This window comes from Theropithecus gelada, chromosome 14 (assembly GCF_003255815.1).
Source record: "Theropithecus gelada isolate Dixy chromosome 14, Tgel_1.0, whole genome shotgun sequence".
In the NCBI taxonomy this organism is placed as follows: domain Eukaryota; kingdom Metazoa; phylum Chordata; class Mammalia; order Primates; family Cercopithecidae; genus Theropithecus; species Theropithecus gelada.
The window spans coordinates 28,791,712-28,863,800 of record NC_037682.1 but is presented as its reverse complement, the minus strand read 5'-3'; the positions used below and the strand labels follow the sequence as shown (position 1 = coordinate 28,863,800).

Here is a 72,089-nt window from a genome sequence, read left to right as displayed (position 1 = left end):
CAAAGAACTGCTGCCAGTGCCTGGCGTAGATGCTTTCTTCTTGGTTGCTCCTTGGCGTTTTGTCTCTTACCTCCAAAGAGGGGAGCCAGTGTCAGCTACTTGTCTAGCACCTGCTGGGGGGCAGTGTTTGCTGTTACTTGACTTCAGTGGGGGGGGGGGCGCTTCAAGGGACATGTCTTCTGAGGGCAGCAGCAGTCCCCTGAGACACAGCAGCATGTAGTGGGGAAAGTTTAGGCGCTGCCATCTGGAACCTAAGAGAACTGGGGCTGATCCTCAGTCTTCCTCATCTGTGCAGTGGGCATACTGAGAACAACTCTGTTTCAGAGGGAGATTGGGACTAAACAGCGAGATCATGGGTGGGAACACACTGTACACTCTAAATTCTATGTATTATCCTTTAATTTTGAAAAATTGTTGTTACCACCAAATAGGCCCCTTGGGCTTCTGAGCCAGTAGACTCAAGATTTAGTCCAAAGGGTTAGAATTGTATTATCTTCATTATTTATACACACACACAACAGTCTGATGACAGGAGCTGCTGTGAGCTTTGCACATGGATGTGGGCAGGTCTTGCTGTGATCTCCTTCCGGGAGCGTGGGCTCTGGAAGTGGCTGACACACGTGTCTAGGGCCCTCCAGATCCACTGCAAGAGCAGAGAGGAAACTAAAGCAGCATGAGCCACATGTCCCCACGGCCAGTCTGTGAACAGCATGGTTTGCTTTCCTCTTGGAAAGTGGGGTGTTCCCCCTCCTGTCCAAGTGTGGTGGGAATACTGATACCATCGGCCCCGCTCCCTTTCTCCCCACTGCATTGTCCTGCCTGGATGGCAGAGGGAACACCTTTCTCTTGGGTCTTCAGGGTGTCAGAGATATGGGCACTGTGGAAGGCAGGGACAGGTGAAATTGGGTGTGTGAATGGGAAGCTGGGGAGAGGTGTGCTCTGGCAGAAAGGGAGGCTGAAAAGAAGAGGCCCAGAACAGAACCCACGCATCCCCCAGCCCTCTGAAGCTGTGTTTCTCCCATGGCCGTGCCTTCAAATTCACTCTCTCCCAGGCCAGACCAGCTGCAGTGGCTGGACTGTCCCATGCCTCCGCCTCTCTCAGGTCCAGAGCCATCCAGCTCCTAACATGATACCGGGCCTAGGTGGCAGAGGAAGCAGCACTGCCTTGAGAGGAGCATGGGTTGGGGGACTTCTCTGGGACCAAGGGACCCAGCCTTGTCATGGTGCTTATTCTATTTCAAACTCTGTGCAGGTTTCTGCCCTGGCGCAGCCTGTGTGAAGGTGGGAGAGCAGAGGCCCCGGGAACCGGGGTGTTGCTGTCAGATTTGCTTCCTCTCTTGGGACTCTACTCCCCAGGCCTTGGTTACCTGAGTGTTTTGGTTCTTCTCCTGCCTCTCTGACCCACCCTAGGGTTTCCTTCCTTTTGGAAAGGCAATGAGGCTCACCTGGTTTTTGGAGGCTGCCATCTGTGCTCCAGTCCCAGCTCTGCCTCTTCTTTGTAATGTGGAACAAGTTATTTAACCTCTTCCGTGCTTTAATTTCCCCATCTGTAAAGTGACAGTGGTGATAGCAGTACCCACTTCATTAGGTTGATAATTAGTTCATAGATACAAGATGCTCAGATCAGCACCCAACGCTCTGAAGTGCTATCCTGTGTGTTAGCTGTTAATACTTTAGCCCCTCTGAAAGTAGTGCTGTTAGCTCCTCTCATTTTATCCACCCAGCACAGGTGCACACACGAGAATAATTTAGTCCTTTACCCCATCTTCATTTTCAGAGAGGTCACATTCACTCGGAGGGCCCCAGCCATTACTAATTTCCAGAGGACTTTGATTTTCATATCCTAAAATGTTTTCTTCTTGTCGTAAAAGAAATGCCCACATATGGAATGAAAATTTTAAAGACATATCAATGAAAAGATAAAGAAATTGTAAAAATCACTGGGTAATACCTTTACCCAGAGATGATAACTAGATATTTTGATGTAGCCTTTCCCAGTTTTTATACATAAGTGTGGTGGGTGAATATAGCACCCAGTATAACCCCAGTTTGGCTTAAAAAGGGATAAAATGCATATAATACTGTTGTTTATATTCTGCTTTTGTTACCAAATATTATCAACGTTTCTCACTGTCCTTAAATATTATTTGAAAATGACCAAATTTCTGTCTTTAGATAGAAATTTCTTTTCCCAGCTCAAAACTGCATGTCTGTCTGCCCGTGGAGGTTGCCCCTTCAGCATCTCAGATGCGACGTGGCCAGGCCCCGGCACTGGGTCTCACAAGCTGCCTTCTCTGCATCTTCCCCATCCCTTGCCCCTCTCCCAAGTCTGCTGTTCCCTCCTTCCGTCCCACAGCTCCTCCTCCCTGCCCCGCTCCCAGGATCTCTTAGTTGTGGGGTTCTGTAGTATCTCTGTAGTATCTCTGTGGTGTCTCCAGTGGTCATCCTCACTTTACCCATATCACCACAACTCTACTTCCTTTCCTCATCACCTCTCACTTTGACTCTGATGTTAGCATTTCCTTTTTTCACATGCAATCCATATTTATTATAGAACATAATACCCGAACCTTCTCCCTGGCTTTCCTCGCTGCTGGCCTTGCTGGCTCCAGCCCATTCTGCCACACTTCTGCCCAAGGAAGCTTCCTGAGCACAGCCCATCCTGCCCTGTGACCTTCGATGTTAACTGTGTCCCCGCAGCTCTGCTGTGACCTGGCTGATGTACTACAGGTGCTTCCATCTGCCTGCCCGGGCACCTCTCTACTGTCTCCTGGACTCTGTTCCAGCCAGGCTGTGACCTGATGGTGCACCTGTCTCAGCAGCTGTCTCAGGCTGCTGCCATTGCTCAGAACTCTGCCACCCCTTCCCCGCTGCTGGGAGTTCTGCCATCCTAAAGGTCCATCTCCCGTGTACATCCTCCTGGCAAGTTTCCTATCTCCAGATGGGCATGCTTTTTCCAGCCCTCAAAGCACCTCCACTTGGCTTGTCCTTCCCTTGAGGTATTTCACCTACCCTAGTTATCTCTGGGCCTTGGATGGACAGCTAGAAGAGCAAGGGTCTGGAGAGAGACCGACCTTGTTTGAGTCCCAGCTTAAACTACCTTCTATCTATATGACCTTGGGGAAGCTACGTCCTCTCTGAGACTCAAGTTTTCTCATCTGGAAAGTGGAAGCTGATACCAGACCATGAATTAGGTTCAGTTTTGGGGAGGATTCAAAGGATAAAATGTCTAAGTTTAGCAGTTTCTGGAACATGATGAGAATTCAAAAGCAGCAGTGTAGGCTGGGCGTGGTGGCTCACACCTTTAATCCCAGCACTTTGGGAGGCTGAGGTGGGTGGATCACCTGAGGTCAGGAGTCCAGGATCACCCTGGCCAACATGGTGAAACCCCATCTCTAGTAAAAATACAAAAATTAGCTGGGTCTGGTGGTGGGCGCCTGTAGTCCCAGCAACTCAGGAGGCTGAGGCGGGAGAATCACTTGAACCTGGGAAGCGGAGGTTGCAGTGAGCTGAGATGACACCATTGCACTCCAGCCTGGGTAACAAGAGCAAAACTGTCTCAAAACCAAAAAGCAGCAGTTTTATAATTAGTACCCAGTCTTCCTGTGTCTGCCTCCTTGGGGTGTCCATGGAACCTAACCTGTTCTTTGGTGATGCTAAAGACAGTCCAGGAGAATTGACTTGAACAGAACGTAGGTCTGAGACCCTTGACCTGGCGGGAGATGAGGGTCATTGATAGCCCTGGTTCCCTATGATTTGCAAGACAGTCCTGCTACCTTGGGTTTGACAACTGAGGTAACTCCCCAGTTATCTCTTCCTCTGGATTTCAGCTTATGAAGGCTCTTTTATGTCACCTGTTGGCATGGGAGAGGCCACTCCTGCAGGAAGCAAGGGTGCTTCCTTTGGAAGCTGGCTATCCCATGCCCAGGTCCTCAGGGGACGCTGTTTGAAAGGGAATTTTAGGGCACATCCGATGAAGCTCAGGCAGCAACTGAGAAACACACCAGATTCCCTTGACCCTTATCTGTCAAGGAAAGTCTGTTGGTGACCACCTAATATGTGGGGTAGGGTTGGTTATGGACCGGATCTGGCATACACAGGTAAAGTTGTAAGAGAAACATTTAGGTATCACCAAATTCCTCCCTTGCGTCGTAGCAGGGCTGCACCTAAGAGCTGCTCCTAAAGGTTGAGCCACCACCTTGTTCTTTTCCCCCAGTTGGATTAGGAGCTTTTGAGCACCAGTACCCCCTCCCCAATAACAGTCTTTGCTGATTCTTCTCTTGCAGCCAGGCGGCACTCCAGGGTCCGGCCCAAGGTGACTGTCCTGAACTATGCTTCCCCGATAACCGCAGTCAGCCGGCCACTGAATGAGATGGTCTTGACCCCACTGACGGAGCAGGAGGGGGAAGCCTACCTGGAGAAGTGTGGCAGCGTGCGGCGGCACACGGTGGCCAATGCCCACTCGGACATCCAGCTGCTGGCCATGGCCTCCATGATGCACTCAGGCCTGGGGGAGGAGGCTAGCAGTGAGGACAAGTGCCTTCTCCTGCCACCCAGCTTCCCCCCACCCCACCGGCAGTGCTCCAGCGAGCCCAACATCACCGATAGCCCTGACGGACTGGAGGAGGGGGCCGGGGGCAGCCAGGAGGGCTCAGAGCTGAACTGTGCTTCCCTCAGCTGAGTCGCCACCCCCAGGCCTTTCCACCTCCTGTTATGCAACCAGGATGAGGACACCTCCATCTCCATGGATTACTGAGGGGCCTCTTGCTTTATGCAATGCTGCCTTATTTCTTTTAGGGTACTGTCCTGGTCAAAATGCCTTAAGGGGAAACCGTTGTTGTAAACCTCTTCATTTTGATGACTATGACCAGTTCTTTGTAGCCACCAATTGTAGTGACCAATTGCCTAATGGTCACTTTCTGACTCCAGCCTTGCCAGCCTGACTCAGATCCTCATCTCTGGGCCTTTCCTCCTCCGATGTTGGACTGCCTAATGTTCCCAATGACATATCCAGTACTTCTGGCATTTCTGGAGCAGGAGGTTGTCAGGACCACACGTACAACCACCAAGGATGTGTTGGCCTTTGGAGTTCCCCTTTAGGTTCCTTGTGATGCGGTGGGTTATGAGTGAAAAATTAGTGAAGAGGGAACTCCTCTCCCCTATTTTGTGTAGAGTGAAAATAGCCTGCAGTCCCTACTCAGCAGGGCTCTGGGAATGTGCCTGCCTTATTTTAGTTTCAGAATTGCTGGGAAAGTTACCCCTCTGGTGGGTGAGGATCTGTCCTCACCTACATCCATATCCTATGTGCTGCTTGCACAGAGGCCTTTGGCTTTTGACCCAGAGGGGCTGTGAGGCTGGAGCTGCCCTGTCTTTCATTGAGCCTCAGCATTTCCCTCTTAGGCTTCCTCTCAAGCTCAAGGAACTCACCCCCAGATGCCTCTTGTCTCTCTCATTTCAGAAACGGACTTTCTTATCATGCTTTCCTATGGTGGGTGTGAGGGGCCAACTGATACCAACCAACTAGCCTGTACCTGGATTTGACTTGAATTTTTAAAATGTGTGTTGTTTCAAAAAAAAAGTTTGCAAATTTTGCACGTGGGATCTTGCACTGTTCATTTCCACTGGGGTGAATCTTCACACTAAAATCACAAGCAGAGCTCCTGGGAAAAGAGACTGGAAGTGGTTCAGGATAAAGAGATCTATGGTGCACAGAGCTCTTATGTCACAGAGCTCTAGAAGCAGCTGGACTTGAATCTACAGTGGCCTGTGTAAATTTGCGAATTTTATGGTTTCTGGGAAAAGCTGCATTGGGGTGGGGAGACCCAGTTTGCCTCATGGGCAGAGGATTCTTCCAGGAAGCATGGAAAATGGAATGTTTCTACGCTTTACAGTGCGGGGAGAGAGGGGAGATGTGGGCAGGACCTTTTGGAAGGATGTTTATTCCCTGTGGTTAAAGAAATACCCGGAATTTCTAACATGTGAAGCACTTGGGGGCTGCAGGCCATGGCACGGTGCTGCATCCTTCTACTGCTCCCTCCAGGTCTGGGGGCTTTTATCCACCTTGAATTCCTATCCTCCTCTTTGTAGTTGTCTGTCTCACTGATAACAGCTCCAGGAAAAAAGACAAGGCTCCTCCTCTGACCCTTCCTGTTGATGTTTATGAAATCTCAAAGAGATGAGCCACCTTGGCTTCCAATATGGCAAGAAGGTGCTGGGAGAAGGTGAAGATCAGTCTAAGCTGCCATGGGGATGAGACCTTCTCATTTAACTCTTGATGGCATTTCCCTTCTGGGTGAAGATTTGAAATATGATCAGAATTGTGCTCTTGATGGCTGGGAATTTAGAAATTTAAGAGTTATTTCATTTTCATTCTAAGAATGATGGGAGAGAAATGTCCAAAAGAGATCTGCTGATCGGCTGAGAATTTCAAACAAAAAAAAAATCATCTCTGTGTATGTGTTGGATAAAGTCTACAGATTGACTAACATGCATTAGCAAATGGAACATCAGTAGGTAGCAACATGATGATTTATGTAACTGATAGCTTCTGTCCTTATTAGTACACTTAACATTTGAGACTAGTATTTATTGATCCAGGCAAATTAATTAATCATGCTTGGGCTTACTTTTTCAGTTTGTAAGGTTAATCACATGTGCATGCGTGCGTGTGTATATAAATGCCTTTTCCATGTCTTAAATGTCCCTGATGAGGAGAGCAGTCATCAATTAAATATATAAGCTCTTAAAATGAGAATGGGGGTGTCAGTATAGACCCAGTATACTTAATTGCTGATGACTGTTAGCCAGTTTACAACTTTACCATCGATGTACACACTTGATATTTGTGCAGTAGACTGTACCTATAAAAATTTTATTGATGTTTATGATCATGTTAGCTATCAGAGGGCTATTGGAAGAGTGATAGCTGAGGTGTTTTTAACCACTTTTTCTCTCCTAGATTCGTTTTCATTATTTATGCTAGGATTTTCCTATGGTTGACATTTGATGACAGGAAGCAATCATGACTCTTCGAGTGAGCTCACAGAAACCTTTCATGTCGTCTGTTTCCAAAACGAATTCAATAAACAACATTTTGTCCTTGCTGGGTGCCCCAAGGGTGTCTTGATTGAATTTGCAAGTATAGCAGTCAAATTAGATCTTTTTTTTCCCCCTCAAATTAGATCTTGATGCATCCTTCCCTCAAACTCCCTGCCCCCACTTCTGCCTCCTCATCTCTTTTCCTGTTGCCTCCACTCCACAGTCGGACAGCAGCCTTAGCTCAGCCAGTCTTCCCTGGGTTTTGTTTGCAATCCTGGACTGGATTGGCAACTCATTTCCTGGAGAAACAGATTGTGGAGCTAGAAAATACTGAAAAAAGTCTGAGAAGCCAACACTTTTTCTAAAACCAGCTTGGCCTTTCTTCCCAGAGTATTTGACCTAGAGGGAACACTTAGCATATGTACTCATGGATGATCTCATATATTCCCCTCTGATTCTGTTTGGCAGAGGACATTTATAATATTTTACTCTGCATAAATACTTCTAGGAGGCCTATAGCGGCAACAGTATGAGATCTCTAAAGGCTTGATAAGAGCCTTTGAGGAGGTGTGACTGATTAGTCATCTGTAGGATGAAAAAGCAGAGTGTGTATGCTTTGGTTGAAACTTTGCAGGTCATAACTATGGTAAACAACCACTGAGCATTCTGTCTCAATGGGTTTCATGTCATTAGTGTGCCCATGACATAGCAGTGCACCATCATATTCATTTATCCACCCATCTACCCATCAAACATTTGTGGAGCTTCCATTGTGTGTAGGCACTTTTCTTGGTACTAGGGATATGGTGATGGACAAATAACCAAGATGCCTTCTCTCATGGAGCTTACTCTAGTGGGGAAGGCTGGAAATCAGGTCAACACAAGCATCACAACTACCAAACAACACTGGGTGAAATGGCAAAGTGCCAGTGACTAGAGAGTGAAGAAAGGATGACTGTGGGTAGAATGGCCAAAGGAGGTCTCTCTGCAAGTCAACTGACCCAAGAGCTGAGTGACAAGGAGCCAGCCTTATGATCTACTTTGTTTCCGATCACTGCCATAACTACCACAGACTTAGCAGCTCAAAACAACTTATTTATTATTCCAGTTCATCCACTGGAAGTCTGACAAGGGTCTCACTGGGCTGAAATCAAGGTGGTGTCAGGGCTGCATTCCTTTCTGGAAGTTTTAAGGGATAATCTGTTTCCTTACCTCTGCCAGCTTTTAGAGGCTGCCCATATTCCTTGGCTTGTGGCTTTCTTCCTCCATCTTCAAAGTGAATGGGGGTTGAGTCCCTTTCACATGGCATCACTCCAAACTACATTCAGCCTCCCTAGGACCCTTGCTGATTACATTGAGCCCATCCAGATAATCCAAGATTATTTCCCAACTCAAAGTCTTTAATCACATCTGCAAAGTCCCTTTTGCCTTGTAGGATACATCGCAGGTACTGTGGATTAGCACGTGGACATCCTTGATGGGGGAGGGGGAGTCATTATTCTGCCCCACAGAATGATGATTACCACATAATCCTTAGTTTTTGCTGCTTCTACTGATTACTCTTTGTAGGTGGCAAGCTCCTGAAAGACCAGCTTAGCTACTCAGGAAACTCCTTGTCTTCTGGCCCAGTGGAATCCGATGGGAAAAGAGAAGGAAAGCAAGATGGACAAAAAGTGTCCACCCCAGGGGCTCACCCTGCCTTCATGCTAAGGAGCAGTGGTAAGTTGGCTGAAGCTCTTCTGAAAGTCCTTAAATGGCCTTGAGCCCCTCAGCTGGCCAGAGATGCACTGGTGTCCTCCCTGGCATGCTTGCTGTTGTCTCCATCCCTTCTCAGCTGGACTGAAGATTTCTGTGGGTACTGCTCTGCTGCTACCTCTGCTGAAATCTCTCTCCCAGCAGGAGAAAGGCCAGTCATGGGATGTACTTGGGAGCCTGGTAAGATGAAACTGCAGCATACAAGTGCTGGTCTCAGTGTACAGGGGAGACTGGGTGATATGGCCTGGGGACCTTATAGCCTGACCTCCACCCACCATGGCCTAGACTCCCACAGAGACGGCGATTCTGTAGTCCCAGGCTCCAATCTCTAATTGCCTCATTGCCTTCTGTCAGGCCCTCACCATCCCCAGTCTGGACTTGCACAACTTGGTACTTTCTGTATTTGTGTACAGACTCCATCTCTCCCTTATGGACATTCCCATTTGATCTAAGGTGCAACCCCTGCTTAAAACTTTTCCTTGGCTTTCAATATAAATCTTACACCTGAACTTGACTTCAGGGTCCTTCACAAGCCGGCCCCACCTACCTTCCCGGCCTCACTGGCTGCTCTTTGACTCCCTCGAGCTGGAGACCAACTGCTTCACCAGGGCTGTTCATGGTCCCAGGAAGCTGCCTTCCATCTCCATACCCCCTGCCATGCTCCCACCGTTCCCTCTCCCTGGGGCCCTCCCCACCACTTCTCCAGATAGAAGCAGTCACTTCAACCTCTATACATCCTCAGGGGCTTAATCCAGGAAGGCAAGAATGTGTAGGATTTATATTTGCAGGCTTAGGGCCTCACAATACAGAGAAGCTTCTAAGTCATGTGCATTGAATAAATGAACGGGATGGTATAATTCTGATCTCCACCCCGCCCCTCCCAGGTATGTGCAGAAAGGATGCCACCTCTCTCCTTTTTCTCCAGGTAGGGATCTTCCCCATGCAGCTCTCTCCAAGCATGTTCCAACTGAGGCTGTGTGCCCAGGTGACCCAGTGAACACAGGTGGGAGTCTGAGCCCTTCTTGCAACTCCTCCCCTTTGCTCCAGCCAATGTCTGCCACTTCCCTGCAGAGAGCTAACCCTGTTCACGGGACTGATGTTTTGCTCCAGAGTCAGCTCTTTCTCTTGGCCTGCCCTCTTTCTGTCTGTGGTAAGAGATTGCTTTGGGACCTGGCAATCCTGAGGACAGTGAGAGCATCTGTTGTTTGCCATAGGGCCATCTCTTTGAAGAAGCTGTCCTGCCAAGAAGAGGGAGTGTCCCAGGCCAGTGAGCTCAGGCAAAAGCCTCCTTGCCCCAACCCTCTCTGCATTCAGGAATCCAGCATGAGGGCCGAGTACTATGCTGTTCCTCACAACAACCTTGCAAGGCAGGTATCACCCCCATTCTGCAGATGAGCAAACTGAGCCTTGGGTCTTTTAAGCAATGGAGCTGGGACTTGACCCCAGGTTTACCACAAGTCCAGTGGTCATCCCCTTCTATTCTAGGAGATACCCTAGCCTGATAGAAAATGAAGAATAACTAAGCCAGGGGCGTAATCTCCTCAGCTTGCTACAAGGTAAGAGATGTTCCGGGGTTTCTAGAAAAGCTGAGGAACAAAGCTGCATCTCTTGCTTTTCTGCAACCATTTCTAGAAAACCTCATGGCATAGGGAGTGGGGGTGGGGGACTCTGGTATCCTGGACAGTAAATTTCCTATATAGAAAAGATTTTGGGGCTTTTAAAAAAAACTTATGTTAAAATTTGTCTTTGAAAAGTAATAATTTAATGTTTATATTTAATTTAATACATAACATAATTTTGTCTTTAGAATCAATATTCCATTTCAGATGCAAAGTTTAAACATTTTTTATGCTTTTAAATTCAGCTTACAAATTTTATTCTATTTTATAAGTCTAGTAGATGGTGACAGTAACTTTGGAGGAGTGTTTGAATAATGCTATGCTCTTATTTACAAGCATAGCTCAGCACTTCAAACATTTTTAAACAAATTTAGAAATTTAATATGTTGATTTTTTAACTACTTTGGTTTTTCTGACCACAAGCAAAATCATCCCAAATTTTAAACTCTTATATAAGCTAATAAATTTAACTTAAAAGAGAAATCTAAGTCCTCTTCAATGTTTTTATACTCTACTTAAACTTACATGTCACCATTAAAAAAATCACAAGTCTAAATTAATTCTCAATTATACATTTTAAAGTGGAGTTGTAAAACTGTACTCTAATGGGCTTTATTCTCTCAAATATCACATTCTGAAACACCAAATAGGCACATATTCCTTCCTAATATAAAATACTAATGCTATAGTTTTGTTTCTTTTAAATATTTCTACCCTTAAATCTAAACCTCCCTGAAGTGTTGGTGAGCTATTGTCTCTCAGTTTCGAGCCTTTTCCTTTTTGTGTGTTGCTGTGGCTGGGATTCTGCAAACCACCTTGCTGCTTTGTCAGCTGGGTCCCTGGTAGGTTCTGCTAATGGAGGGCGCTAGAGGGAGCCTGGGGTACTGGTGGAGGGAGAAAATTGGACTCATCCTGTTTTTGTCCACATTACCTGGCACAGACAGCTGGGTCCAGCAGCAGTGTTGAATTACTGTTTGCAGTTTATCCACATTCCCAGAACCAGCCTCAACATCTCCCCTTAGAGATGCAAGCACTGTCCAGCCTGGGACCCCTCCTCAGAATTCTGAAGACCTCTGGGGCCCCTCCTCTAACTTTTTAAATTTCAATAACCCCTAACACTCTGTTTCCCCAGTTCTAAGGGTGGTAGTTGCTTCTTGTAGTTACCACCTCTGTGATTCCTCTGGGTCCCCTCTTTGCCATTTTATTTGTCCAATTTCTGATTAATAATTCATATATTAAATTCTCTCTGTTAAAATAATTGATGTGGCCTTTGTCCTCTGACTAGCCCTGACTGATGAACCAGGGTTGAAAAAATACCCACTAAAGAAGATAATAACCATTCCAGGTAACCAAGGCAAATCGCTACCAGAAATTTCCTTTGGGTGTGAGACCCAGATCTGCAGACATTGAGTGGATTCTTCTCCCCACACCTAAGAAAACCATATCACTTCCAGTAATTTTGGTGGTTGCTTCTCAGCATTCTTGAGTTTATAGGTGGAGCATACTCGATTCTTGTCTGAGTCCCTAAGAGACACTGGGTCCCATTTGTGGTTGCTTAGTCAATGACTTCATAGCTTAAAAGAAGTGACCTCGGGGCCCTTGTTCCTGTATCATACAATTGCCTAGTTCTTCAGTTCCCTTCCGCAGTATGCGTTTCTTACTAAGTCACTCATTAGATTGGCTTTTCATTTCCTTGGTGATTCTAGCCTGCGTCTAATGACTTTTGAGAGAAATCCTAAGCCATGTAAACACCTTGAACCAATAGACTTCTGAATTCTTTTATATTCTCAGGACTGCGTAATGCTTAACAAGTGCTTAAATTTCAGTCTGATATCAGTTAAATATCTCAGATAGCTTTGTTTGTGGTCCAACTTATGAGGTCATTTCATTCTCTGTAGGCTGAAGTAAGGATTAAATTATTTGCCTGCCAACAGAAACTTCTGCTGACTAGTCTAGAGCAGTTTTGAGAAGGGTTCAGTAAGTGGAAATCGCATTAGGCTTCTGGTTCTGGCCATATGGGAATGGCTTGTATCAGATTAATTTTCCTTATAAAATAATTAGGAAAGCTGGGCAAAATATATAAAGGAACTGTTCAAAGGAACTGGAGAACATCCAGTGCAGGCAGGACCTGAGAGGCTGTGATCCCCAAGAGAAAGGAAACATGAGGAAAGCTTCACATTCTTCCTGGCTTTTCCTCTGAGAGGATTTCCCCGAGTCCCTGGAGTGGGTGAGGGTACAAGGGAGTAAACAGCAGAAAGCAGCAGTCTGACTAGGTAGGCTAAGAGGAGAGTTGAAAGCTGCCAGAGCTGCTGGAGTTTGAAGGTAAAATGATAGGAAGGGCTGAATGAGAAATATGCACACAAGTTCCCCTCAAGTTGTTCGCTGACTCCTAAGATGCGCACGTACAGTGAGAAGTAGAGGAAATCAGCAGAAAGGAAAACTACTGGGATGCTGAATACGGGAACCAAGTTCAGCTGCCACATGATGCTGAGAGGTTCAAGTCCCACTGGTGGAAGGGCTTTGGCAAACATCCTGGGCTTTGGATGAGACTCCCCAAAGGGCCACAGTCTAGGAGTAAGGGTCATGCCCCAAAGCAAGCTAGTAGACTTAAACATAACTATATCAGTAATTATGTATGAAGTAAACACTCTGATGAAAAGACAAAGTTAGTAAAACAAGATGTTGTTTATAAGAGACACACATTGAATATAAGGACACAGAAAGATTGAAAATAAAAGAATGGAAAATGATATACCACGTAGACACCAGCAAAAGAAACAGTGTTGCCAATTTAGAATCATGGAAATTTCATAATGATAAAAGGTCAATTCAAAGAAAAGATATGAATTGTAACACAGGTTGAGTATCCCTTATCCAAAATGCTTGAAACCAGAAGTGCTTCAGATTTCAGGGTTTTTTCAGACTTTAGAATATTTGCATTATACCTACCTACCAATTGAGCATCGCAAATCATAAAATCCAAAATCCAAAATGCTCCAATGAGAACTTCCTTTGTGCATTATGTGGGTGCTCAAAAAGTTTTGGATTTGGGGGCGTTTCAGATTTTGAATTTTTGGATTTGGGATACTTAACCTGTACATAAATTATCATTTACTGCTCATCGACTATATGCCAAGCAACATCCTAAATATTTCATATTCTTTGTTTTGTGTAGTCCTCTGAGCAATTTTATGAAGTAAATATGATCATCCCCATTTTACTAGATGAGGAAATTAAAGCTCAGAGAGGTTGAGCCACTTGAGCAACTTGCCTAGTCACACAACCAGAAAATGGTAGAGAGAGCATTCAAACCTAGTTTTGTCTAGTCTCTTGCCCAAGAGCTTTTAATCGCTGCTCTGCTTTCTAAGCACCATACCACCTGTGGTATGCTTGCCTGAACTAGTTGGAGAGGTCCTGTGCACACAGGAGTATTATTTAACCCAAGGGCAGGACATTCTGCAGGGACTCGGAACTCTGGACTGAAAACCATTCAAAAAAGCAGTCTGTCTGACTCTCTCTCTCTCTCATACACACACACTTCTTTGTAAATGCTCTGCCTTTGGGTACACATGATCCCCAAAAGGTTATCCCAGTCTGAGTCTAAGGAACCTTCCAATTCATGGACCACAGCCTAACATCTTTGAATTTCTTGTCCCAAATCCTCAAGAATCTGATTGATCTGATTCAAGAATCATGAATCCATCCCTGATCCAACCAGCTGCTTCTAAGGAGCACCATCTCACATGGTTTTAGACTTCACCCCTGTTAAGTCCTTCCCTTGGAGTTGAAGGGGAAGGGTTCAGCAGTTCTTGGGGACAAAGAGAGACTCGTCTGCCCCAGGCGGAATCCATGCATGCATATGTGGGTGGCCAGAGCAGAAAACTTCAGATAATCTTTCCCAAGCAACCTCTAATCATGGTCTTTCCCCCAAATGTAAATATGGTTAAAAGAGGGGACAGGCAGCAGGCTTATGTAAAAGGGGCTTGGAAGTCCTGAGAGAGAGTAAGAAACAAATGGGCCTATCTTCAGGTGGGAGGGGGAACATGGAGGAAACCATGAAATAAAGCACTTCCTAAAGTGGGCAGTCTGGGGATGGAGCCTCATATCTGCCTCTGAGCTACAAGAGGGGCACTTTCTCTCAGAATATTGCCATGCTGCTCCTCTTACTATCTGGGCAGGTGCAACTGGAAAAGCCTCCAGAGAAAATCGGCTAAGGTTGTGGCATTTGCTGTTGTGATGGACAACTGGAATTATGTAGGGGGAGTCCAAAAAACCTATGTGTTTTCCAAGCTTCTGAGACCTCCAAGGATATTTCTGTGGCAAATAATTGTAATAACAACATTTAATACTTATTTAGGGTTTACTGTAGCCAGTTCCTAGCATAATCCTTGCTTTCTCTATCTTATTTCCTTTAACCCTCATATCAACCCAGTGAGGTAGATGCTATTATTATTAATATTTTACACATGAAGAAACTGAGGCACAGAGACGGTAAGTTAACTTGTCCAAGGCCATGGAGTAATTAATAAGTGGCAGCCCCAGAATGTGAACCAAGACATAGTTCGGCTCCAGAGAATTTGCTTTTAACTCCAATGTAAACTCCTCCACTCTTTGGAAAATGTAATATCAATTGTCAAGCAGAGTTAGAGTCATTAAGAAAGGCAAGAGCTTGCTGGGAAGCCCCTTAGAGCCCCTGGTTTTCCACAGGGAAGTTGCTCCACTCAAGAGAAATCCCTTCTGTGGGCTGTCCCCACACAATGCGTGAGAGCCATGAGGCTCAGCAGCCCCAAAACCTGCCACCAGAAAGCCAGTGGGCACAAGGTAGAGAAACAACTCACAGAGAAATCAGGGGTCACTATTTAGGGTTTAAACCCCACCTTCTTTTTTCTCTGTCACTCTGCTGCCACTGCTGTCAGTCAGATCCTTTCTCATGCCCAGCTAAACTAGCTGTGTGGCCTTTGGAAAGTCTTTTTCTCTTCTGCAAACTGTAGTTAATCATGTCTGCCTACCTTGCAGGATTAGAAGGTACACACACACACACACACACACACAGGTATTCATACACATATACATACATATGGCAGAGAAAAGGTTTAGGCTATCTCTGAGTAGGTAAAATCATGAGTGTTAAGTGTTATAGTGCTCCTTTTAGTTGTCTATATGTTCCTAATTTCTATAATAAGCATGTGATGTCTTTACTATGAATAGAGTTTAAAAACAAACTTCAAAATTCCAACACCATTCATGATAAAAACAAACAAAACAATTTAACAAACTTGGAATAGAGGGAATTTCTTCAACCTGATGAAGGACATCTGTAAAAACCTACAGCAAACATCATACATGATGGTGAGGGACTGAATGCTTTCTCCCAAAGATCAGGAGCAAGGAAAGGATTTCTGTTCTTGCCTCTTCCCATTCAACAGAGTCCTGGAGATTTTAGCCAGGGCAGTCAGGCAAAAAGGAAAAACAAAGGTATCCAGTTTGAAAAGGAAAAAGCAAAGCTGTCTTTATTTCAGATGACATGATCCTTTATGTGGAAAATCTTGAGGCATACACACACCCACAAGCCCCTCTTAGAAGGAAAAGACAACTATAATACAACGAGGTCAAAGGATACAAGACTGATGTATTTCTATATGTGAGCAATAAATAGTCCAAAAATGAAATGAAGAATAACTTTCCACTTATGGTAGCATCAAAAAGAATACAATATTCCAGGAGAAATTTGACGAAAGAAGTATAAATCTTTGTTTGAGGGACATTAAGGAAAATGTAAATAGTGGGAGAGACATTTCATGTTCATGAATTGGAAGACTCAGTATTGCAAAGATGGCAATTTTACCCAGGCTGATCTACAAATTCAATGTAATTCTGATCATAATTTCAGTAGGCTTTTTGGGTAGAAATTGAGAAGCAGATCCTAAAATTTAGGTTGAAATACAAAATATTTATAATAGCTAAAACGATTTTGAAAGGGAAGAGCAAAGTTGGTGGACTTTCACTTCTAAATTTCAAAACTTATTATAGCTACAGTAATAAAGACAAAATGCTATTACTACAAAGATAGATCAATGGAACAGAACTGAGAGTCCAGAAATAAATCCTTACCTTTATAGTAATTTTTTTTTTTTTTTTTTTTACAAAGATGCAAGGCAATTGATTGGAGAACCATTCTACATTGTTCAACAACTAGTGGTGAGACAATTAGATACTCACCTCATGCCATACAGAAAAATCAACAATGGATTGCAGGCTTAATGTAACAGCTAAAACAATAAAACTTTAGAAGAACACAGAGAAGAAAATTGTTGAGATACTGAGTTAGTCAAATATATCTTAGATATGCTATCAAAAGCATGGTTCATAAAAGAAAACCATTAATTAGACTTCATTAAAATTCAAAACTTTTGCAGTTTAAAAAACACCATTAAAAACATGAAAAGTTAAGCAACAGGTTGGGAGAAAGTATTTGTAAAACACATATCTGTTCAAGGATTGCACTCAGAATTAACAAAAACTCTTACAAATCATTAAAAAGATGACAAACACTCCAATCAAAAAGAGGCAAAAGAACCGAACAGACATTTTATCAAATAAAATATGCAAATGGCTAAATAGCACATGAAATGTTGCCCTACATCATTCGTCATCAGCAAAATGCAAATCCAAGTGTGAGATACCATTTCGCATTTACTAGAATGGACATAATAGGATAGACAATAACAAACGTTGGCAAGGATATGGAGAAATGAGAACCCTTGTATATTGTTGGTTGGAATGTAAAATAGTGGAGTCACTTGGAAAAGCAGTTTGGCAGTTTCTCAAAACCTAAACCTAAAACTGCCATATGACTCGGCAATTCCATTCCTAGGTATCTATCTAAGAGAAATGAAAACATGTCTACACAAAAACTTGCATGAGAGTATTCCTAGTAGCATTATGTATGATAGCCAAAACTGTAAACAACCTAAATGCCCATCAACTGAGACATGCATGGATAGACAAATCCAAGCATATCTATACAGTGGAATTCTAATCAGCAATCAAAAGGAAACAAACTGCTGACACATGCTACATCATGAACAGACTTCAAAAATGTGCTAAATGAAAGAAGTGATACACAAGAGACCACCTACTGCATGATTCCATTTATATGAAATGTCCAGGGGAGCTGAACATAATTTATAGAGACAGAAGTAGATTACTAATTGTTTGGGGCTGTGGATGGCAATAGGGATTAAATGTAAATGGGCATCAGGGATCTTACTGCAGGGATGAAAATGTTCTAAAACTAATTGATGTTGATGGTTGCACCATTTGGTAAAGTTACTAAAAATTATTGTACACTTGAAATTGGTGATTTTTAAAATTGCAGTAGAATATGCATAGCATAACTTTGCCATTTTAACAGTTTTGGGTACACAGTTCAGTGGCATGAAGTACATTTATGTTACTACATGATCCACCTCCAGAACTTTCTCCATCTTTCCAAACAGAATCTCTACCCATTACACAATAACTCTACATCCCCTGCTTCCCCCAGCTCCTGACAACCACCATTCTGCTTTCTCTGAATTTGACTGCCCTAGATACTTCATTTAAGTGAAATCATGCAATATATGTTATTTTGTGCCTAGCTTATTTCACTTAGTGTAATGTCTTCAAGATTCATCCAAGTTGTACCACGTATCAGAATTTCATTCTATGCGTGTGTGTTTTATTGTGGTAAAATATTCACATAAGCTAAAATTTAACATTTTAACCATATTTTAATGTAGTTTTGTGGCATTAAGTACATTCATGTTGTTGTACAACCATCACTACCGCCCATCTCCATAATGTTTTCATCTTCCCCAACAGAAATTCTGTACCTATTAAACACTAACTCCCCGATCCCCTCTTCCCCTAGCCCTTGGCAGCCACCATTCTATTTTCTGTCTCTCATGAATTTTGCTACTCTTAGTGCCTCATATAAATGGAATCATGCGAAATATGTCCTTTTGTATCTGACTTATTTCACTTAGCTTACTATCTTCAAGGTTCTTCCATATTGTAGCATTTGTCAAAATTTCCTTCCTTTGTAAGGCTGAAATATTTCATTGCATATATATGTAACACACTTTGTTTACCCATTCATTCCCTGATGGACATTTGAGTTGTTTCCACATTTTAGCTATTGTGAATAATGCTGCTATGAATATTGGTGTATAAATATCTTGATATTGGTGAATTCTATGATATGTAAAGTATACCTCAATATAGTTATTTTAAAATAAAACATCAATTTAAAAAATTAAATTGTCAATAAATGGTAGATGTCTTTATTATTATTAATAACTTCAAGAATGGTAAATTTGATCAATGAAGTAGGTTTTAAAAAATCAAGTTAATTTATTAACTTAAGCTAATTAAATTAAGTTAGCTAAATAATTAGGTTAGTTTTCGAATCGATTACTTTACAAAAAATTACTATGTTTTCATTTTACTTGAAATTAGTAGAAGGAATTAAAATGAAATGAAGTTGGTGAACTTTAGATGTTTATTCACAACAGAGATACTCATCGCTAATCTCTCTCAAGGCAAAAGAAGTTATGAGGAAACATTGAGGTTGGCTTGGAACACATGGTTTTTCCATTTAGATTCATGTTTCTTGATGGTCAGTTTAATCCCCAGGTTGACAACTGTTTCATAAAAATCAGAGGACATTTCTGATGTTTAAACAAACACAGCATCCAAATTTTTAGATTGAAAACAAGAAAAAAGTTCAAAAATTTAGCAAACCTTTAGGATAAACTTCTAAGAGAAATTATTAGGGAATGGCTAGCTTATACATTTAACACTACAAAGAGGACAAACCACTTGTTAAAAAAGGAGGAGGAAATGACTGTAGTAAGTGTCTAAAACAAATCCAAGAGGTTACCTATCAATTCTCTGTATTAGTCAGTTTTCTTCTCCCTCTGAATGAATTGGTTCTTGCTTTGGAATGTATCTGCTCCAGCCTGAACTGCCTGAATTGTCTTACCCAGAGTTGTAGAGTCCACCCATTTATGTTCTGCTGTCTTCATTCACTGTATAAAAGAGTTATTTAAAACCTGAACATAGGGCAAAAAGTTGAGTGGCATGCTCTTTCAATGTCACACTGGAGAATTATTTAACAAGTCCACCCAAGGATCATTTAATTTTCTGGAAGAATGGATCTGTGTTTGACTTTGTTATTTAGATACTGTGAAGTTACATGTTAATTGTATTTTTCTTTCTGGTAAGAGAGAGAACTCCAAAGGTTATGATTTTATTAGCCTGCAGGACATTAACCAGTTTCATCTGTAACCTAGAAATCTAATTTTAACTGTTTTCATTTTGAAAATATTTTTTCCTGGTGGATTATATAAAGCCCTTTTCCTTGAGTGCTCTTGCAAGAATCAGCTTTCCCAGCTAATGGCTCCATCGTAAGCTAAGGAACTGAATACAACCTTTGACATGTGTCTATATTTGAACGAGTCATGATTTTAACATTTTATCAATTATACTTTGATATAGCTGATATACCTTCACTCATACTTTCTCCTCCTAGCTACTGTGCTTACTCTTTAGGTGCAGAAGAGCTACCTGGGGGCCTGTTTGAATACAGATTCTTCCCCCTTCCAGCTCCCACAATCAGAGTCTAATTCAGGGAGGTTGATGTGGGCCTTGGTGGTTGCATTTTAATAAGCTCCTCAGGAGATTCTGAAGCTGATGGTACTCAGACTAGACACCTTGAGAACATCGCCTGGTAAACTAGGTGCTGGTGATGATCTAAGGCCATATTGATTCACACTGTTCGGAGTGGATGGAGTTAGCTGAAGTTTAACCTTGAGGCCTGGGATGGGCTGGAATCCAACAATCCATTTGCATAAACTTCAATTTGGATGTGGTAGGTGATTTCAGGTGTTCACCCACTTATTGGCTGTATCAGAAAGCAGGTGGGGCTGGGAACCACCAGGAATCTGTATAAATAGGTTGAATCACATGACATTGCTGATATTTGACTTTTTAATTGACCTTAAAAAATATGAGTTTAATATGCCTTGATGTAATAACTCCTCAGCTGTTTCTAACTCGAAGCTGATTTGGCAGCTAACTCATCAATATGACAATTGGGACAGAAGATTTCCAATATTTGTGGAAAGCGCTCTGTAATTTTCATCAGACTTAGAGCAAAAATTTAATAATCGTCTTCCTAGAAAAGTGCACCAAATGTAACCTTTTGCATACAATCTCAGGGGGATTTATGGACTCCTTAAAGGTCCAAGGACTCTTTTATAATTTTTTTTTTTTTTTTTGAAGGCTGCATTGCCGAAGGCTGCATTCTTTAGAAAGAGTTTTGCTGCCACCTACTGCCACATGGTTCTTGAGCTGGGTTTGCTCTATTCTTGCCTTGTCAATGACCTCCAGTTTGGAGTTTTGTAGGAGCTATAAGCAGCTATCATCTCACACCAACTGACAAGAGAAGTCCAATTCTAGGCTGAAATGGGCACCAAAAACCTGTTTATTTGTCATTCAAACACTGAATTATCGCAAATGTAAAAAAAATTTGTGCATACTATGCATTGTCTAGTCTATGCATACTCTTCAGCTTATAGCTGATTCTAAGAAGGCTTAAAATAAGAGTTGGAATAGAGTAACAGGGCTATCTGGTTTTGAGTCTAAGGGAGCTTATTTTACAACTCTGTCCTGTACCTAACTGATAACACTGCAAAATAATTGTTCTAGAAATGCAAATTATGTCTTATCCAGGAGGTTCTCTTGACTTTCTCCCTGCAGCTAGTTTTGGCTCCATTTGCATATTTATTTCAATATTCCTGGTCCATAAGAGTATCTTTTCTTTGGATTCTCCTTTGAATCAGTTATAACACGTGCCTGATTTCCTCAGAGTGAAATAAAATCCTTCACATGAGCTCATTTGGTATCTGTTTTGAGAGTCATTATACTTTTTTGAAAATTATTCTTTAACAAGGGCCAAAACTAGGTATCTTTGATTCCCATCTACGAGAGGTCTTCTCGCCTTTTCTTGAAAGTGCACCGTCTAATTCAGATGTTCAATATTGAAAGTAATTTTTTGAGATGTCCCAACCCTCTTTTACCTTTTGCTCCCATTCAAACAGTTAAGACCCTATCTCATTGCCTCAGGGGAGGCAGGGCCTAAACTAACAAAATATAACAAAGGAGTTTGTAAATCTTTCTGGACTTCATTTTCCTAAAGCTCAAGTTCTTCCAAGAATTGAGAGAGGACCCAAATGTTGGGGGAAAAGCGAGGAGATTGTGTTTTCCTTCCACAAAACGACGAGATTACCTCAGACTGAGGGAAGGAGGGAGAGACAGGAGCAACAGGACCAGGCCCCGAGAGGTGAGGCTGCAGGGGCTGGATGGACTGGAGCCCAGACCACATGGAGCAAGACTGCGCTGGGAGGGCCCTGAAAATAGAGTCCTGGGAGGTGACCCCTGTGGACTAAAGATCCTTGACAGTGTTTGTGTGTGTGTGTGTGTGTGTGTGTGTGTGTGTGTGTGTGAACAAATTTGGCCTCTAACCTTCTGGGCAGTCTTGACTCAAGATGCAAGTTGCAGTCTTACAAACTCATTTGTGTCCTGGACTACATTTTAAAAGTGAAAAAAAGGGCAGAAAATATCAGAAAGCATAGAATGTGGTACAATCAAGTGTTTCATAAACATTTTGTTTCAGCTGAGTCAGTATTGCATATTATTTTTCTTTCTATGATCAATCTATATAGTTTTACTGCGGGTACTGAGCCAAAGGGAAAAAATTGCAAAACACTGACCCTAAAGGCATTTTAAAAAGTCAGATTTAACTTTATTAGCTCAGCTGTATTCAGGACACCTGAGCTTTCCTTTTCTTCTTTAACAATGGCTCCAAAGGAATACCACATTAGGGCTGAAATAAATTTTACTTTCAGGTTCCTACCTATTATAAAGGCAATGACTAGCTACTTTTTTTTTTTTTTTTTCTGTAGAGGTGGGGTCTTGCTATATTGGGGTCTCAAACTCCTGGCCTCAAGTGATCCTCATGTCTGGGCCTCCTAAAGTGCTAAGCCACCACTATTACTTCAAAAACTTTTGCTGGGGCTTTGTCTACTTTACCTATTTAGCTTCAGATTAAGTGACCTGGGGGAAAAATGAAGCTAGGATCAAGACAGGCCAGACCTCCCTGGACAAGTGTCCCCCACCCCTAATATATTGAAAACAAAAATTAGTCTCTGCCAATCAGATTAGAGCAACAAGTGGGAAAGTGGGAAGGCCAGGAACAATTATTTTTCAGAATTTGGGAATCTATTTTTCAGTGTGGTTTCATAATTTAGCTTTCAGGAGTATAAGTTCTGTGACAACCAGACTTGCTTTTCTATGGAAATATGCAAAACCCTACCCAGGTGAAGCAAAAATTATTGTGCTTATTCATCATTCCCTGAAAAGGTTACAAGTGTCATGGTCCAAGTATTCTTGCCACTGCTGGCCCCGGTAAAACAGTTAATTTTAAAAATGTGACAACAGGGTAACAGACATGTACAGAATAGACTAGAAGATAGAAAAGTGTTGAGAAGTTAACAAAAAATAAGAAGTGGAATATTTTTTAAAAATGTGTTGCTTACTCTGGAATTAGTAACAGTATTTCACTTTTGGAATTTTAATTTACAAATTAAGGTGGCATTTATAAAGTAATTACATGTCTTACCAGCTTCTGTACTCCACTTAGGGAAGTTGAGTCTACTTTAGAAGAGAAAGGGGTTGACCCCATAGAAAGTTTCCTAAAGTGCTTTTAATAGCGCCATAATAGAGGCAGCTTTGCTTAAAAACCCATTCAGGGAGTTTGGTACCTAAGGAGAAGGCAGAGACAGCCACAGCCCTTTCTGCATTTAGTTTTTGGGAATAAATTCATGTTATCTGGCTTCACACTTTCAATCTATCTGTTTTTCTCACTGGACCTAAAGGAGTTATGGAAGTTCCTCTCTCTTTAGGCCTAATTTTGTTTCGTAAAATAAAGTCTTAAAGGCCCCAGGGCAGAAACCACAGCCCACACCAAGGAGTAAAATGAATGCTCACTTACCATTTCCTGAAGGAGGAAGGACTAGTTATTTCAGGTGAAAACTAGTGCCTTAAATTGTTCTCTTCCAGTATAGGTACACAGTGCCCCAAATAGAGCAACTATGAAGCAAAAATCAAAGTATAGTTATTTCATTAAAAACCACCTGGGCCTGGTGTGGTGGCTCACACCTGTAATCCATGCACTTTGGGAGGCCGAGGTGGGTGGATCACAATGTCAGGAGACCAAGACCATCCTGGCTAACACGGTGAAACCCCATCTCTACTAAAAAAAAAAAAAAAAAAAAAAAAAATAGCTGGGCATGGTGCATGATGATGGGCACCTGTAGTCCCAGCTACTCGGGAGGCTGAGGCAGAATGGCGTGAACCCAGGAGGCGGAGCTTGCAGTGAGCCGAGATCACGCCACTGCACTCCAGCCTGGGTAACAGAGTGAGACTCTGTCTCAAAAACACACACACACACACCCCTGGACTATCCCTTATATTTTATATTTTAATATATATATTTCATTTTAATGAAGAGTGCTTTCTTATAAATACCTCGGTGCAGTACATAGGGCTGGTAAGGAAGTAATAAGTGGGCAGGGGGTAAGTATGTCAGTCTGGCATGTTGTCTTCTAAATTAATATTCAAAAAGGTGGCATTCAAGGAACAGTTTTGGTCATACCTTGCAACCAGTACTGAGACATGACATGAAGTGAAAACTCCAGGTGCTTTTGTGAGATAAATGTGAATCCGCATTCATAACCTGGGTTTAGAAAGATCACACTCACCTACTTACTAAAATGGAGTCCTCCTTGAATCTTAAGTCAGCCTGGCAATTCAGTTGTACTGACCTGATGGAGGCCATCTGAGGTTTCACTGCCATTAGAAGCAGGGCTCGTTTTATGCGTTCTGTGCATGCTGATGGTGCAGGGAGCGGTGGAAGACGTGCTGCCCCGAATCTGGATAATTTCTTTAATCCCTTCCTTCAATACAACCTGCTCTTAAAACTGAACACTGATTTTCATTCTTTTCATGATTAGTGTTTCCCCACCCTTATCTTTGCATTCACTCCCTCTCGTAAAGGACGTATTTTCAGAGTCCAGATGGATTAGGATAACTGCTTACAAATTCCATGGCAATAGCAAGTTCTGAGGAACAGCAGGCTTTGTGATAAGACCATTGGATGTGTTTCAGTTTTCAAAAGTCGGATTTCATTCCACAGCTTGTCATACAGTTTATAGAATTATGAGAAGCTCCCTGGATTCACAGTGCTTTTCTTAAAAGATCCACACATTAATGAATGTTACCCATTATTTAATATCTAAATATCAAATTCTAGTTTCCACTTTACAGGGAAAAGGACACGAAGACAAAACTGACTGGTTTTGTCAGTGAGGAGAAAATTTGTCTCAGCTGCTAATTTCGTGATCTATATGCTAAATTATACCTCTTCATCCCTCTGAGAACATAATTCTGGAAGCTTGTAGAAGCAAAATAGGCCCCACATTACATTCTCACCACAGAAATTAGATAACTTATCAAGTGCAAAAATAACACGAGAATATTCTGCACAATTTATCAAGGACCTTCAAATAAATCCATTACAAAACAAAAACAAAAACAGAAACAAAACCAAAAACCCCTTCAGGCAAACAAAACAAAACAAACCAAACCAAAAAAACCCCTAAAATTCAGCATAACAAATTTACAAAGTTTAAAATTAGCTTAAAGTGAGGGCTACATTCTAGTTACAAAGCAAATGTCCCAAGTCCCCCCAAAGAACTTAAGACAAATTGATTAAAGTTGTTCAATTATTTTAGAATGTTTTTAGAGACACCAAACTTGAAGTCTCATTAAAAGTAACATCTATCAAGTGATAAAGCAAATGTAACATAATATTCCTGCAGATTCTAGGTGGTATATGTTCACTATACAAGTCTTTCAACATTTCCGGAAATTTCACAAAATGCTGAAGAAAAAAAGCAAAAAGAGTAATATCTACGCCTTACCATCTAAAATTTACATGACAACTAAGGTACCAGAAATTGGTTGGCTTCAACTGCTGCTTTCAATAAATGTTCATTATTACATATATGAGTGTGTGCGACGTGCCAGGCACTGTGGTAAGAAGAGGGGATTCAGCAGCAACCAGAACACATCCCCATTCCACAGAGTTTACCTTCTCCTAGGTCAACTCTTGCTTAGAACTATGGTCACTGCTGCTTGGGCGATTGTCCGATTGGGACCGCACCTGCCTTCAGAGCTGCAGAAATCAAGAGCAGAGAGAGGCACATGCCCCAACTTCCCCATCTTAAAGGCAGGGCTAGCGTCCTGCTGAGAAAGCACTCAGAGAGGAAAAGCAGCACCACCATCTCTCATTTCCTAAAATGTTTTTCCCACCTAGAATGATTTTTCAGGATTTTGTAACCCGCATTTCCTGTGGGGAAACAGCTTTAAAATATTACAGACACAAGTGACATTTAGTGAAACCACCAGGCATCTCCTTGCAAGTGTCTGTTTTTGACGGAAAGTGAAGGCTGTAATTGACTGTCACAGTCTGCCAAGATCCATCCAATTTGATTTCATCAGATCATCTTTCTGGATACTGGGAATTTGTAAGTGCCAAGTACACTCTACAGGCACAAGGATAGAAATGGAGAAACTAACTTACAGTCCGTCATGTCAATCTGGGAGTTTAGAAAAAGCACACTTCAAAATAAAAATATAAATGACTACTTATTGCTCCTTTTTCATTTCCTTAAGGCATTGCACTGCTTAGGTTCTAAGCAACCAGGCATCACAAACAGAATCTGATATTTTGGTTGTGTCTTGTGAGACAGTGTCACACTCTGTCACCCAGGCTGGAGTGCAGTGGCATGATCTTGGCTCACTGCAACCTCTGCTTCCTAGGTTCAAGCGATTCCTGTGCTTCAGCCTCCCAAGTAGCTGGGATAACAGGCATGCATCATGACACCCGGCTACTTTCTGTATTTTTACAGAGATGGGACTTCACCATTTTGGCCAGGCTGGTCTTGCACTCCTGGCCTCAAGCAATCTGCCAGCCTCCACCTCCTGAAGTGCTAGGATTACAGGTGTGAACCACTGTGCCCAGCCTAATGGTATTTTATATAAAATAATGAGTAGACCTTGAAGCAAGCCCAGAGGAGAACAGTGTTAGTACATCCAAGCAATTGTTCCTCTGTAAAAAGAATGTATTCTAATTGTACACATAATTCATAAGCATGCTGTTAGTTTATCTAAGACTTACTGGTATAAAAACAGTAATGGAGAATTATACTGTGACCTGTATAATTTTACAAGGGTCACAAAAATTAATTGCTAGAGATAGTCCAATAGCTCTGTATTAGTCCATCATTAGGATAAAAAACACCTGCCTTCATTCTGTTTCATTTTTCTACTCTTTATCCCCAAAATAAAAGTTAAATCACATTGTAGTATACCAATAAACAATCTTTGCTGCCAATAGATAGTAACAAACTACCAAACTTCAAATCAACATTCAGACTTGTTTGCCAATAGCAAAATGTATGACATACAGCAAGTTTCATCCAGCATTGCGTTGGATGCTGGGCACGGTGGCTCATGCCTGTAATACCAACACTTCAGGAGGCTGAGGCGGGTGGATCATCTGAGGTCAGGAGTTCCAGACCAGCCTGGCCAATATGGTGAAACTCTGTCTCTACTAAAAATACAAAAACATTAGCTGGGCGTGATGGCAGGTGCCTGTAATCCCAGCTACTTGGGAGGCTGATGCAGAAGAATCTCTTGAAGCCGGGAGGCAGAGGTTGCAGCAAGCCGTGGTCACGCCACTGCACTCCAGCCTGAGTGTCAGAGTGAGACTTTCTCAAAACAAACAAACAAACAAATGAAAAGAGCAAAAAAATCCCTTGGTTAGACATCTCCAGAAAAAGAGGAAACAATTTCTTTTTAATTTAGCAATGTCCCAGAATGATGCCAAAAGATAAGTATGTTAAAAGATGGTTAGTAACATACAACATAAAGCCCGAAGGCTTGTACACCCAACTGAGTGAAACTAGCATGTTTAAGAATGGAGTAGGAGACTGGGAAAATACAAGGAAGAAACCAACTTTCCAGGTTAAGGCTTAATTCTGATTGAAGTCAAAAGTTTTATTTGGAATGATAGCTTGACTCTTTTACTTTGTAGTCATGATGAATGACCAGCATAAAATAACTGGCTGGTTTATGACAAAATGCCAAATGTTGGGGGTTAAAATTGCTCATTTTATTTAAGATGTGACCCAGCCGACAGACACTAAATTAGAGGAAAGTATCAGTGTCAGCAAAGAATAAGTTAAAGACATTTTCTACTGGCAAAATACTTTAGTAAGTATTGTCAGTGTTCTGGTGCTTGGAACTTAATTTGAGACAGAATGTTATGGCTGGAGGGGACTGTAGAAACATCTAGTCCAAATCATTTTACAGATGGAAAGCTTGCTAAAAACTGAAATTAGGCAAAATAAAAAAAAAATTTTTTTAAAGACTTGAGTTAGTAGAAAAAAATAGTATCACCAAGGCAGGAAATGACTCCTCTTTGTACCTAATGCACAGCCAATGCTTTTAATAGAAATCTGGCCAGGAAGTTTTTAAATATCATTTCCTTTTTTGAGCTGGGGGCGTGGAGATTGAATGTTTTGTGGCAACATTTAATTCTCTGATAAAAGTACACATTTATTGTAGAAAATGTAAAAAATATAAGCAAGCACAAAGGAAAATAAGCCAACAAAAAGTTTAGTATATTTCCTTCAGGCTTTTTCTATGCAAATACAAAACTACTACTGTTTACTTTTTAAATGGAATTTGACAATTATTTATTCATTGTAAAACAATCACAGGAACAGCAGCAGTGTGGGTTTCCCTACGTAGAGGGTGGTATGCAGTGATTCTCAGGAGCTGGTTGGAAGGCACAGCTGAGGGACACAAACTGCCAGGAAATAATGTGGTAACTAGCCATGAGCTTGTGGTACTAATGGTGGCATGGGGAACAAGGTCTCTGCTTGACTTTTATTTTCACTCCATAACAAACTCGCCAGATCAGGAGCCTAAGGGTGGGTGGGGAGGGAGAAGAGAGAAAAAAGCAAAGGGAAAGTTCAAAACGACACTCGCTGGGGCTGAAAACCACACCCCCCAGTAGATGAGGGCCTTGGCTTTCTCTTGAAATGAAGGCTGATCTAGAACGCTGGCTGGGGACCCTGATTTGGCCTCTCTGGGGATACAATGTTATCTCTCGTTATCAGACAACTTTAAATGGTGGATGGATCTTTAGATCCTTTATAAGCTTATACTAGTTGCGGGTCTCCCTGAGAACAATTCCACAATATTTTATATCTATATATAGGCCTTTAACAAATACATGGCACACAAAAAAATCATCTTTCCCTATTAGGAAAATTTGGCTACTTCCAGGATTCCACAGGATCCTTCTCAGAACCTGCAGTTGTTAGGCTACAGCAACGTACTCAAGCTAAGTTGTGATACAACCACTATGACTTCTAATCTTAGTTTGGTGACCTCTTAGGTATCTCCAATCATCTCCCAGGTTTTAAAAAATTCTCATTATAGGAAATCAATTTTGTTCTATTTAATTGAACTAAAACAGAGGGTATTCGAAAGAGCTAAAAACTTCTGGCTCACATAGCTTCTGTCACCACCACCGAGATGCCACATGGGCTGACTACTTGAGTCACTTTTAATTTTTATGTTGCTGACTGTGTGTATCTCCTGTCTTGTAAGCATTAAACAACTGAAGACATACGCAGAGCTGTGAAATTCACTCTGCACTGAATAGACAAAAAGGGTTACACAGCATACAATAAGCACTTGGTATCCACATGGTTCTCAGCATTACAAACTCTGGGGAAGATGCTGCTTCGTAACCTCAAGGAAATATGTAAGCAAGGCATAACTAACACTTAAACAAGTATTCAACAGACATGTTTACACTAAATAAGTAAGGTTATATTTAGGGTTTAAACTCATCCCTGAATATCCTTAGTAACAACCTGGAGGAAAAACTGTGGTGAATGAGAACTTAAGTTTTCCAAGGATTATGGTTCAAATCCTCTGAAATCTATAACAGGTTAAAAAAATGAGAACTCAACTTTCTAGAGCAATAACTCTTCTCGAGGGCACTAGCACAAGGCGGTAGTGATTTTCACGTTTAATATATTACATATAATACTATAAAATAGACTAAGTTTTAAGGAAAGTCCATTATTATTAAAAGTTTAGTACTCTGAGTCTGGGCTTTCTGACAATAAAATACACCAGAGCAAAAGCCCAAGAAAGCACAACAAAGAGGTATACTAATTGACAAAATAGCTGCTGCAACATGCCACAGGCACTTCAGACCTAACCATTTCTGAAAAAGCATGGAACGTGTGGATTCCCAGGAAAAAACTGCCTCAGATCATTTGTAACAGGAATAGTAAGTGACCTCTCTAACAACACTCACTAGTAGATACTACATCTTTCCTGCGGCTCATGTGCATGTTATTGAGAACAGGGCAAGGAAAGGCACTGTTTTCTCCACGTAGTTGTTTTTGAACAAGTGAGGGCAAGCTACACCCCTGAATCAGTACTTCGTGGCTGAAAACCCTCCCTCCGAAGGCTACCCATGTCAAAGCGGGTGGAGACCTCACAGCGTACTAATAATGTGTCATCCTTAATGAAAGTTCTTTGTCTTAGGGCTTCCAGATGCATGAAAGTTACATAGCCAAAACCTTTTGGGTTCCGTGGGATTGTGGGTCGCTGGAAAGCAAGCAGGTCTGGTTTGGCATCCATTATCTCTTCATGGTTTTGCCGTACAGGTGCTTCGGACTGATCAAGAATTGTAAGGCGTATTGTACCCTGGAAGGGCCAAGGGAGGTGGCTGTCATACTCTCCTTGCATCGTGTGGACAAAAAGGGATATATAGTTCGCACAGCGCTGAGCAGTCGGTAACTGAAGGTGCAAGCGCATGCAGAGTTTGTACCCGGGTTTGCCTGTGTAGAACCCAGGGCTATGAATCACAACAGGTTTCTCCTCTTCTTGACATTTCAAATGCATTCCAAAGTTGCCAATCTTCCAAATGTAAATTCCATTGCACTGCTGTGCTTCAATTTCAGCAACTTTGTCCTCAAGGGTTCGAATGGTTCGTTTGAGCTCACTTACATATGTACTCTGAGTTTCCATTTTAGCAGTCAGCTCCCGGATTTGATGGTCTTGTCTTACAAGGCGACCCTCTAACTGGTGGATAGTTTCCTGGAAATTCCGGACCTCTGAGACATACCCAGAGTCGGGTATAAGGCTCAAACTATGAACAGCCTGGGCCAACATTCTCATGTGTGACTGGGTGTTCTCTTGTAGGTGGCGTGCCAAGTGATTTCTCTGCATCTAAAAATCGAGCACAAGCCTTAGATTGGGAACCAATACTGTGAGGAGCAGGAAAGGGACCTGGCCAGGTCAAATAAGAGGTTTTCAAGTAGTCACACCACTTCCCTCAATTCTCTACCATTTTCCTTTGCCTTCAACAGATTTTTGATCCAATGAGGCGACTCTGCCTCTTAGTTCACTGAAAAACAGACTATCTGATGACTACTCTCCCAGCTTTCACTCATATACATCTCCCTCCCACCTACAAAAAATGTATTTATACACATCCTTCTTTTCTGACTGAGATGCCTGTCCTCTCCAAGATTAACATTCTACCTGTGCGCTAAATGTTACCTGACCTGTTGCAACACCCCAGAGATTTTACTCAGTGATTTTTCTTCATCTTCAAACATCTCTCCCTCTTTAGAATACAATTATTAAAATATTTCCCATTAAAAAAGGATAAACTTCTCTGAAGATCTTTTGTCTCTCTCTCCAGTTAATATTAATACCATTTTCTTTTTTTTTTTTTAAAGTCAAGAATATAGTCTATCTGTATCGTCTGCAATTCCCAGTATACAAATCTATTGCAAATTGGATTTTTTTCCTGGCACCACGCTATTCAAGGTCATTAAGAACATCCTATTATATGAAAAACATTCATAATACAACACTTTTTTATTATAAAAGGTCACATAGTCTTTAAAAAACCTAGAAAATATAGATGACCAAAAAGAAAGTATGTTACCTATTATCTCACCTAACTTCCATTAACATTTTATTTCTTTCAAATCTTTTTCTCTAAGCACAAAAATACAGAATTTTTCCACAAACTATAACCATACCATTTTGCTCATTTTATTTTTTTAAATTATTAAATGTATGTTTGTTATACATAAGTCAGGAAAAAAAAAGTATAATGGAAAAGCAAAAGTGTAACTGCACTCTCCAAAAAGAAAGACATAACATAAACAATGATCCATCTCAGACATTTGACACTACTGATCATGAATCTTGAAACTAATTTTGGAGACCATAATAATACCTTCTCTTTGCCTGGTTCATCTGTTTCTTACACTGTTTGTTCATGGCTCTTTTCCTTGGTGTACTTCTCTTTCCTGTACATACTCTATCTGATCTCAATCACACCTTCCATTATCACCACAAATCACTTCCCCAAAGCAATACTTGAGTCCTAATTTCTCTTTGGGGCCTAAGACAGCATAGAATGCATGTCAGTCCTCTCCACCTGTTCCCTAGCTGGGTGAAGTCATATCTGTAACTCAATTCATTAAAACAGATTTTTCTTTTTTAAACTCCACCTCCAATCAGTTCTTCCTGTGTTCACTCTTTTTTGCCGAATGGCCCTTCCATCTACCCAGTGACAAAGGCCAGAAACCAAGAGTCATTCTAGATGCCCCCCTCTCCTTTACTCATCACATTTAGTTAGTCACATAGGCAATAGATCTTCTCTCCTAAATATGTACTGTCTCCTAGATCTGTCTTCACTGTCATCACCATAATTCAAGCTGTCTTCACTTAAGTATTTCCAACAGCTCAGGTACTAGTACCCCCACCTCCACCTCTACCTCAAATCATCTACATTGCTACTGGGTTGAACTAGCACAACACAAACTAATTGTAGTTCTTCAAATCACCATGCTCACTCTCTCTCACTGGTCTTCTCTCCCTTGTCTTCTTGGAAAACTATTTCACCTGTCAAGATTCAGCCCAAGGCATCATGTTTTTTCAAGTCTGTCTGAACGCTTTAGGCATTGCTAAGTATGCCTTTGCTTCTGCCCATGGCATCCATGAATAACTCTATTATATAACTTATTACACTGCTTTATAAAGCATTTACATTCTTGTTGTTATTCTCCACTACATGATGTAACTGAGTATTTTTTTACTTATATTCAAGAACTAAAAGAAAAAAAAAAATCTTACCTTTTCATGGCAACCAAAAGTACTGAATGTGCATGGAATTGGAGCTGTAGGGCAGTCTAGATCATAATGATTAGGCATCTGAAATCCAAAACAAAGGCTGAAAAATCCTCCTTGCATATCATGTTCGATGAAATAACATTTAAACTGTATTGTCAATGGCTGCTTTTGTACCACATTGGCAGTTGAACAGGTGCAGCATAAACCATCACCCACAAAGATTAAAATAACATTTACTTCCAAAAGTTATAGAGAAAGGAAATATCAACATCTCATCATAACCCCTCCAATTATTCAAAATTCAAGAAAATGAATTTGTTCCTCTTGCTGGGAACTGGCACCCTCTAGTGGCACTTTACAGAAAAAACACCTGACAACAGCTACAACTGCAAACTCAATAGACTCCCACTATGGTCTAGGCCATTTAATAGGAACCAGTCAACTGCATGCACTGAAGCCACTGACTACACCCATACTTTCCTCATGACCACCTTTCAAAAATCATCTTAACTTTTGTTAATCTGGGCATATGTTAGTTACAATGGGGAGACTCAGATGTTAGAAGGTACTTTAAACACATTAATAAAAGCTCTAAAGAAAGTCTCAGTCCTGGATGTTGGAATCTAAGACACATTCTCTAAGGTAAGATCCATTATACTCAATCATATTTTTTAAAAGAGGTGCCAAATTCCCTTTAGAAATTTAAGTTAGCTATAGTTGTAGATATTTCAAACAGAAAGTACCGGAGAGACCATTCATTATAATTCAATCCTTCACTTCTCAAGAGGGAACAGTGTAGAACAGGGGTCAATAAAATTTTTTGTAAAGGATCAGATAGTAAATATGGGCTGTACTGCCTCTGTCCCAAGTATTAAGCTCTACCACTGTCATATAAAAGTAGCCATACACAAGACATACACACATGGGCATGGCTCTTTCAATAAAACTTTACAAAAACAGGCAGTGAGACAAATCTAGGGGGCAGGCCAGTTTGCTGATCCCAGATCTATTTAGAATGTCAACTTGTTAAAGATGAGAGGGCACAAATAAAACCAGTTAATACAGTTTAAAACTAGGATGAAAACCCAGGTTTTCTGACTCTTAGCCTAGGGTTTTTTCCTATATTTTCTTTTGCTGGGTTTTAATTTGTTGCGTGGTTTCCTTTAAATATTAAAAGAGAGCAAAAAGGAAAATGAGTTAGGACTTCATAAGCAAAAGAAGTTTAACACCTTCAAATTAAGCCTTTGTTGGAAAAATTAATAGACTGGCAACAAACCAATGAAAAAGTTTTAAGGTTAACAAACTTGTCCAGTGACAGGTTTTGCTTGCTGCTTCTCAGTAAGGTATGTCAACAATGATCTCTGGGTTTACAGATTTCATGGGTATATAAATATTTAATGGTTAATATTCATGTTTTGTGGGAAAACTCCCCAAATGTCAGAAGATAGCAATCAGATGGAATTTTCCTTTCTCTACTAATAGTCAAAACAGTCTTTGGGCTGGGCTTGGTGGCTTGCACCTGTAATTCCAGCACTGCAGGAGGCCAAAGTGGGAAGATTGCTTGAGCTCAGGAGTTCGAGATCAGTCTAGGCAATATAACAAGACCCCATTTCTACAAAAAATCTAAAAAAATAAAAAATTAGCCAGGCATGGTGGTGCACACCTGTAGTCCCAGCTCCTTGGGAGACTGAGGGAGGAGGACAGCCTGAGCCAGGAATTTGAGGCTGCAGTGAGCCATGACTGTGTCACTGCACTCCAGCTTGGGCAACAGCATGAGACTCTATCTCAGAAAACAAAAAAACCCACCATATAATTTTCTGTTATAGTTACTACTTCTAATGATGCCCGACTGGTGGCCCACAGGACAACTGAACAGAAGGGCTACAGGTCCTGAAAATCTGAAAACTTCCCTGTATGCCTCAGGCATTACAGCTTCAATTAATATTCTCCTACTGAACAGAACTACTTTCCTTTATTTCATTGTTCTTTCTTATTCTTTCGGCCAATCTGTGGACACTTGAGAGCCTCATTTCCCGGTGTGTAAATAGATATATATCTTAGTTTTTCTTTCTATAACTGGGGACCCTTACTTTTGATTATTTTTATCTTAAAATTGGTTTTGTTGGAAATTTTTATGAATATACAAAAGCACAGGTATTATGTTAATGACTTAGGAATTCTAAGTACTTAAAAAGGGCTGGATGTTTTGTTCTTCATTAAAGTATTTATTACTTATATTAATTAATATAAAAAATTTCCACACAGCTCTAATACTTCTTCAATCTGTATTTCTTTGCCTTATTGATTTAAATTTTCAATTAAAAATCCTAACTCACTTCTTTAAGCTGTTTATGAAAATAATAATTTATGAAAATGAATAATACCTGTTCTCTGATGAGTATAGTATTGCAGTATTCACAGATGACATTTGCCAAAGGACAGTTCTGGTCATGGATCTAAATTTTATTCGAGAAATATAATTAAAGCATGAAAATATCTGAAAAAGTGAAAACAACTAATTTTGATAAAAAGCAATTTTTCACTATAAACAAATAAGGACATCAATTTGTATAAAGCAAAAGTGAGTGAAAGTGAGAGTAATATATAAAGGATATTTTCTTTCTCTTTCCCAGTGTAATAGATTCATTCAACCTTCCAGCTCTTTAAAAGAGCAGGGTAGTATATAAAAAATAATTTTTCCAATTCCTTCCTTTTATCCTGTAACTACTTTGGACATCATCTGCCGGGGCTATAATTCTCCAAAGGCAATCTTTTTCCAAAAATTTTCAGCAGCAGAATGACAATTTGATTAAAATTTCTTGTCAGTAGAGTTAAAGAACAAATCTTTTATTACGGCATGAGGATTTGGTGCTCAGGTTCTCATATGCCGCACAAGGGTGAGCCTTATTTTCTAGAATATAATGACTTTAGTTGACGTGCTAAGAAATAATTAGCCTTCCAGGTTAAGTCAATCTAATTTACTAAAGTTTAGAAAGAAGTTGTCAGGCTTGGCGCGGTGGCTCACGTCTGTACTCCCAGCATTTTGGGAGGCCAAAGCTGGCAGATCACCTGAGGTCAGGAGTTTGAGACCAGCTTGACCATCATAGAGAAACCCCGTCTCTACTAAAAATACAAAAGTAGCCAGGCGTGGTGGTGCAGGCCTGTAATCCCAGCTACATGAGAGGTTGAGGCAGGAGAATTGCCTGAACCCAGGAGGCAGAGGTTGCGGTGAGCCGAGACTGCGCCATTGCATTCCAGCCTGGGCAACAAGAGCAAAACTCCATCTCAAAAAAAAAAAAAAAAAAAAAAGAAAGGAAGGAGTTGTCATTTTACTCTGATTATGACTGAGACTTCTCTATATTTATATCAAGTTGGCTGACTTTTTTTGAATATTTTATCAATGTAATGGATATAATACACTTGATCTCAAAGTAGGGAAAAACTGCCAATATGAATTTATAAAAACTGTAGTTTAAGGATGTATCTAAGTAATAGAACAAAAGAACATAAATTATATGTAGATTATTTTATAAAAGTATACATAGGATAGGGATCAAGGGCTTAGATTTCAGTGTTAGCTTTTTTATTGGCAATATTAATACAAGTCTACTTAATCTATCTCAGTTTCTGAATATAAAAACTGTCCTATAATCACGATGCTGTTAGGCACCATCAAGTTTCTTTTTAAAAGATAAACTTTTTGCCTGGTCCGGTGGCTCGTGCCTGTAATCCCAGCACTTTGGGAGGCCGAGGCGGGCGGATCACCTGAGGTCAGGAGTTCGAGACCACCCTGACCAACATGGAGAAACCCCATCTCTACTAAAAATACAAAAATATTAGCCAGGCATGGTGGTACGCGCCTGTAATTCCACCTACTCAGGAGGCTGAGGCAGGAGAATCGTTTGAACCTAGGAGGCAGAGGTTGTGATGAGCTGAGATCACACCATTGCACTCCAGCCTGGGCAACAAGAGCGAAACTCCATCTCAAAAAAAAAAAAAAAGGATAAACTTTTAAATTTAAATATAACATACAAAATGAGAAGTAAATGTAAATACATTAAATACATTATATATACAGCACGATGAAGTATCATCGAGGAAACAGACTTTGTGGGTTTGATTTATTCTTCATAATAATTATAACCCATTCTCTTTTTCAAAATAATTTTGTGTAGATCTTATGCAGTAATTATTCTACTTGTTTGTCTCCAATCCAAAATTGGTCATTAAAATATCACACGGGAAAGCTGATCGGCATATGCCTTTCCTAGAAGTTTTGTTGCTTGCCTATCTACAATAGTGATAACTAGTATAAATGTTTTTTAAGAAAGACATGCAAATACAAATTCTACACTTACAAACTAAAATGGCTTATTGAAGCTTCTTTTCTTAAAAATCATTTTTCCCAAAATTGATAATATAGACTCAGAGTTGGAGTCACATCCTTATCTACTGCTAACCCCCTCAAGTACACATTGAAGAACAATGTTTTACGAAGTAGTGAATTTAACAACTCCAAGTTAGTACATGCCTCTTTATCTTCAAATGCCACTAATGCAGCACAGTTGTCACAAGAAACCTGTCTCCTTGGACAATCCTTCAGAATGTGAATATTAATATGGAATTTTTGGAAGGGACGTTGGCATTGGGGACAATCCACAAGAGCAAACTCACAATGTGCTTGATGATCCTATAATAAAAAAATAATAGATTAGTATTAGCCAACTCTGAAGTCTTCTACATATAATCTCTCCTAATAATATACTGTTCTCTTTCAGCAGGCTACTGAACCTACTTTGTCTAGTGCACACCACAGAACCATTCACAATGTGAACGTCTTTAGTGAATTTTTTCAAATGGTCATGGATTGCAAATTTATACAAGAAATGTGAATTCTCAAGTTCATGCATCCAATTAGGGTAGAGAGTTGGAAAGAAGTCAGATTTCCCATTTATCAATTTATTACTGTGTCGAAAAGGCCACTCTCTTTTAAGAGCTAGTAAGTAAAAGGAGCAAGTAGCATAGCTGTCTTAAACATTTAATTTCAAATATAACATTAATAATATTTAATTTCTGGTAAAAATCACCAAGTTAATAATTGATCTATTTAGTTTAAAAGCAAATTATTTTATAATCTGATTGTTTCAGTTAATCTCAAACTATAGGAGTATTCCATTTAGTTCATAATAAAATGCACAATTTAAAAAACAGAAAAAAGTATAATGAGGATACTGAGATGATTACTTGGGACTTAGTGCTTATTTCAAAATGACAAAAATGAAGTTTTAAGACTAAAATGTGACACTTGTATTTTCTTTTTTGAGATGGAGCCTCACTCTGTTGCCCAGGCTGGAGTGCAGTGGCGCGATCTTGGCTCATTGCAACCTCTGCCTCCTGGTTTCAAGTGATTCTCCTGCCGCAGCTTCTTGAGTAGCTGGGATTACAGGTGCATGCCACCATGCACCGGCTAATTTTTGTATTTTTAGTAAGAGACGGGGTTTCACTATATTAGTCAGGCTGGTCTCGAACTCTTGACCTCGTGATCCATCTGCCTCAGCCTTCCAAAGTGCTGGGATTACAGGGGTGAGCCACTGTGCCTGGCCGACACTTGTATGTAAAATGCTCCTCAGGTTTACTGCAGACAAAACTCACCAAAAAAGCTTATGAAACAATACTGATTTTTTTAAAAAAATTACTGCTAGGCAAAGCCAGAGTAGGTAAAACAGTATATTTCTGGTTTCTACTTATATTTATATTCAATAATTAAAGGACTGGCATTAATTCAGCAAGAATTTATTAACTAATCATCATATGCTAGGTACTGGCAATACACAGATGGACATAGCAAAGTCCCTATTCTGTAGGAACTTCCTTTCATACATGCGCTAACAGCTAGAAAAGAACTTTAATACCTCAAGATGCCTCAGTTCCATCTTATGCAAACAACCTTCATTTGGACACTTCACCATCAGAGAAAGAATCTCACGTTTTGCAAAATTGTCTGGAAATAGTTGATTTTCCAGCAGTATTTCATTGTCAACTGGACATTTGTGACCTGCATCCCTAACAGAAACAGAATACACACAACTAGATTTAAATATTCACTTTAGAAAATCCAAACAACTTTAATTCGCTATATATAAATTCTCCATTTACTGTTTCAGAAGGAAAAAACAATTTAACACATTATATTGCACATCAACAAAATAAACTGTTCTTTTATGAAATGAGTACAATTAGCAGCATATTGATAGCCTATCAAAAGCAAAGGGATTTTTATACAGTAGGATAGAGTCCAGCTTTTTGAGAAAAATTAGCTGAGTAAGGTATTTTGATTGGTATAAAATGAAGTGCAAGTTAAGAATGGGAATTTTGGCCGTCTGGCCTCTGTGTTGTCACACCTATACAACACACTAGAAAGATGCTCACAGTGCTAATAACATGTCTATAATGCAATTGCTCAGTCATAAGTAAAAATTTCAGCACTTAGCAGTACCTCCATGAAGTCACATTTTAAAGTTTACTCTGAAATAGTCACTGTAACACTCCAGCTAACAGGCAACAAAAGTCCTCCTTTATTTGTATGTCTAGGGTCCAATGTGACAGAAAGTTAAAGGACCTCTATGTCCTGCTTCTCAGTGGTTTATTCTTTCTTATGCTGGAAAACACTATCCTCAGGAAAAGACAATGGGGTTGTATTGAGATGCACTTTGATTGCTTGAATGACAAACTCAATGAGAAATTTCAGAGCAGTTCCTTTAAGAACACTGGCACTAGGTGTTCGTTTTTAAAAAGCTTACGGGGAGACAGAAAAAAAAAAGCCTCAGACTTCTTTTTGTGGGTTGTATTTCCTTCTCAGACCACTGTCCCACTACTTTCACGAACATCTTGCTATTAAAAAGCTGCTAAAGGTTAGCTACCTTCCTGGGCATGGCTGACACCTGGTAAAAAACTACATTTCTACCTACAGGAAAATCAATGATCCATAATATGCTACCATTTTACCTAAATACAACATAAATAAAAATAATTATACACAGAAAAAAAAAGTTGAGGCTGGGCACAGTGCTCATGCCTGTAATCCCAGCACTTTGGGAGACCGAGGTGGGCAGATCACTTGAGGTCAGCAGTTCAAGACTAGACTGGACAACATGATGAAACCCCATCTGTACTAAAAATACAAAAATTCACCAGGCATAGTGGCATGCACGCCTGTAATCTCAGCTATTGGGGAGGCTGAGGCAGGAAAATCACTTGAACTTGGGAGGCAGAAGTTGCAGTGAGCCAAGATTGCATCACATCAAAAAAAAAAAAGTTGTGCCTTTAATTCTGCTCTCATGCATAGAGCGGTCGCAACTAGGGGCAATTTTGACCCCCAGGGGATATTTTGGGACTTCTAAGTGCAGGAAAGGAGGATACTAATAGCATCCAGTGAGCAGAGGCCAGGGATGCTGCTAAAGATCCTACAACACACAGGACATTCTCCCATGACAAATAATTATCCAGCCCAAAATATCAATAATGTTGGCCAGGTGCAATGGCTCGTGCCTGTAATCAGCACTTTGAGAAGCTGAGGTGGGTGGATCACAAGGTTAGGAGTTCAAGACCAGCCTGGCCAAGATGGTGAAACCCCATCTCTACTAAAAATACAAAAAATTAGCTGGGTGTGGTGGCGGGTGTCTGTAATCCCAGCTACTCAGGAGGCTGATGCAGAGAATTGCTTGAACCCAGGAGGCAGAGGTTGCAGTGAGCTGAGATCGTGCCACTGCACTTCAGCCTAGGAGACAGAGCAAGACTCCATCTCAAAAAATAAAAAATAAAATAAAATAATGTCGAGGTTGAGAAAATCCACCCAAAATAGATCTTGTAAAGTCAGCACTGTGTAATACATTTTTCCCCAAAATTGAAACAACAGATGTTACCTTTTGTGATTTAAATTAAGCCAAGTACCGAGTATGGATGTAGTTACTCTTAAATTCAAATTTTATAGAAAAGTTAATGTAAAAGTCAGCAGATAAAAACTTTTTGGAGACTAACAAATTGCCAGGACAGACTTACAATGAATTCACTAATATAACTAGATGGCTATTTATTGAAGAACATAAAATCTGCCCCCATTCATCCAATTTTTTGTCCTGTATAGGAATCCTTAGTCACCTAAAAAATTCCTATGTACTTTTGAATTACAGTAAAATGTATCTATTTCCATGGAAATTGCAAGTACTTTCATTCAGTTAAAGCAACCATGATTTACTGATCATCTACTATGGGTCAGGCACTATTTCCAGAACTTGGGAAAAATCAAGAAATAAAACAGATCTAAAATTTTGCTCTCAAGAAGCTTATAATCCAGTGGGGCAGACAATAACCACATAAATTATCTGGTGCTTTAGAAGGCAGAAAGTGCTAAGGGAAAAAAGAAAAGTAGAGCCAGGTGGAGAGATTGGGAGTGTCTGGCAAGAAGGGTGGAACCACACTGTGGTATAAACAGGGTGGTGAGGGGACCTATGAGAAGGTGACATTTGAGCCAAAGAGGAAGAGTTAAGGGGTTAGCTGTGGCAAGAGTGTTGCAAACAGAAGAGCTAAAGCCACTCACCAAGGTAGGAGTGTGCCTGACATGTTCAAGGAATAGCAAAGAGGGAATGAATGGGTAGAAGGACAAAGAGCACAGCAGAAAAGAGGTCAGGAAATGAATCATGGGCCTATTATACAGGGTCGTAAGGAGTTTAGTTTTTACTCCCAGATACCCTGCTACAATGGTCTGAGCAGAGATGACACCATCTTACTTATTTTACTAGGTTCACTCTGGCTGTTGTATTGAGAACAGCCTGGAAGAAGGCAAGAATAGAAAACAGGAGGCCTGTTAGAGAGCTGGTGGTGATTCACAACAGGATGGTGGTAGAGGCAGGAAGTGAGTAGGGACTGGATTTTGGATATATTATGAAGGTAGAGCCTTCAGTTAATACTTTCTTTAAAAATACTGGTAATTTTACAGTTGACCATACACTTTAGGTAACAGGCAAGATTTAACATGCCTAAAATCACAATAACTCATTGCTTACAGTCAGTATTCTTTGTGTGGTTGAGATTATCCTTCTCTAGTAGCATCATAATTTAAGGTACATTTAAAAAATACTGTTTTCTTTAAAGCATAGAGTCACTCCCCAGTCTGCATTAGAACTGCTTTAAGTAAAAGTAGCAAATTATTTACTTATTTATTCAAGGGTCAAAAGAGGAGGAGATTCAGGTCACTTTTCACACAACAGTGGAAACTGGGATAAGAATCTAACTTTCTCAATTTTCTGTCCATTGTTCTTTTTTCCTAAGTAGCTTTTTATGTATAAGACTACTTTTGGGATGTTCCATGTTCTATGTAATAATGTTCTCTGCATCTGGTTCTGTTATAGGACACCATTCTTTCTTACGCTCACGTACCTTATTGATTTTATGATGCAGGCTTTGCAGAACCTATGGCCGCATGGTGTTTGCACTGCTTCTCGTAGAGCCATCAAGCAGATGGGGCATTCGTACTTGCTTTCCAGGGGTGGGTCAAACTCTACATCATATCCCTGGATCTCCTCCATAAATGAGCTGGAGAGGTTTCCCGTGCTGGCAGTTCCACCCACACTATCATCTTTTGTTGCAGCGCTACAGGAACTGGCCATGGCCACACAGCAGTCACTTTCAGACTGGCTGGATCCACAGCTGTTTTCACAGTTTAGCAGACTCATAGTAACTTGATTATCACTTGCTCTGTAGAAACAACAAGAAAAAATGCCTTTATAAGAAACGCATACACTCACACCCCACACATATATATCATAGCTTATCTATACAAGTCACTTTTTAATTCATGTACCTCAGCTGTATTGTTATTTACAGAAAACTTTTAAAAGTGTTTTGAGGCTGGGCGCGGTGGCTCAAGCCTGTAATCCCAGCACTTTGGGAGGCCGAGACGGGCGGATCACGAGGTCAGGAGATCGAGACCATCCTGGCTAACACGGTGAAACCTCGTGTCTACTAAAAAATACAAAAAACTAGCCGGGTGAGGTGGCGGGCGCCTGTAATCCCAGCTACTCAGGAGGCTGAGGCAGGAGAATGGTGTAAACCCGGAAGGCGGAGCTTGCAGTGAGCTGAGATCCGGCCACTGCACTCCAGCCCGGGCGACACAGCCAGACTCCTTCTCAAAAAAAAAAAAAAAAAGTGTTTTGAGCTTTTTCACCACTATTGTTAAGTTACCTGATTCTCTCCTTCAAAATATATATTATTATTTGTGCAAATCACTTGGAGCACACAAAGAAAGCTAGGTCCCTTCAGAAGTTCATGATCTAGTAGAATGACAGCATATAAAGTTAAAAAAGGAGAAGCACCTCAATTGTAATATTCTTCTATATCACAATTATCTGTTTACATGTCTGTTTCCTGTGATTGAGCTAAATATTTTAATTTCCATTTCCTCAGTACTTAGCACAAGATTTTTCATCCAGTAAGTGTTCACTAAGCATTGCTAAAGAACTTATCCATGTTGTTCAAGTTCCTTCAAGTATCCTGAGCTGAAGGGAATAGTATGGCTAGCAGCTCGGTGCCAGGAAAAGCAGTACACAAGGAATCAGGTGATCATGTGCCACTATCAGACGCGTGATTAGAGCAAGTTACTTAACCATTTAGATCTTGGTTTCTTTTCCAGGTCTAAAATTCTATAAGGACTTCTAAATGCTCAGTGTGGAGATTTCTATTAGGTATTAAAAATAGAATTGAAAAAGTGTACTTTTATGTCCTTCTGCCTTCAGTCAGGTCAGGTGACTATGTTTCATTATTAATGACTGGAAAAACAAGTGATGTTTTGTTTGCCTATGGAAAACTATTGGTTTCATGAGCAGAGGAGATATTGGTATTTACAAGCAAGCAGCTTTTATGTAAGAGCAATTCACAGCCCATGTAACCACATCTGTATTTTAAATAATTACTTTTGAAAAAAATTTCTAGTATGTGCCAGATATCATTCTAGAAACAGAATGTAGGCCTCCAGTCATATTCTCCTGCTTGTCTCACTTTTATGTAAAATTCCTTGCTGCCACTGCACCAAATCAAAGATTAAGACAGTAGTACTCAATCCTTTTACCACTACAAATACCTTTTAATTCTTTTCAAAGATTCTCAGTAGCACTTGATGACCACCTACAATGAGGCACTATTCTGGCTGGAAAGGCAGTGCTAGTAAGTGGTGCTGAGCTCAGGTGCTGGAATTGAGTGATATGAATTCAACTCTTTTCTTCCATTTATGAGCTGGGCAAATTATATAACCTTTCTGTGCTTCAATTTTCTCATCTGTAAAATGGTTCTAACAATAAAATCCACCTGAGTTACTCAGAGGATTAAATGTGTTAATATGTGCAAAGCACTTAGAACAGTGCCAGTCAGTAAGAATGAGCTACTACAACAACTTCATGTAGTATTTTACTTAAGTTTTGTTGTCGCCACTTATCAAAGTGGTAGTTATGGAGCTTAAAAGGTTAAGCAACTTACCCAAGACAACCCAACTAATAAGTAACAGAGTTGGGATCAGAACCCAAGTCTACCTGACCTTGGAGCTTTGCACTTTGCACTACACTACTTTTATCCATGTTTTGACCAATTTGTCCATGAAGCTGCATTTATAATTTATTTGCCTTTATTTTATTACACTAAAGTGCTGGCCACAGCTACTATTAAACATGGTCTGTCCAGCACTACTACACTAAATTGACAGAATTCCCAAGAATCTGCAAAGAAACTTGGCATGTAGTTTACTTGTCCAGGTGTTTTTTTTGGAGACAGCGTCTCACTCTGCTGCTCAGGCTGGAGTGCAATGGTGCAATCTCGACTCACTGCAACCCCTGCCTTCTGGGTTCAAGCAAGTCTCCTGCCTCAGCATCCCCAATAGCTGGGATTACAGGCGCCCGCCACCACGCCCAGCTAATTTTTGTATTTAGTAGAGACGGGGTTTTGCCATGTTGGCCAGGCTGGTCTGGAACTCCTCACCTCAAACGATCCACTTGCCCTGGCCTCCTGAAGTGTTGAGATTACAGGCATGAACCCCCGTGCCCGGCTGTGGTTTATTTAGTTTTGATACAGTATGCCCTAAGTTAAAAATAGCTCCCATAGCCTTGCTATATCTGATGTGGACTCCTAGGGAAGGTTCATATAGATTGAAAGGAAGCAAACAACGGCAAGACAGCAGAAAATAGCAGACCTAGTCACTACAGCTGAGTCATAAAACAGGGTATAGGGCCCCCTTTATACCTTCCAAATCTGAGGACAAATGATGCTGTTATGCTACACTAGGGTATATATCCTTTGTTATCTTTATTCCCATATATAGGCATACTCAGACAGTTTGGGTTCAGTTCCAAACCACGGCAATAATCCAAATACCATAATAAAGCAAATAATACAAATTTTTTGGTTTCCTACTACATATAAAAAGTCATGTTTATACTATACAGTAGTCTATTAAGTGTGCAATAACATTATGTCTAAAAAGGCAATGCATATACCTTAACTGAAAAACACCTTATTGCTAAAAACTGCTAGTGATCATCTGAGCCTTCAGCGAGCTGTAATATTTTTTGCTGGTAGAGAGTCCTGCCTCAATGTTGATGGCTGCTGACTGATCAGGTTGGTGACTGCTGATGGCTGGGGTGGCTGTGAAAACTTCTTAAAATAATACAATGAAGTTTGCTACCAAGAAGTATTTCTCTGTAGCATGTGATGCTGTTTGATAGCATTTTCCCTCAGGAGAACTTCTTTCAAAAATAGCGTTAATCCTCTCAAATTCTGCCACTGCTTTATCAACTAAGTTTGTAGAATATTCTAAATCCTCTGTTGTTATTTCAACAATGGTCTCAGCATCTTCACCAGGAGTTGATTCCATCTCAAAAAACCACTTTCTTTGCTCATCCATAAGAAGCAACTCTTCATCTGTTCAAGTTTTACCATGAGACTGCAGAAATTCAGTCATATCTTCAGACTCCACTTCTAATTCTAGTTCTCTTGCTATTTCTACCATATCTTCAGTGACTTCTAATGAAGTCCTGAACCGCTCCAAGTCATCCATGAGGGCGTCTTTCAAGTTCAACTTCTTTCAAACTCCTGTTAAGGCTGATATGTCAACCTCCTCCCATGAGTCACAAATGTTCTTAATGGCATCTAGAAAGGTGAATCCTTTCCAGAAAGTTTCAATTTACTTTGTCCAGATCCATCAGAGGACTCACTCTCTATGGCAGCGATAGCCTTATGAAATGTATGTTTTAAATAATAAGACTTGGAAGTCTGACTGACTCCTTGATCCATGGGTTACAGAATGAATGTTATATTAGCAGGCATGAAAACAACATTAATCTTGAACATCTCCATCAGAGCTCTTGGGTGATTAAGTGCATTGTTAATGAGCAGTGACATTTTGAAAGGCATCTCTTTTTCCCGAACAGTTCTTGACAGTGGGCTTAAAATATTCAGTAAACTACGCTGTAAACAGATACACTGTCATCCAGGCTTTGTTGTTACCTTTATAAGGCACAGGCAGAGTAGATTTAGTATAATTATTCAGGCCCTAGGAGTTTCAAAAGTGTAAATGAGCACTGGTGTCAACTCACAGTCACCAGCTGCATTAGCCCCTAACAAGAGTCATCAGCCTGTCCTTTAAAATTCTGAAGTCAGGAACAGACTTGTCTATAGCTATGAACGTCCTAGGTGGCATCTTTTTCCAATAAAAGGCTGTTTTGTATACACTGAAAATTTGTTGTTTAGTGTAGCCACCTTCATCAATGATCGCAGCTAGATCTTCTGGATAACGTGCTGTAGTTTCACATCAACACTTGCTCTTTCACCTTCCACTTTTATGTTATGGAGATGGGCTTCTTTCCTTAAATCTCATAAACCAATCTCTGTTAGCTTCCAACTTTTCTTCTGCAGCTTCCTCACCTCCCTCAAACTTTACAGAATTGAAGAGAATTAGGACCTTGCTCTGGATTAGGTTTTGGCTTAAGGAAATGTTGTGGCTGGTTTGATCTTCCATCCAGACCACTATAGCTTTTTCCGTATCGGCGATAAGGCTGTCTCACTTTTTCATTAGTGAGTTCACTGGAGTACCACTTTTAATTTCCTTCAACAACTTTTCCTTTGTATTCACAATTTGGCTAAACGGCCCATTTTGGCTTCTGATGTACCTTCTTCAGTAAGCATAATTATTTCTAGCTTTTGATTTAAAGTGACAGCCCTGTGGTTCTTTGGTTCACCTGCACACTTAGAGGCCATTGTAGGATTATTAATTGGTCTAATTTCAAAACTGTTGTGTCTAATTTCAATATTGCTGTGTCTCAGGGGAGTAGGGAGGCCTGAGGAGAGGGACAGTAAGGATACCAGCTGGTCAGTGGAGCAGTCAGAGCTCTCATATTTATTAAGTTCACCATCTTATATGGGTGTGATTCATGTACCCCAAAACAACAATTACAATAGTAACATCAAAAATCGCTGGCACAGATCACTATGATAGATATAATGAAGTTCTAAATATTGCAAGAATTACAAAAATGTGACAGACAAATGCAGAGTGAGCACATGCTGTTGGAAAGATGGCATGGAAAGACTTGTACAATACAGGGTTCACATAAATCTTCAACGTGCTGAAGAAAAAAAAGCAGTATCCGTGAAGCGCAAAAAACCAGTGCTATAAAATAAGGTATACAGATAGACCTCATTTTATTTTTGTGTCCAATTACTTCCTTAGGTAAATTTCCTAGAGGTAGAATTGTTGGATCAGAGGGTATGTAACTTTTTAAGCTTTCTGATAGATAATCCTGGTTATCCAATATGTGTCAGACATTCTAATTTCCACTCCCACAAGCATGGTATATAGGCAGGAGTCCATTTTTCTCTACCCTTGACAATATTAGGTATTGAACCATTTTTTTAAAAGTAAAATCACTTTTGAGAAATTAGTATTTGTTATTTGGTTATAGGACATATATCCAAGTGCTGGCCAGAAGACAAAGGCAGAAATTATGAAGCTAGGTGTATCTTTTCTTTTCTGCCCAAACGTCCAGTTCAAAATTTAGTTTATTGGACAGTCTATACACTGCCTGCTTCCAATCCAGTTCAAAAGGCTTGAAGGTCTTTAGGTTTGAAGAGACCTTTTATAGCTAATGTGTTCCTAAGAAAATCTGTCTAATCAGTTATAATTCCTTAAAAGGAACTCCACTGTGGGAATGCAGTGTGACATAAAAGTGAGCATGTTCAAAATCTATTTGCCTTCAAGTTTCACATTACTTTCCACGCTTTAAGAAGCAATCCAGAGCTATTTTCCAAATAAACTTTTTTATATGGTCACCCTTTAAGTCCATAGTATATAGTTCCATGTAATTGAACATAAAGGGAAAATTAAGTTAAAAACAGTTCTTGACTGCCACTTAGCATTTTTGTTTCCTCTTTCTTTGGTAAGTTAAAACATTTTGTCCCTTTAGTTTTAAGGATCGCAATGAGTTAAGGAAAAATCACCTTTCTAACTTAATTATAATGATAACTAATACTAAGAGAAGAACAAAAAGTGCTTTGTGTCAGTTACAGAAGTAAATAAAAGATGATCTGGCATGCATGCAGAAAATATTGTGCTCTATCAGGATTTTTTTTTACTTTTTAACCTCCTACTGTGTCATAGGAGCTGCTACAAAAGCAGGCTGGAGATAGAACTTTGATTTTACATAAGAATATGTTTTTGTAAAAAATATATATATATATAATTTTGTCAGGGTCCTGCTCTATTGCCCAGTCTGGAGTGCAGAGGCACGATCATGGCTCACTGCAGCCTCCACCTCCTGGGCTCAAGTGATCCTCCCACCTCAGTCTCCCAAGTAGCTGGGACTACAGGTGTGTGCCACCAAGCCTGGTTAATTTTTGTATTTTTTGTAGAGACAAGGTTTTGCCATGTTGCCCAAGCTGGTCTCAAGCTATCCTCCCACCTCAGCCTCCCGAAGTGCTGGGATTACAGGCATGAGCCATTATGCCAGGCCTAAAATAAAAATTTCTTACAGCCTCTATTCTACTTACTTACGTGGCTTTCTACAGGAATTAATAAAGGGATGGAACAAAGTATAAATCGTTCCTTAACTTGTATGTTAAGAGTGTCCTGATTGTAATTCCCTTTTGCAGTTGTGAAATCTAATAAGCACTACCTTAAATATTGTGGAATGTAACTACTGCTAACTTACTTCAACTATAAAATGAGTAGTACTGAAAACAGCCTTGTCATAAATCATGATTTAAATTCACAAATTAGTGTCTGGGTGTACATTATCATCAAAGGAGAATACTGTAAAATGTCTTGGGGGAGGGGGAAGTAGGATGATGTACAAAATATTAGTCCTCCAAGGCAGATGCTAAGGAGATACGAGCCAAGTTAAAAGAAGTCAACGGGTTATGTCTTAAATGAGTCAATTTTAAGTCAACTGAAATTCATACATGAGTAAACATGTAACTTATTAAAGTAAAAACCATGTAAAGAAAATAGGAGAAATTACCTTTAATTTCCTACTAGCTTTAGAAACAGAAACTGTTTACCAGCTTCTTAAATTTCTAAAGTGTGAAGAAGTACAAATGTACTCCAATGGCCAAGAGATGCTGCAAAATATTCAGCTGTTGTGCCTTAACTTTGAATCCAAATTCAAGGGGCATTCCCCTTCCTGGGCACTATTTATTCTGCTCCAGGAGGCAAGGATTTGAACTTCTCTCCAAATCTAAGTGGCCAAAAGTTTATCGGCATCATATGCCCAAAAATTTATCACAGAGAAGACCTCATGTTACAATTCTGAAATACTGTGGTGCATGCAGGCTGAATCTCTGATGTAATCCTGTACCCACCACATGCCCGACTCCTTCCCAGAGTCACAAAAGAGGCCACATTGTTCTTACCTAGACCCTCAGCCTCAAAATCAGAAAAGCCCCTCTCCCTTCCCTAGCAACCAAAAGAGAATGAATGAAATGACAGCGGCCAAGTTCACAAGGCCAACACAGAATTTCTTTACCAGTTTTTCTCGTTTCTATATGGAACCTGTGTAACAAGACATTCAGAAATAGTAATCTGCTCCCAGAGAAAGAAACAATCAAATACCATACAGCGAAGCTGCTAATACTTTAGGTGCTTTCTGTTCACATTCAAGACAGTCCTAACTCAGCTGGAGTTCCCCTAAAGCCAAATACTAGGAACAGCTTTATCAACCCGGCGTCTGGAACAGTCGCTCGAACTACCGACTGTAGGGGTGGGGGAGGAAACATTCGTGTCATCTGAGCCTTTTTTTTTTTTTTTTTTAAACTCGCTGCCTGAGACTTCTATCGAGTTGAACAGGGAATCCAAAAATAGCTTTCCCATGACAGTGACAGACGGAGTCGCCAGGAACGTAAAGGATTTTTTAAAAATTTAAGCAGGTGTTTGTTCCAAGGAGCGGAAAACTGCAGGAGGCAATTTCCTTATCTGGGAAGGGGAAAAAGCGGAGTGAGGGGAGCAAGGTTGAGGAAGGCGACGTGGGGTTTCTTAGGGGGTGGAGTGAGCGAGGAAGAGGAGGCCTGGGGAGCAGAGGTCAGGGGACAGGGAACGGTGTCCGCGACCTGTGGGAAGCGTGGAATCAGAGGCGGCGTCCCGACCGGCGGGAAGCGAGGGACAGGGAACGGTGTCCTCGACCAGCGGGAAGCGAGAGGGCAGGGGCGGCGTCCAGCAACCTGTGGGAAGCAAGGGAGCAGGGGCGGCGTCCCTGACCTGTGAAAAGCGAAGGCACAGGGCAGGCGTCCCCGACTGGTGGGGAGCGAGGGGACAGGGACACCGTCCCCGACCTGCCGAGAGCGAAAGGGCGGGGGGCGGCGTCCCTGACCGCTGGGAAGCGAGGCTGCGGCCGCCAGAAGGAGGCGCCTGAAGGAGACCCACCACTCAAGTGCGCAGGGAGGCCGAACCAGGCGGGCAGGGCTCCCCCCGAGCCGCACGACTCCGCTCAGCCAAGGTGCTGGTAGAGGACGGATACAGACACTGCGCGCCGAGACGTGGCTGCTTGGACGTCAAACTCTGGGTCTAATGGGCTCCGTCGCCATCTCCGGGAACCGTCCGCAGGCCAAACCCCAGCTGCGGACGCCACTGCTTCCGCCTTCTCTGCTGGCTGCGGGGAGCGAGGGGCAGGGAGCGCGCGGGGGAGGAGACAGAGCGGCCGACTTCGGCGAGAGTGCCCCCTGGCGGTGATCCTCCAGGCGAACTGTGGCGCGGGCCGGGCCGGGCCCCCAGCCCCGCCACCTGGCTTTCGGAATTCGTTGCGCCGCACAGCCAAATCCGAGTATGTCAATGGGTGTGTGTTGGAATGGGGATGGCGACGACAAGATCACTCCCCGAATAACTTAATTTGGTGAGCAGCAGTGACAGTAGTAATCCCAAATTGCGCTTTTATAGCACTCCTATAGCAGGAGAAAACCCCAGCTGGGCTGGATCGCTTGACCTTCAGGAATTCTTAAATCCCTCCCCAGCTCCACCTTCCTTGCCCAGGAAGTTTCCGCGATCCGTAGAACTCTCTATTATTACCTGCTCTTCCCCTTCATCCGGTCCAAGGGAGTCAGCCCTTGCATTAAATATTTCTTTGAATTTCCTGCCAACAACACCAGCCCTTTGTTTTTCTCTGTCATGGGAAAGCTATTTTAAATTCCCTGTTTAACTGGTCATAAACGTCTAGGGAATGTACCACGCATTTGCTGGAGAAGCACAAAAGATTTTCATCCACCTCTGCGTATTGGGTTCATCGTCCACCTCTTAGGAGAGGTTTTCCAGGATAGTGGTCTTGTGTATGTATCCTGAAGCCAGAATGCTTGGTTCCAATCCAGTTTTTCCCTTAATAAATGTGTGATTCAGGTAAAATACTTAATCCGTACTTGTTTCAGTTTCCTCATCTCGTATTAACATGGGGATAATAATAGTATCTACCTCATAGTGTTGTTGGAAGGATGAGATAAAATATGTAAAGAAGTTATTTAAAACTATCTGGCCAGGCACAGTGGCTCATGCCTATAATCCCAGTACTTTGGGAGGTTGAGGCAGGAGGATCACTTGAGGCCAGGAATTTGAGACCAGCCTGGGCAATATAGTGAGACCCCATCTTTACACAAAATTTAAAAATTACCTGGGTGTGGTGGTGCACATCTGTAGTGTGAGCTACTCTGGAGGCTGAGGTGGGAGGATGGCTTCAGCCCTGGCAATTAAGGCTACAGTAAGCCATGATGGCACCACTGCATTCCAGCCTGGGTGACAGAGTGAGACCTTGTCTCAAGGAACAAACAAACAGACAAACAAACCCAAAACTATGACATAGTATGGGCTCAATAAATGTTACCAATACTGTATGTCCTACTTTCTGGCTGCCAATATTCATTAAAAATGCTTCTTTTTTTAAAGAAGAATTTATCCTTGGTTCTCAGGTTCTGTCAACCCCCTTTTAAAAAGATTGTATTTTGAAATACTTAAGACATAAAAAGAACACAAACATCTGTGTGCTCACCACTCAGCTTTAAAAAATAAAACATTGCCAGCCTTTGTGTATCGCTCCCTAGAAGCTCCTCTTATAAAATTAAATCTCTTATGGGATGGAAGAAAAGATCATTACATGAAATTGAGAGCTGGAGAAAAGGAAGAGCAAGAGAATCAGAGTTCCCTCCACTTCTTCATGTGAGCTCTGGGGCAGGTTACATAACCTCCATGAACTGCAATGACCAAAAACCATAAAAAAGGGGATAATGTCTACCTTACCAGGCTTTTGTCAGGATAAAATAATAAAAATCTATTGTGAGAGACCCCAGCACTAGCCTTTCAAAAAGATTAGGTGTTCTGTGTATGTTTCTTTACGTCGTTTTCATAAGTGCCTTCAAGGGGCCTTTTCCTACGTCTTCAAATCCAATTTATTCAATATAGGAGAGAGTTTTAGTGCTCATCCATGCCTTGGGCACACAGGAAACTTACAAATACCATTTCCCTTTGCAATCAGGCAGGGCCACGTGACTAGTTCTGGCCTGTGCACTATGAGGAGAAGGATGTATATCATTCCTAGGTCAAAGCGTTTTATTTTCATTGCAAGACTCTTTTCCCCGTGTGCAACCAAGAAGCAAAGGGCAGCTACAAGAGGGAAGAGATGGATCACACAGTTGATGTATAAGGGCAGTTGCCTTGGAAAGTCAACCCACCTGCATTGGACTTACATGAGCAAGAAAACAAACGCCTGTTATTTTAAGCCGTTGAGATATTGGGATTGTCTTTTCTGCTGCATAGCTAAGCCTACTTTATGCACAGTTCTTTCTTGAAGTCTTTCCTGATACTAGAAATAAGAAAGCCAAAGTTCTACTCCTGCTTCTGCCTCTCACTGGAATTGGGACCTGGTCAGATGTCCTTATCTATAGAGTGTAATGAAATCTATCCTGTCTTCTTTTCAGAGCTGTTATGAGTTCAAGTGAGGTCACATGGAAAGATACCTTGCGAACTAGGAAGTCCTACAGAGATGGAAAGAGTTGACTATTCCTATTAGTAAGGTTACCTATATACAGCAACCACAATGATCAGGTTTCCTGAAAAGCTGCTATTAGGTTGGTGCAAAAATAATTGTGGTCTTTGCTTTTACTTTGAATGGAAAAAATGCCGATTACTTTTGTATCAACCTAATAATTTAAAATATTTTGTCCAGTTGTCCTTATAAGTAAATCAAATGCGAATAAACATATAGTCTCCGTATCTTCTATAGTTTCAATGCATCCCCTAAATTTCATGTGTTGGGAACTCGATCTCCAATGTGGTGGTTTTGGGAGCTGGGACCTAATGAAAGGTATTTGGGTCATGGAAGGACACTCTTCATGAATGGATCAATGGCATTATTATGCGAGTGAATTCGTTATTCTGGGATAGTTTCCTTATAGAGGGACAGGTTTGGTCCAGCCCCGTCTTTCTCTCCATCTCTTTCTTTCACTCTTGCCTTCTTTTTGCCCTTCCACCATAGGATGACACCACAAGAAGGCTCTTACAAGATACCAGCCACTTGAGTTTGGACTTCCCAGCCTCCAGAACTAAGCCAGTAAATTTCTGTTCATTACAAATTACCCAGTCAGTGTTATGCTGTTATAGCAGCACAAATTGAACTAAGACAATATCATTCCTGGGTTGCTGTTTCTCACATCCTGTTTGAAAAATGAAATAGGATATACTTTTACACAGCTGAGGGTAGAGTTGGGAAGGTAAAACTTCCCCAAACATTTGGAAATAAGATGGCTCCCTACGAGTTGAGTTATAAAATTATGACACAATTCATTAGCTCAAAATAAACTTATTGAACAACCATTATAAGTGTGTGTGGCAGCCTGCCTTGAAGATGGTATTTATGCCCATGTGTAGTTTGCATACATAGGGCTGCCTCATGTAACAGTATATTTGTCTGTTCTCACACAACTGATAAAGACATACCTGAGACTGGGTAATTTATAAAGTAAAAGAGGTTTAATGGACTCACAGTTCCACGTGACTGGGGAAGCCTCACAATCATGGTGGAAGGCAAAAGGCACATCTTACATGGCAGCAGACAAGAGAGAGAATGAGATCTAAGCGAAAGGGGTTTCCCTTTATAAAACCATCAGATCTCGTGACACTTATTCACTACTACAAGAGCAGTATGGGGGAAATTGTCCCCATGATTCAATTATCTCCCACTGGGTCCCTCCCACCAAACATGGAAATTAGGGGAGCTACAATTCAAGATGAGATTTGGGTGGGGACACAACCAAACCATATCAACAGGATATTGTGGAAATGACAGAATATTCCTCCCTAGACTGGGCTGTAGAAGACATTGCAACTTCTATCTTGCTCTCTCTGATTTGCTATGAGGGAAACCCCTGCCCTGTCCTGAGGTTTAGTAGCCCTTTAGAAAGGCTACTGAGCAACTGAGCCCTCTTGCCAATATCCCAACAATTGTGGAGGCTTTCTGCCAAAGCTTCGTGAGTGAGTCATCCTGGAAGTGGATCTTCCAGCCCCAGTCAAGCCATCAGATGACATCTTGACTGCAGTCTCATGAGAGACCCTAAGCTGGAACCTACAAAAACTGTAATATAGTAAATGTTATCTTAAGCTCTAAATTTTGGGTAATTTGGTACACAGCAATAGATAATTAATAGAACGTGTTAGGCACTGTTCTTAGCCCAGGAGATACAGCAGTGCAGCAGTCCCCAAACATTTTGGAACCAGGGACTGGATTTATGGAAGACAGTTTTTCTACTGACCAGTGTGGGGCAGGGAGATGGTTTTAGGTTGATTCAAGTGCATTACATTTATTGTGCACTTTATTTCTATTATCATTACATTGTACTATATAATGAAATAATAATACAACTCACCATAGTGTAGAATCAGTGGCATTTCTGAGTTTGTTTTCCTGCAACTAGACAGTCCCATCTGGGGGTGATGAGAGACAGTGACAGATCATCAGGCATTACATTCTCATAAGGAGTGTGCAACCTAGATCCCTCACATGTGCAGTTCACAAAAGGGTTTGTGCTCTTATGAGAATCTAATGCCACAGCTGATCTGGCAGGAGGTGGAGCTCAGGCAGTAATGTGTGGATGGGGAGCGGCTGTAAATACAGATGCAGCTTTACTCCCTCACTCACCACTCATCTGTGAAGGAGAGATTTAAACTAAAAACCTGAGTGATGGTTTCTGCATGCAAAGATCTTTAAGCAGAGTGGTCCATGTGGAGGGAACACCTGTTGCAAAGGCCCTAAAGCTAAAATAAGCTACATTTATAAAATAGGGCCTTAAAGTCAGTGTGGTTGAGGCAGGGAGAAGGAACTAAAGCAGCAGGTTTTAGATCAGAGTGGGCATACTCCTGAGGGGATACAAAACTTTCCAGAGGGTGCCTGGCTAGTTATAAGGAGGTGACACGCAACCTAGAGAGACTGTGTGTTCAGAGAAGAAATGCAACCTGGTACATGCAATCTGGACAAAAACACCTGAGAATCAGAATCTTTCTTGTGCCAGAAGCAAGAATAAGAACTTAGATACGCTAACCTTTTATGAAAGTATAGACCGAGAAAGAATGAGTTAATTAAAAGGGGAAAGAGGAATTAGATATGATGGGACCTAGGCAAGGTCAGAGATCCAGCGTGACGGCTGTTTGGAAGAGGAGGTGCACTGCATCAAAATCTCCCCCTGGTTGCCCATTTTCAAAGGCAGGCATTTTGGAGTTGGCCTGATGTCATAATCTTTGAATTGTTAAATGACTTTACAATTGCTAACAGCAGCTAAATGAAGCCAAAGGAGCACATGAAGGGATATTTCTGAATACAGGATTCTGGCCTTAAAATACACTCCAAGTGTCCTAAGTTTCTTGTCAGCCCCCACCATTCCACCCTCTTCTCCATCCTCCCCATTACCCTACTCCATCAACATGAGGGAAAATGCTTAAAGCAGGGGAGGGAGGAGGTGTTAAGAAGTGGAGGGGCAGGGCAGTGGGAGGGGGTGACAAAGAGGGAAGGGAAGGTGTGTGGACATGTGGATGTGTGCAGGGAGGTCCCCGGGGAGACTGCACACAGTAATGGCAGGCTTTGGAGATGCACCTTTGGTTGTCGACTGTCCAGGCTAGAAGCAGAGCCTGAGCCACCAGGAGGCAGAAGTTTAGTTTTAGAAATCACATTGAAACCTACAAAAGTTCTCCAAATTTTCCAAGACAATGAGTTTTCCTTGGTAAAGCCCATCTACTAGCAAGGAGTACAAATATGTGCCCTCCTTCTCCATTGTCTTTCCCAAATTCCAATAAAAAATGTAAGCTTTTTTGTAGCCACACTCATTTTTCCTGCTCTTGGATAAAGGAATAAGTCTATTTATTTCTTAATTTTGAAGAAAGGGGACCGTGGGCACATATCCACTGCCTTGGAGTCAATTTTGTTCTGAATTTTTCCACTGTTCATCAAGCAGTCGTTGAGATGATAAATTGGCCCAATTAACTGCTTTCCTTGGGGGGAAAAATGTACCAGCTAGAGGATGTAAGTATATGATCTACTTGTGATTTATAGTTTTAATGCAAATGAATTGCTTTTGTCTGATTTGCATATATGTTTCTTGTGAGCCGAGTTAGTGCCCAGGCACATGGTGTGGTAAAAATCTGTGTTTTGTTTGTTTGTTTGTTTGTTTGTTTTTCTGAGATGGAGTCTCACTGTGTCGCCCAGGCTGGAGTGCAGTGGCATGATCTTGGCTCACTGCAAACTCCGCCTCCCGGGTTCACAGCATTCTCCTGCCTCAGCCTCTGGAGTAGCTGGGACTGCAGGTGCCCACCACCACACTCAGATAATTTTTTGTATTTTTAGTGGAGACGGGGTTTCACCATGTTAGCCAGGATGGTCTCAATCTCCTGACCTCGTGATTCGCCCGCCTTGGCCTCCCAAAGTGCTGGGATTACAGGCATGAGCCACCGTGCCCAGCTGGTAAAATCAGTTTTTGAACTGAGCTAAAGGTCAGATTAATTCACCAAAGTAAATGATACCTTATGAATTCTCTTTGTACCTTCCCTTCTGGACACATTTTTAAAAATTACTAAAATCACCCAAAACCTGAAATAAAGCAAAAGGATGCCTACATGTCCTTTCAATATCATTGCTTAACATGTTCACCTAATAAATATTTATCTATGTTGGAGCATGTGCCTCTGTTTGACTTTGCTACTTACTACTGGAATTACAGGTGTGAACCACCGCACCTGGCCCAAAAACATATATTTAAGCTTTTAGTTTAATCTGCATTTTGAAACAGCTGGAGATTTATTGTTTAGGAAGTGTCTGAATTTAAAAGCCTGGTTTGTGTGTATTGCTGAGGGCTGCTAGGTGTGGAGACTCTCGCAGCAGCAGCAAAACAGAGAATCTGAGGCAGGACAGGAGGAAGCGTCCCAAACTGAGGTTTGAACTTGGTGAGAAAAACAGGATATTTATTTCCAGTGTTCCTGATTTGAATTTGTGATATGATTTCCCAAAAAGGACACTAAATCACGATTAGTTTTCTTGAATTGCCCTCAATGTAGTTGAAATAATGTCTTCTATGCAACAGTATTATTTTCAATAATTGCATATTTTCATTGCAAACATATTTTAGATACAATATGAACCAAATTGTCTCTTGTGAGGCTGACTGGAAAACTAATCCCAATTTATAACATTGTTTCTATGAAAGAATGTATATTTTGTTCCAAACAACTAAATGCAAATGTTTTGGGGTGGGGGGAATATACACATTTTTTAGAGTAGAATCAGCCTACAATGAGGTTTATTAAAATGACAAAATTAGGTAAATTACAAATGGCTTTAGTATAGAAGGAAAGGGAAGGTTTGTGTAAGTGTGTGTGTGTTTGAGTGTGTTTTGTTAATGCTATCATACCTTTTAGTTTTCTATCACATATAGTAGGACACACATTCCAGACTCCTGCAGTCTTTGCCCACGTTTGCCTCTCTCATATGGTGTCCTTGTTAATACCTTGTGATTATTAAGAATAAAATAACTTTCAATTTCAAATTGAACTTGCAGAATGCATCCACCAAAAAGTCACTTTCATCCCAATTCCTGCCAGAACAAAACAGATTTCTTCGTGGATTTACTAAGTAGAACATTGCTTTAACAAACAACATGAGAGTGTTTGCTTTCTTATAACCAAGTAATGTTCATGTTCCGAATGAGCTAATGCTACTACTTTCCTGAAGGAGATTCTGTAGGGGATATCAACTATGTTAAATAAATAATGACTTTTGAAGATTTGATATATGCCCATTGGAAGATTTCTAAAATGGTTATTTGAGGGTGATAATGGTGGTAATGTTTTCTTAAGGCATTTATTAAGGATCATTTACATTTTTTTTGTTTGTTTGTTTTCTGCATCAGTAAGGTAGGGATATAAAGGGTCAATATTAGAAATCAATGGGCAACAAGGAATTTTAGCCATGACCAGACAAGTGTGTTTTCTGATAGGAAATCCCTCAAAACTAAGGTAGGGAAGTGCCAAAAATCATATTCCAGGGAGGAAATAAAATATTAGAAATTGGAACACAGTTGGAAACTGAAATTCAACAGCTTTAGTTGCATTACCCTTAAAGTCACTTATGTTTATTTCAAACACATTATGCATTTTTATTTGTGATCAAATGTTTCAGGATAATATTAAAGAATATACAGTTTCCTATCTGTACAACTGCACTTAAAATAAATTAACTATTCCTCTAAGGTTGAACATTAGGTTATTTCTTCTGCCTTTGCATTTATAATGTGCCAATGAACTTTTTTGCATGAATCTTTGTCAGCATTTTAAATTATGACTGTAAGAAGGATTCCTTCAAGGGAAATTGGTAGGCCAAAGGCTGTGAATATTTATGACTCCTGTTACAACTGACTTCTCAGAAAGGTATCAATTTGTGTTCCATCTGGCTCTTGGTATCATCCTGTTTATTCTCTCCAGGATTCTGAGATTGAGTATTGTCTTAAAAACCAAATGAACATAACCCCTCCACGTTCTCCCACCAACCCACACCCACAACTTTAAAAAGAAATTCAAGTTCACAGATAAGAGAAAATAGTCATGTTACAGAAGATTATTAAATAAAAAGTAAAAAATCCGCCTTACCATTTTGAAACTCGGCTCTACTTTCTGAAATAGCCACTGTGATTGGAATTTAAATTTAAATTGATTACCAATTTTAAAATTTAAAACATAGTCTTGCTGTTTATATAAGAACTACATTGGGAAAGGAAGGAAGAGCTTACCTGCCAGGACTTGAAAACCACTACCCCACAGTTCCTAAATTCATCAACATCGCAAGCTTTCTTTTGACAGGAGTGCAATCTAAAGCCACTTCAAAGAATCACCTTGTTTTCTTGCTGACATTGCAGTGGGGAAGATGAGACCCAAGGACATTCAGCCAAGAGGGAAATGTGAATCATATGTTTACAAACTGGAAAAAGGCTATTTATTATTGTTATTATTATTATTTTTTTAGATGAAGTCTTGCTCTGTTGCCCAGGCTGGAGTGCAGTGGCATGATCTTGGCTCATTGCAACCTCCCTCTCCTGGGTTCCAGTGATTCTCCTGTCTCAGCCTCCTGAGTAGCTGGGACTAGAGGCGCGTGCCACCAGGCCCAGCTAATTTTTTGTATTTTTTTGTTGTTGTTGTTGTTGAGACGGAGTCTGGCTCTATCACCCAGGCTGGAGTGCAGTAGCCGGATCTCAGCTCACTGCAAGCTCCGCCTCCCGGGTTTACGCCATTCTCCTGCCTCAGCCTCCCGAGTAGCTGGGACTACAGCCGCCCGCCACCACGCACTGCTAGTTTTTTGTATTTTTTTAGTAGAGACGGGGTTTCACTGTGTTAGCCAGGATGGCCTCGATCTCCTGACCTCGTGATCCACCCGTCTTGGCCTCCCAAAGTGCTGGGATTACAGGCATGAGGCATGGCGCCTGGCTGAAGAAGGCTATTCAAATGTAGTGATAACATGTATTTGAAAAGGTTACAGTATCTATCCAGTAAAACATATCAGATATATAAAAGGGTTACAAACTTTATCTAAGAAAGTAAAACATTAGTGTTGTAAAAAGGAATTGCTGTGTTTGTCCAGGCCAGTGAGACATTAAAGATTACTTTGTTAGTTGAGATCTTAACTCTTAAAATATGGGACAAAGTTTATCACTATTGGTTATGGAGGCTGCTTTCCTTTCCTTCTTTCCTCCCACTTCCCTTTCTCCAGTTTATAATTTCTCAATGGTTTGAGAGTAAGGGGCAGGCATTGTTACATGTTATCCTTAAATATTTCATTATACTAATGGTATGGTTTGGCTCTGTGTCCCCACCCAAATCTCATCTTTTTTTTTGGAATTGCAGTTTTGCTCTGTTTGCCCAGGCTAGAGTGCCATGGCATGATCTCGGCTCACTACAACCTCTGCCTCCCAGGTTCAAGTGATTCCCCTGTCTCAGTCTCCTGAGTAGCTGGGACTATAGGCGCGTGCCACCACGCCCGGCTAATTTTGCATTTTTGATAGAGATAGGGTTTCTCCATGTTGGTCAGGCTGGTCTCGAACTCCTGACCTCACGTGATCCATCCTCCTCGGCCTCCCAAAGTGCTGGGATTACAGGCTTGAGCCACTGCTCGGCCCAAATCTCATCTTTTAGCTCCCACAATTTCCCCGTGTTGTGGGAGGGACCAAGTGAAAGATGATTGAGTCATGAGGGCAAGTCTTTCCTGTGCTGTTCTCATGACAGTGAATGAGTCTCATGAGATCTGATGATTTTAAAAACGGGAGTCTCCCTGCCCAAACTCTCTTTAGTTGTCTGCTGCCATGTGAGATGTGTCTTTCACCTTCCACCATGATTGTGAGGCTTCCCCAGCTATGTGGAACTGTGAGTCCAATAAACCTCCTTCTTTTGTAAATTGCTCAGTCTCAGGTATGCCTTTATCAGCAGGGCTCAGAAGAAGACAGGAAAATGTGGGAAAGTTTGGAACTTCCTAGACACTTGTTCAATGGCTTTGACTGAAATGCTGATAACGATATGGACAATGTAATCCAGTCTGAGATGGTATCAGATGGAGATGAGGAACTCACTGGGAACTGGAGCAAAGGTGACTCTTGTTACGTTTTAGCAAAAAAACTGGATGCATTTTGTCCCTGCCCTAGAGATTTGTAGAACTTTGAACTTGAGAGAGATGATTTAGGGTATCTGGTGGAAGAAATTTCTAAGCAGCAAAGAATTCAAGAGGTGACTTGGGTACTGTTAAAGGCATTCAGTTTTATAAGGGAAGTGGGCCGGGTGCAGTGGCTCATGCCTGTAATCCCAGCACTTTGGGAGGCCAAGGCAGGTGGATCACAAGGTCAGGAGTTCAAGACCAGCCTGGCCAAGATGGTGAAACCCCATCTCTACTAAAAATACAAAAAAATTAGCCAGGCGTGGTGGCACGTGCCTGTAATCCCAGCTACTCCGAAGGCTGAGGCAGATAATTACTTAAACCTGGAGGGGTGGAGGTTGCAGTGAGCTGAGATCACGCCACCGCACTCCAGCCTGGGTGACAGAGAGAGACTCCATTTCAAAAAAGAAAAAAATAAGGGAAGTGGAGCATAAAATCTTGGAAATTTGCTGCCTGACAGTGAAATAGAAAAGAAAATCCCGTTTTCTGAGGAGAAATTTAAGCCAGCGGCAGAAATTTGCATAAGTAATAAGGAGCCGAATGTTAATCCCCAAGACAATGGAAAAAGTGTCTCCAGGGCGTGTCAGAGGTCTTCATGGCAGCCTCTCCCATCACAGGCCCAGAGGCCTAGGAGGAAAAAGTGGTTTTGTGGGCCTGGCCCAGGGTTCCTGTGCTGTGTGCTGTCTTGGGACTTGGTGCCCTGTGTCCCAGCTGCTCCAGCCATGACTAAAAGGGTCCAAGGTATGGTTCAGGCCATGGCTTCAGAGGGTGCAAGCCCCAAGCCTTGGCAGCTTCCATGTGATGTTGAGCCTGCGAGTGCACAGAAGTCACGAACTGAGGTTGGGGAACCTCTGCTTAGATTTCAGAAAGAAGTATGGAAACTCCTGGATACCCCGGCAGAAGTTTGTTGCAGAGGTGGGGCCCTCATGGAGAACTTCTGCTAGGGAAGTGTGGAAAGGCAATGTGGGGTCAGAGCCCCCACATAGAGTTCCTACTGGGGCTCTGCCTGGTGGAGCTGTGAGAAGAGGGCCACCATCCTCCAGACCCCAGAATGGTAGATCTACTGACAGTTTGCACTGTTTGCCTGGAAAAGCTGCAGACATTCAACACCAGCCTGTGAAAGCAACTGGGAGGGAGGCTGTACCCTGCAAAGCCACAGGGGTGGAGCTTCCTAAGACCATGAGTACCCACCTCTTGCATCAGTGTAACTTGGATGTGAGACATGGAGACAAAGGAGATCATTTTGGAGCTTTAAGATTTAACTGCCCTGCTGGATTTTGGATTTGCATGAGCCCTTTAGCCCTTTGGTTTTGGCCAATTTCTCCCATTTAGAACAAGTGTATTTACCTAATGCCTGTACCCTCATTGTACCTAGGAAGTAACTAACTTGTTTTTGATTTTATAGGCTCATGGGTAAAGGGACTTGTTTTGTCTCAGATGAGACTTTGGACTGTGAACTTTTGAGTTGATGCTGAAATGAGCTGAGACTTAGGGGGACTGTTAGGAAGGCATGATTGGTTTTGAAATGTGAAGATATGAGATTTGAGAGGGGCTGGGGTGGAATGATATGATTTGGCTCTGTGTCCTTACCCAAACCTCATCTTGTAGCTCTCATAATTCCCACGTGTTGTGGGAGGGACCTGGTGGGAGATGATTGAATCATGGGGGTGAGTCTTTCTTTTTCTGTTCTTATAATAGTGAATGGGTCTCATAAGATCTGATGGTTTTAAAAATAGGAGTTTGCCTGCACAAGCTCTCTCTTTGCCTGCTGCCATCCACATAAGATGTGACTTGCTCCTCCTTGCTTTCCAGCATGATTGTGAGGCCTACCCAGCCATGTGGAACTGTAAGTCCAATAAACCTCTTTCTTTCATAAATTGCCCAATCTCGGGTATGTCTTTATTAGCAGTGTGAAATGGACTAATACAACTAAGAACAAGGAGCGTTTTCTATATAACCATAATATAATTATCACACTTGAAAACTTAACTTATATAATAAACATTATCCAATACACACCCATATTTACATTTGTGAAAATGTACTTCAAATATCCTTTAGAGATGGATGTTTGGCTTAGGCTTCCATCCAGGATCCAGTCCAAGTTCACAATTGCATTTGCTGGCCATTGCATAGTATTCTTTTTAAAAATACACTTTCAATTTTGAGATCATTGTAAATTTACATGCAATTGTAAGGTATAAGAGAGAAATTTCATTTACCCTTTACTCAGTTTCTACCAACGGTAACACCCTGCAAAACTGTAGGCTAATATGACAATATCTTGACATTCGTATAGTCAAGTTATAGAATATTTCTGCTATCACCAGGATCTATCTATTATGTTGCCCTTTTCTACCACACACATTCTCTCCTCCTCTATCCACCTTTATACTCCCCAAACTACTAATCTGTTCTCTATTTCTATAATTTTATCATTTCAAGAATTTTATATGAATGGAATAATATAGTGTGTAGATTTTTGGATTGGGGTTGGCTATGAACATTCCTGTGACAGGTTTTTGTGTGAACATAAATTTTCATTTTTCTGAGCTAAATCCAGGAGTGTAATTACTGAGTCATGGTACTTGCATTTTAGCTTTGGGGGAGAGGGGAGGAATAGCATTAGGACATATAACTGATGTAAATGATGAGTTAATGGGTGCAGCACACCAACATGGCACATATATACATACGTAACAAATCTGCACATTGTGCACATGTACCCTAGAACTTAAAGTATAATTTAAAAAAAAAAAAAAAAAGAAAAGAAACGGCAAAATAGGTATTTAGAGTGTCTCTACCATGAGACATTCCCACCAGCAATGTATGAGTGATTTAGCTTTTATTTTGGGCATCCTGATAAATGTGTAATTATATCGCAATGTGGTGTGTGCTGTTTTTTTTTTGTTGTTTTTTTGTTTTTTTTTTTTGTTTTTTTACAAGATCTCACTCTCTTGCCCAGGCTGGAATGCAATGATGCAATCAGTGCTCACTGCAGCCTCCACCTTCCCTGGCTCAGGTGATCCTCCCACCTAAGCCTCCCAAGTAGCTGGGAATACACACACACACCACAACACCTGGCTATTTTTTGTAATTTTTGTAGAGACGGGGTCTCACTATGCTTCCAGAGTTGGCCTCAAACTCCTGGGTTCAAGCGATCCACCCACCTCGGCCTTCCAAAGTGCTGAGGATTACAGGTATGACCCACCACACCTGGCCTCAATGTAGTTTTAATTTGCATTTTCCTAATGGTAAAAACATGTAACATATTTTCATGTACTTCTTTGCCATCCGTATATTCTATTTGGCAAAAAGGTCTTTTCGTATCATTTGCCCATTTTCTAATTGGATTGTTAGTCTTTTTTACTGTGATTCATTTTGAGTTTTTGTACATAAGAGATGAGACTTATGTCAAGTATTATTCTTCCTTCCTTATTTCTTTCTTTTCTTCCTTCCTTCCTTCTCTTTCCTTCCTTGTTCTTTTTTCCCTTTCTTTCCTTTCTCCCTACATCCCTTCCCTTCTTCCTGTCTCTTTTTTTCCTTCTTTTCTTTGTGATATTCAATTGCTCTAGTACCATTTGTTTCAAAGGCTATTTTTTCTCTATTGAATTGTTTTTGCACTATTGTCAAAAAAAAATTGGGTGTACTTATGTGGGTCTATTTCTGGTTTCTCAATTTTTTTCATTGATTTTTATGTCTATCCCTCCACCAATGCTACAAAGTTGTGATTACTGTAGCTATATAATAAGTCTCGAAGTCAAGTAGATAAATTCTTCCTACTTTAGATTTTTAAAATTCCCTAAGCTCTTTTAGTTCATTTACCTTCCATATAAATTTTAGAATAATATTGGAAATCTCAAAAAATTCTTACTGGTATTTTGATAAGAATTGTGTTAGACTTGTGTATTAATTTGGGGGAGAATTGATACTTTTACTATGTTGATTATTTCAGTCAATGAACATGGTATGTCTCTATTTAGATCTTCTATGACTTCTTTCATCATCATTTTGTTGTTTTCAGAATGCAAGTCCTTTACATGTTTTGTACATGTTTTGTTAGATTTATAGCTAAGCTTTGTTTGAGCAATTTAAATGATATTGCAAAAATAAATAAATCATTTTCCAGTGTGCACATTTTCATTGCTAGTATATTGAAATACAATTTATATTTTTAGCGGTTATCTTATGTTGCTTTGCTAAACTCACATTTTTAATTCTAGCAGGGTTTTTTTTGGTGAATTCTGTGAGATAGATGGTCTACATAGACAATCATGTCATCTGCAAATAGAAGTGGTTTCATTTCTTTGTGTTTTGTATCCTTTTCATTTCCTTTTCTTGCCTATTGTACTGGCTAGAACTTCTAGAACCATGTTATATAAGAACCTTGTAATTGTGATTTTCTTTTCAGAATTGTTAGAATGGTTGATTATATTGACTGGGTTTTGAATATTGAGCTAGTCTTGCATCCTTGAGATAAATGTTGTAAAATTCTTTTCATATATTATTGAATTCTATTTGTAAGTATTTTGTTAAGAATTTTTTTTTTAAGTTCTGGGGTACATGTGCACAACGTGCAGGTTTGTTACATAGGTATACATGTGCCATGTTGGTTTGCTGCACCCATCCACTCATCAATTACATTAGGTATTTCTCCTAATGCTATCCCTCCCTGCTCCCCCCAACCCCCGACAGGCCCCAGTGTGGGATGTTCCCCTCCCTGTGTCCATGTGCTCTCATTATCCAACTGCCACTTATGAGTGAGAACATGTGGTGTTTGGTTTTCTGTCCTTGTGATAGTTTGCTGAGAATGATGGTTTCCAGCTTCAGGAGGACATGAACTCATGCTTTTTTATGGCTGCATAGTATTCCATGGTGTATATGTGCCACATTTTCTTTATCCAGTATATCGCTGAGAGACATTTGGGTTGGTTTCAAGTCTTTGCTATTGTGAACAGTGCCACAATAAACCTATGTGTGCATGTGTCTTTATAGTACCATGATTTATAATCTTTGGGTATAGACCCAGTAATGGGATTGCTAGGTCAAATGGTATTTCTAGTTCTAGATCCTTGAGGAATTGCCACACTGTCTTCCACAATGGTTGAACTAATTTACAGTCCCACCAATAGTGTAAAAGCATTCCTATTTCTCCACATCCTCTCCAGCGTCTGTTGTTTCCTGACTTTTTAATGATTCCCATTCTAACTGGCGTGAGATGGTATCTCATTGTGGTTCTGATTTGCACTTCTCTAATGACCTGTGATGATGAGCATTTTTTCATGTGTCTGTTGGCTGCATAAATGTATTCTTTTAAGAAGTGTCTGTTCATATACTTTGCTCACTTTTTGATGGGGTTGTCTTTTATTTCTTGTAAATTTGTTTAAGTTCTTTGTAGATTCTGGATATTAGCCCTTTGTCAGATGGATAGATTGCAAACATTTTCTCCCATTCTGGAGGTTGCCTGTTCACTCTGATGATAGTTTCTTTTGGTGTGCAGAAGCTCTTTAGTTTAATTAGATCCCATTTGCTAATTTTGGCTTTTGTTACCATTGCTTTTTGTGTTTTGGTCATGAAGTCTTTGCCCATGCCTATGTCCTGAATGGTATTGCCTAGGTTTTCTTCTAGGGTTTTTATGGTTTTAGGTCTTATATTTAAGTCTCTAATCCATCTTGAATTAATTTTTGTAAAAGGTGTAAGGAAGGGGTCCAGTTTCAGTTTTCTGCATACCGCTAGCCAGTTTTTCCAACACCATTTATTAAATAGGGAATCCTTTCCCCATTTCTTGTTTTTGTCAGGTTTATCAAAAACTTGGTTGTAGATATGTGGTATCATTTCTGAGGGCTCTGTTCTGTTCCATTGGTCTATATATATATGTTTCGGTAACAGTACCAAGCTGTTTTGGTTACTGTAGCCTTGTAGTATAGTTTCAAGTCAGGTAGCATGATGACTCCAGCTTTGTTCTTTTTGTTGAGGATTGTGTTGGCTATGCGGGCTCTTTTTTGGTTCCATATGAAATTTAAGGTAGTTTTTTTACAATTCTGTGAAGAAAGTCAGTGGTAGCTTGGTGGGGTTAGCATTGAATCTATAAATTTCTTTGGGCTGTATGGCCATTTTCATGATATCGATTCTTCCTGTCCATGAGCATGGAATGTTTTTCCATTTGTTTGTGTCCTCTCTTATTTCATTGAGCAGTGGTTTGTAGTTTTCCTTGAAAAGATCCTTCACATCCTTTGTAAGTTGTATTCCTAGGTATTTTATTATCTTTGTAGCAATTGTGAATGGGAGTTCACTCATGATTTGTCTCTCTGTTTGTCTGTTATTAGTGTACAGGCATCCTTGTAATTTTTGCACATTGATTTTCTATCCTGAAACTTTGCTGAAGTTGTTTATCAGCTTAAGGAGATTTTGGGCTGAGACAATGGGGTTTTCTAAATGTACAATCATGTCATCTACAAAGAGACTTAGACTCCCACACAATAATAGTGGGAGACTTTAACACCCCACTGTCAGTATTAGACAGATGAATGAGACAGAAAATTAACAACGATATTCAGGACTTGAACTGAGCTCTGGACCAAGTGGACCTCATAAACATCTACAGAACTCTCCACCTCAAATCAACAGAATATACATTCTTCTCAACACCACATCACACTTATTCTAAAATTGACCACATTATTGGAAGTGAAACACTCCTCAGCAAATGTAAAAGAAATCATAAAAAAACTGTCTCTCAGACCACAGTACAATCAAATTAGAACTCAGGATTAAGAAACTCACTCAAAACCCCACAACTACATAGAAACTGAACAACCTGCTCCTGAATGACTCCTGGGTAAATAACGAAATGAAGGCGGACATAAAGATGTTCTTTGAAACCAATGAGAACAAAGACACAACATACCAGAATCTCTGGGACACATTTAAAGCAGTGTGTAGAGGGAAATTTATAGCACTAAGTGGCCACTAGAGAAAGCAGGAATGATCTAAAGTTGACACCCTAACATCACAATTAAAAGAACTAGAGAAACAAGAGCAAACCAATTCAAAAGCTAGCAGAAGACAAGAAATAACTAAGATCAGAGCAGAACTGAAGGAGATAGAGACACAAAAAATCCTTCAAAAAAATCAATGAATCCAGGAGCTGTTTTCTGAAAAGATCAACAAAATATCCCACTAGCAGGACTAATAATGAAGAAAAGAGAGAAGAATCAAATAGACACAATAAAAAATGAAAAGGGGATATCACCATCGATCCACAGAAATACAAACTACCATCAGAGAATATTATAACCACCTCTACACAAGTGAACTAGAAAATCTAGAAGAAATGGATAAATTCCTGGACACATACACCCTCCCAAGACTAAACTAGGAAGAAGTCGAATCTCTGTATAGACCAATAACAGGTTCTGAAATTGAGGCAATAATTAATATCCTATCAACCAAAAAAAGTCCAGGACCGGACAGATTCACAGCAGAATTCTACCAGAGGTACATAGAAGAGCTGGTACTATTCCTTCTGAAACTATTCCAATCAATAGAAAAAGAGGGAATCCTCCGTAACTCATTTTATGAGGCCAGCATCATCCTGATACTAAAACCTGGCAGAGACACAATAAAAAAACAAAATTTTAGGCCAATATCCCTGATGAACATCAATGCAAACATCCTCAATAAAATACTGGCAAACCAAATCCAGCAGCACATCAAAAAGCTTATCCACCACAATCAAGTCGGCTTCATCCCTGGGATGCAAGGCTGGTTCAACATATGCAAATCAATAAATGTAATCCGTCACATAAACAGAACCAACGACAAAAACCACATGATTATCTTAATAGATGCAGAAAAGGCCTTCGACAAAATTCAACAGGACTTCATGCTAAAAACTCTCAATAAACTAGGTATCAGTGGAATGTATCTCAAAATAATAAGAGCTATTTATGACAGACCCACAGCCAGTATCATACTGAATGGGCAAAAACTGGAAGCATTCCCTTTGAAAACTGGCACAAGACAGGGATGCCCTCTCTCACCACTCCTATTCAACATAGTGTTGGAAGTTCTGGCCGTGGCAATCAGGCAAGAGAAAGAAATAAAAGGCATTCAATTGAGAAAAGAGGAAGTCAAATTGTCTCTGTTTGCAGATGACATGATTGTATATTTAAGAATTTTTTATCTGTATTCAGGAAGGATATTGATCTAGAGTTTTCTTTATGTAATATCTTTATTTCATTTTGGTATAAGGTTAATATTGGCTTTACGGAATAAATTGGGAAGTTTTTTTTTTCTCTTATTTTCCAGAAAAGATTGTGTACAATTGATGTCAATTCCTAATTGACTATTTGGGTGAATTCTTCAGTGAAACCATTAGTTCTGGAGATTACGTTTCTTAAAGGTTTTTAAAATTGCAAATATAGTTTCCTTAATAACTATACAACTACTTAAATTATTTATTTCATTTTGGGTTAACTGTGGCTGTTTATGTTTTTTGAGGAATTAGTCCATTTCATCTTAATTGTTAAATTTATATGTGTAGAGTTGTTTCTTATTATTCCCTAATTTTGCTTTTTAAATCTGCAGAGTCTATACTGCTATCCTTGTTTCATTCCTGATGTTGGTAACTTACTACTTCTGTTTTTCCTTTGTTCATCTTGCAAGATGTTGTGCAAATTGTGTCCATTTTATTGACATTTTCAAATAATGAGTCTTTGTTTTATTGATTTTCTGTGTAGGTATGCCTTTTCAATTTCATTAATTTCTGCTTCTCTTTTTATTACTTCTTTCCTTCTGCTTGCTTTGACTTTTTCTCTTCTTTCTGTAGGTTCTTGAAGAGCTTAAAATTTTGATTCGAGACTTTTTCTCTCTTCTAATATATGCATTTAGAGCTACAGATTTCCCTCTTATCACTGTTTTAGTTGTGTCCTATGAATTATAAGTTGTATTCTCATTTTCATTCAGTCTAATGTATTTTTAAAATTTCTTTGAGGTTTCTTCTTTGACCCACTGGTTATTTAGGAGTATGTTGTTTACTTTCAAAGTGTTTGGATTTTTTTTTCTAACTTTTTGTTATTGATTTCTAGTTCAACTTCATTTTAGTTGGAGAACACACTTGATATGCTTTGATTCTTTGAAATTTGTTGAGTTTTTTAATGGTTTTTCTTAATATATTTTCCTTAGGACCTTCAAAAGAACGTGTATTCTGCTGTTGTTGGACGGAGTGCTCTGTAAATGTTGATTAGTTCCTACTTGTTGATGGTGTTGTTGAGTTCTTCTTATATCCTTGCCAATTTTCTGTCTAGGTGTTATATCAACTGCTCAGAGAAAGGTGTTAAAGTCTCCAGCCATACTTGTGGATTTGTCTATTTCTCCTTTCAGTGTTTTTCAGTTTTGTTTCACGTAATTTTCAATACATTGTTTGGTGCATACACAGTTGGTTGGTACATACACATTTAGAATTGTACATCTTCTTGATAGATTAAGGATTTTTTTTTTTTGCATTATATAAGATCCTCTTTGGGTTTGGTAATTTTCTTTACTGTGCATCTATTTTATCTGCTATTAATAGAGCTACCTACTCTTGCTTTCTTTTGGTTAATGTTTACACGAAACATTTCCCATTATTTTACTTTCAACTTGTCCTTATTATTATATTTGAAGTGGGTTTCATATGGACAACATATAGTTGAATGTTTTTTAATCCACTCTGTCAATCTCTGTCTTGTAATTGGTATATTAAGACCATTTGCTTAATGTAATTATTGGTATGTTATGGCTTAGGTCTACTATTTTATTAGTTGTTTTATCTCTGTTTTTCATTTCTCTGTTTTCTTTTTTCTGTGAATTGCTTAAACATTCATTAGAATTCCATTTTGATTTTTAATATGGTGGTATGTCTTTTTGTATAGATTTTTAATGTTTTTGCTCTAGGCATTACATTATATATGTACACATATGATTTATATTAACAGTCTATACAGTCTACTGGTGTGATTTTACTAATTTGAGTGTAATGTAGAAAACATACCTCCTTTACATTTCACCATCAAACATAATTTTGGTGATGCTTTCGCTATCAAACATAATTTAGAAAATGCAAGAGGAGAAGGGAAGTCTATTATATTTACTGATATTTTAGTTACCATGTTTTTTTACTGATGATCCAAGATACTTAGTTATTTTCTTTCTGTTTAAAGAACTTCCTGTAGCCATTCAATAACCTTTTTCTTATCAAATGACATGAACTAGAAACTTTCAAAATATTATATACTTTATTGCAATGCAAATGAAAGTCTTGCTTCTTCTTTCTGACTTTAATGGAATGCTTGTAATGTTTTTTTCCATTTAGTGTGATGTTGAGTTTTAGATTGAGGAATGCTTATATATTTTTATCCACAAAATACCTTTTCATTTTCTTAATTCTCCATTTATCTCTCAGGAAAATAATGTGATTTCTAGGGCAGTTATATACAATTCTTTTTAAGATTATTTCTAGATATTTCATGTTTTTATTGCATTTATTAAA

General features: G+C 40.4%; 2 protein-coding genes across 4 annotated transcripts in view; one reads left to right on the top strand and one right to left on the bottom strand.

Moving 5' to 3' along the window:
• Window positions 1-7,102, top strand: part of PRR5L (proline rich 5 like) — a 174,198-nt gene extending 167,096 nt beyond the window's left edge. For both annotated transcript variants that reach the window (XM_025355714.1, XM_025355715.1), the window contains one exon: window positions 4,287-7,102. In XM_025355714.1, the coding sequence (XP_025211499.1) occupies window positions 4,287-4,681 (395 nt within the window). In that variant the 3' untranslated portion in view covers window positions 4,682-7,102. The remainder of the gene's footprint in view (window positions 1-4,286) is intronic.
• A 20,303-nt stretch (window positions 7,103-27,405) lies between these two features.
• Window positions 27,406-51,040, bottom strand: TRAF6 (TNF receptor associated factor 6). 2 transcript variants are annotated; one of them, XM_025358551.1, is made up of 8 exons: window positions 50,776-51,006; window positions 43,065-43,153; window positions 42,261-42,578; window positions 38,738-38,888; window positions 37,357-37,515; window positions 35,210-35,281; window positions 32,829-32,906; window positions 29,435-30,902 (listed from the first exon to the last, which is right to left on the bottom strand). In XM_025358551.1, exons 3-8 carry the CDS (start codon window positions 42,554-42,556, stop codon window positions 30,090-30,092), a joined length of 1,569 nt encoding a protein of 522 aa, XP_025214336.1. In that variant the 5' UTR covers window positions 42,557-42,578; window positions 43,065-43,153; window positions 50,776-51,006; the 3' UTR covers window positions 29,435-30,089. The 2 variants fall into 2 exon arrangements, with proteins under 2 accessions (XP_025214335.1, XP_025214336.1); XM_025358550.1 differs by lacking the exon at window positions 43,065-43,153 and having other exon boundaries at window positions 27,406-30,902; window positions 50,776-51,040.
• Window positions 51,041-72,089: the final 21,049 nt, after the last annotated feature.

Excerpts from the sequence above, each read along its gene's own strand:
- TRAF6 (XM_025358550.1), bottom strand. The coding sequence starts at position 42,556 with ATGAGTCTGCTAAACTGTGAAAACAGCTGTGGATCCAGCCAGTCTGAA. Across the intron at positions 32,907-35,209 it reads CTATACTCATCAGAGAACAG|ATGCCTAATCATTATGATCT; the intron begins GTATTATTCATT and ends TTTGGATTTCAG. Across the intron at positions 30,903-32,828 it reads CTTTTGGTTGCCATGAAAAG|ATGCAGAGAAATCACTTGGC; the intron begins GTAAGATTTTTT and ends CTCGATTTTTAG.